The following is a 60,779-nucleotide window of genomic DNA, read 5'->3' on the forward strand; positions in this document are numbered from 1 at the left end:
ACAAATTTTTCAGATTTCATCAAAAAACATCTTCATTAGTGACGAACAAGAGTTGAACAAAATTAATGACCAAATTTTAATTTTTGGATGAACCATTCCTTTATTTAGCCTTACTTATACTGTAAGTTAATAATCAATGACATGTTTTTTGGGATCTTCTTATGCTTGTTTTAGAATGAAGACATAAACACCAGACGTGATTGTATCCTGAGGTGCCTAAGTGTTTACCTCAACGAAGACCTCGAGACACTTGTCAAAGAATATGTGGTAAGTGTGTGCCAGTCTTTTCTCTTCATGTTATATATTTCTTATACACATTTACATTGATAGTTATGTTTATTTTCTCATTGGCATCACACTCTAGCTTATGCCCTTGTGTGTAGAGCATGATTGATCATATAAGACAAATGAGAAGTTTTTTTAACTAGAAATGACCTGGTTAAAAAGATCCAGTTGGTAGTCTGAAGTATGGAAAATATGAAATCAGAATCATGAAACACATCATTATACAGGCATTGAAACTGCTAAAAACTGTGGCCTATGCAAACGAAATTTCGTTCTGTATACACTTGTGGTATTATGAATGACAATAAAGTCTGTCAAGTCAAGTCAAAGTCAAGTATACTGATCTCAGATTTGGTGTAGATGGGGAAATTAATATTTATGGCAAAAGAGGAACACAGTACAATTATAATTTCTATTACATGACTGAATCAATAGGTAAGTAACTGCCTGCTGCAAAACAAAAGGGGAAAACTTGGAACACATTGGGACTTATGTTCTTTGTTTATCCCCCAGGACTCTGAAAGTGCAGATGCTGAGTCTCTCATTGCACAGACAACAATGGGCATCTATGTCATTCGAGCGGAGGGCGCTGGTCCTGAAGAAGAACCTTCAGATGTGGGTGTTGTTCTTGAAGGTGTTGAAGTTCTGCAAAACCTGCCAAGCATCACATTTGGATGTGTGATGCTTTTTGGACTAATTTATGCCCTTAATTTAAACTATCCAAAGGACCTCAAGTGCACATTTGAAGCATTTCAGAAAATCCTGATGGAACTGGATACAACTAAGCTGTCGCCAAAAGTTCAGGGACTGAAAATTAAGATGCTTCAGTGAGTAAATGAAAGAGAGGCTGATATTTACAGTTCCACTTGACTTGAAACACTTTTTCTTCTCGTTTTTTATTTTTATTTTATTTTTTTGCTGTTGAACCTTATACTCCTAACATGGGTAAAAAGTGTGGTCGTGTAAAACCACTGAGTGTTTTTCTGCTTGCCACCACCTTATCGTTCCAAATTATTGCACGTCAAAAAATGTGAAAATGTTAGCGTGTTAGCGTAGCGACCAGATTTTTGTCTATCTCATTTGAACTTTGCAATTATTTAACCACAGTTCTTGAGAAAAAGTACTGTCTGCAGTCTGTTAAAATCCTTTGCATTTGTTAGTGCAGTGAGGTGATTGTGGCAAAATAAAGACAGAAATTCGAAAGTAGTGCATTTAACCTTAATTGGCATGTAAACATGAAAGTACTTTCTTTGTTGAGGTTGCACACAACAGTGTATGTGAGCATGGGCTGTTTTGCTAGCTTCCGTTTTTACTGCCATTTGAGCTTGTTATTTAAAATAAAAATGTGAAATTAAGTATTCTGGCCATTCTTTTTTGTTGTATTTTGGGGAGGGGAAATGGTGATGAATAAGTAAATACAAATTTATAAATATATTTTTAAAACAAATTTGGTTTATTTATACAAATTACTTAAATGTGATGCATTTTAATTAAATTTGGTTTATTACATAATAATACATAAACCAGTTTCTTATTCATTTAAAATAAATTGGATTTATTGAAAAATATGCATAAATCTAATTCTTACTTGTTTCACTTATATAGCACTTACAAATATATATCACATTAAGTTTATTAATATGTTTGCATTAAATTTACGTAATCCAAATGGATGGAAAATTTATATGCAATTGAATTACATAAATCTTATGTATTAGGCCTAAATATTTTTTTGAGTGTATAATGGAGCTATATGGGGTCCACCTGAAAGAGCATGCACAGAGAAGTCCAAATTAAACATGATTTAATGACTCGTAAATGTACACATTGATGGCCTAAGACACGAAACGAGCGGTTTGGGTGAGAAAACGAACAGTATTTATATCATATATACATAATATACATAAATATAGCACCTAAAATGTCCATATTAGCACCTAAAATGTACTTACTAGCACCTGAAATGTCCATATTAGCTCCTAAAATGTACATAATAGCACCTAAAATGTCCATATTAGCACCTAAAATGTACATAATAGCACCTAAAATGTCCTTATTATCACCTAAAATGTACATATTAGCTCCTAAAATGTACATATTAGCTCCTAAATGTCCATATTAGCACCTAAAATGTACATAATAGTACCTAAAATGTACATAATAGTACCTAAAATGTACATATTAGCACCTAAATGTCCATGTTAGCACCTAAAATATACATATTAGTACCTAAAATGGACAAAAGTTTTCCCTTTTGTAAAGGTACAGCCTAGTGACGGCTTTTGTACCTTTTTTTCTGAGAGTGAACACAAATGACTTATGACGTGTTTTCCTCACAGAAAGCTATCCTATGACTTTAGAAGAGCTACATAGACCATTTTTTTATGCTGACATAGTCATTATAAACTTCTGGTATATGGAAAAGAGCAGCGTAAAGAATCACACAAACACCATCCAGGACTGCAACAATGTGATGACAGGAATTTGGGAATTTGTGTTCTGTTAGTCTGTCAGCTGTTGTCTAATTTTCCATTATCAGACAATAAGGGATTCTTGGGAAAGGGTCATGTCGGGGGGTTTCCATGGGAAAGTAGGAGGCCAGGTGTCTGTGGATAAAGGAGATGTGTCAGCACTGACTATATCTGTCATGGCTGTTGTTGGGTCAGAATCACGAGTGTGTGTGTGTGAGTCTAACTTGGTCTCTAAATCTTCTTAGCAATGTTCTATCAGCCTTATAGTTATTCATTATTCACTCTTTCATGTTTAGTTGAATAATGGAGTGGTTTAAACAAAAATGAAAGATTGCGTGATGATTCTTACAAATTTTTCATTTGTGTCCATGCAAGAAAGAAGGACGGTCATACATGTTTGGAATGACATGTGCGAGTAAACAATGTTTTGTGTGAACTGTGTGTATGTTTCATTAGATATTATATTTCTCCAGCTGATTCAGTGATTCTTGCTCTCCATTCTTGTGTTCTTCCGTCACTGGATTATCTCAGATGGGTGTGACACCCTGGCCTGTGTTTGGAGGATGTGTTGTACTTTACAGTGTGTAAGAATTGCTGATTACTTTAGCAGGAAGTTCAGTTCCTGTGTGAGTGTACCACAGCTGCATATACTGGTCCTTTACAATGCAAATGAATGGTCACTTAGTATTTCATTATTTGATTTGTGCTGTAGAAAACACACACTTGTTATTTGTTTGTTTATCAAGATCTTAAAACATTTACATTTTTTGTGGGTTTTTTTCTTTTCTTTTGATTGAGTAAAAGACCCCCTGGTGACCCGACAACACACTATAGGCAAACGTATTTGTTTATAAACATGATCGTTTTTCATGATTTTTTTTTTTTGGGGGGGGGGGGGGGGGTGTAGAAGATGTGACCCGATAACACACTATGTACAACAGAGTCAAAAGTTGTTTGTTTCTCCAGTTCTTGAAAATGTTTTGTTTTATGTTTTTTTTTTTTTATTTAAATATATTTTGTTGAGTTTTGGTTCCTTGCTACTGTCGCCTTTGGCTTTTGCGGAGTTTGGGACAATAGTCAAAGTATTAAATAATATTGATCTGCCTGCGTTGACACCATTATAACTGATCTGAGTTGGACGATGACATCACATTTTTTTCCAGAGTGGCTATATATATAAATTAACTATATTAATAACTTTTTTTACAACAGAAATGAACCGTCACTGAACTTACTTAAAGGAGTAAAAAAAATTTGCTGATAATTTTTTAAAATAAATATGCTCAATTTGTGAAGTTTACAGTGTAATTTCGGGAAGAATGAACCTATCTAATCTTTCAAGGAACCCCCAGAGCATATAAGCAGCCGCTCACCTTGCTCTGCATCAGCTTTGGCATCTCTCCACCCAACTCCACCAACATAATTTGGCATCTTGCTACCATACATATCTTAGCTCGAGTTGAAGCTGCTTCTTCCTTAAGGATATCTGATCTCACCATCATCAAGTCTATATATTTAAAAATATAGAATATCGATTACAAAAATTAATCTCAACATTGTATGTAGTTGTAATTGCAGTGTAAATGCATTCATGATGAGGCATGCATTAAATAAGCTTATAGGAAATGCTTTTGGAAATCAATTTTAAAGTCCTTCAATGTGCGACTCGAGTCAATGTAACTTAAGTCCGCCAGCTATGTCTGATAGTATCTATCTCTGTGATTCACCGCAGGACCCCTGAAACACTCTCCCTTTGCCTGTGCGCATTCCTGTAGGAGATCTCTGACATCAGCATACACACTGACCCTCTTGTGTGTCATTAACTATAACCTAGAAGAACAATGTTCACCTGTCAACTTTTCACAATTTCCTAATTTCAGTACTTGTGGTTCAAAGAAAGAATGCACCTATTGCACTTGCAAATATTCAGTGCACCATAAAAGATTAAGCATCGGAAACCGAATGCAAACATTGATGAAAGTTAAACAGTAAAACGGCTCTGAATGGAGCTCTTTCATACGGTGTGTGTACAGTGCAGGGTGTGTAAGAGGACTCGTTCATGTTTCAGTGTGTAATTATGCAGAACCTGCGGTCTAGAACATTGCAGTTCTTATGTTGTTAACTTGTGAATTTATACAACAGCCTGATGCGTAATTCAATTTATTTGGATTAGATGCACATATTACAGAAGTTTTAAGAAAAACAAATGATCAGTCAAGTACACAAAAGTACGGCCCATTGAACTGAATGTGCATCTATCCTCAGCCTCATTTTTATTCACAAAACATTAAATATGATATGTTCCCTGACTAAAGAAAGAAAAAATATGGAGGAATTATTCATTTTCTGTGGAAAAACATTCATAATAAGACCAGGAACAGGTATTAAAGGAATATACAGTAGTTCACCTAAAAATTAAAATACTGTCATCATTTACTCACCTTCAAATTTTTTCAAGTGTATTTTTTTTCTGTTGAACACAAAAGAAGATATTAAGAAGAATGTCGGGAATCAGACAGTGATGGACCCCATCGACTTCCATAGTATTTTTTTGCAGCTTAGGTCAATGTGGATTACATGTCGACTTTAAATGTGTCTTAGAGATTTCATCATGATTTGGTTGGATATTTTGTCGAAATATTTAAGAACAAATGAAGTGTGGAAATTTGTCTGTTTGCATTTCCTGGTATTTAAAAAAAAAAAAACACACAAAGCCTGTGCGAGGGGCTCCTTATTTATTGAAGTGATATTTTAATTGGACAGATAGAATTGGAAGAGCTCACCAAAATTGGACAAAATGTTGCCTGGTCTGATGAGTCTCGATTTCTGTTGAGACATTCAGATGGTAGAGTCCGAATTTGGCGTTAAACAGAATGAGAACATGGATCCATCATGCCTTGTTACCACTGTGCAGGCTGGTGGTGGTGGTGTAATGGTGTGGGGGATGTTTTCTTGGCACACTTCAGGCCGCTTAGTGCCAATTGGGCATCATTTAAATGCCACGGCCTACCTGAGCATTGTTTCTGACCATGTTCATCCCTTTATGGCCACCATGTACCCATCCTCTGATGGCTACATCCAGCAGGATAGTGCACCATGTCACAAAGCTCGAATCATTTCAAATTGGTTTCTTGAACATGACGATGAGTTGACTGTACTAAAATGGCCCCCACAGTCACCAGATCTCAACCCAACAGAGCATCTTTGGGATGTGGTGGAACAGGAGCTTTGTGCCCTGGATGTGCATCCCACCTTTCAGCACCTTGTTGAATCAATGCCATGTAGAATTAAGGCAGTTCTGATGGCGAAAGGGGGTCAAACACAGTATTAGTATGGTATATTAGTATTTATATTAATTCTTTTGTTAACACGTAAATCTTGTGAATCGTACACCTGCACCCTGCATGTCACAGCACAAACACTGTTTATTTCCCTGTAAATGCCTTCAAGGCCTCCGGGTATCATTCCTGGTTTGGCGGACTGTTCTTTTAGCTTTACTGCTCCATTAATAATCTTCCACCCACCTTGTGTACATGCGGCGTCATTTGTGTGGCTCGGCTCATAAATCTGGGCAAGTTAGAACAGGGCGAGTGTCGGATCTGGAGAAGTGGCAGAGGTGAAGCCAGAGGAAAGACTGAGCATCTGTCTCTTTTGTTTGAGAAGATCCAGCTCTTCACATGCTGTTTGTTTCTCACTGCATGGAGGTGGGCAATAATAAGACCAGGTCATTTCCCACCCACCCCTGCAGGCGTGCAGATACTGAGGGCCACGAGGGGACCCGGCACAGGTCAAAGTTGACCCTTTAATTCAAGTTTCAGACGTGACTTAAAGTTTACTCTGTCTCTGTCAGCTCACTATATCTCAAGGCAAATGGCGAAGAAAAAATAATTATAAAATAAAACATAAATGTTATGTTAATGTTAAATAGCTGTGCCCCAAAATTTCAATGTACACTGTCCCACGCCAATTGGTAAAAGGAATAAAACAATATAAAAAGGTGTATTGGTATTATCCAGAGCTCTGTTCTGTTACATAATATTGCATGCATTGCCTGAAGTGAAAGTTTGTGCAGGTCTAATGAGTAATTTTTAACCCAACTGTTTTAAGTGAGTTGGTATTGACAGATGACCATGTTAGTAGACAGATGGCCTTTTTAGTAACGTCAAATCTCTAAAGTGAAACCTTTTCTAACTCAGCGTAATCTCCAAACAGTGATTCATGCATTTATAACATCTCGGCTAGACTATTGTAATTCTCTTTATTTTGGTCTATCTCAGTCTTCTCTCTCGCGCTTACAGCTAGTGCAAAATGCAGCAGCTAGACTCCTCACTGGGACATGCAAGTATGAATCGATCACCCCTATCTTATTCAAACTCCATTGGCTACCTGTCAAATTTAGAATTGATTTTAAAATTTTACTTTTTGTATATAAAGCTCTTAACAATTTGGCCCCCCAGTACTTGACTGATCTCCTCTGTCCGTACACTCCGACTCGTACCCTGAGATCCAGTGACCACTGCCTTCTAATCGAGCCTAGATCCAGACTCAAAAAACGAGGCGACCGTGCTTTTGCGACCGCTGGTCCAAAACTCTGGAACAGTCTGCCTGTCTACATCAGACTGGCTCCCTCAGTTTCTCTTTTTAAATCTTCTTTAAAGACTTATTTATTTTCTGCTTTTAATTCTTATTTTTTTTCTCGCTTTTAATTCTCCCTGATTGTTAATTGATTATTTTTTACTGTCCTGTGCATTATTATTATTATTTTTTTCTGCTTTGTACAGCACTTTGGTCAGCCCTGGCTGTTTTTAAATGTGCTCTATAAATAAATATTGTATTGTATTGTCCCAGTTAGCCGGCACATGTTGTGCATGTGCTGTGGGTCAGAGGTACAATAATCATTATCAGGGAAGATCATTAGCATACACTTGGCCTGACGTGTATGGCTTTCCGTATGAGCTGTGAGTGCTGTGACACGAGAGAGCGTCCAGTAAAGCTGTGCTCTTTCACCCTAAAAGGGACAGTCATGCTTGTCTGAATAAAAATGGAGAGAGGAACGTGAGACGTGGTCAGTGATTTTGGTTGCCAGAATGAATTATGTTTGTTTGAAATTTTTTCATTTACCGTGGTTAAGAGTTCTAACATATTACATACAGTAATATTTGATCTAACTCTTTAAGAAACTGTCCAAACCAGTGTGTGGAATTTTAACGAGAGTTTGTGGTTTATCAAAGGAATAGTCTGATTTCCGTCATCATTTAACTTATTGTTTCAAATCTGAAAGAATTTATTTCTTCCATGGAACAAAAATACGAGAATTTCTGAGGAATACCCTGTCTAGGGTTCTCCATATTACGTGAATGGGATGGGTTCTGCGAATAAAATCAATATCAATATATAGCCATAAATGTCTAAAAAGTTGTCCAAATTACTTCCAAATCTTCTTACTTCATACAAATGTGCAAAATTTAAGTCGTTACGGTCTAAGACATCCATCTAGCGCATCTTCACATAAAAAAAAAACAACTGGAAAAAAGGTGCAGGAAGAAATTTTCTGTGTGAATGGTTGCTTATTCACAATACACAATGGCTGAATTTTCTCAGTTGCCTCTAAAAAGTAGCCTTTATCCTACAATCCGATTTCTGAGGATGAAATCAAGTTCCGTCCTTCATTTTTTTTCTCATTCGAGAAGCTGTTTCACTCGGATATACATCACAATGAGGAAGAAATGACTATAGCAACTTTCATTTCACACCGATCCAAATCTTCTGAAGAGACACAATCACTTTTTATGATGAATAATTCATTTAGGCTTTTATTCACATGTAAACATTGATCAACACTTACATGGAGAACACAAATATATTAAATGGGAGCTTGACCGCATTGCTTGACATGCAAGAACAAACCTCAGAAGCTCAACCTTGCTGCCGTGACTCGAGAATGAACCATATTGGTTCTCACGCTTCAAGCAAGCATGCTTTAGCTTCTGTTTACCAAATCTGAGTTATCTATGTACAATGATCAATGTTTAACATATAAATTAAATCTCTTCATTATAAAATGAGATGGTGTCTCTTTAGAAACAGCTCAATTCATATGGATTTATTTTACGATCTCTTTATGAAGTCAGACTTTCTGGAAAGACAGAAATCTCTCAGATTTAATTTTAAAAAACCATATGGTTTTGAAACAGCATGACTGTAAATGACAGATTTTTCATTTTTGCTGAACTATTCCTTTCTCAAAGCAGTTATTGTCACACGCCGAGTGAAATAATGATAAAAACCTTCTGCTGGAGACAGCTTGTCTCTCCAGCCTGCTGAATTGAGCATGTCATTGTCAGACCCCTGCATAAAACACATTCACGAACTCCCAAAGTGGCCTTTTTTTGCCCCTCTGGCAGCCATTGGCCTGCCACTAACTGATAAGTGAGCTGTGCTGAGAGATGCATTGAGGAATGAATAGGAACAAATTGTTTGGCACTACACTATAGTGCTACAAGCTCTCAGTCTCACACTGGGAGGCTCATTCCCTCACAGCATCACTACAGCTGGCCGATGAATGCACTTTATACAACTGAATGCCATATTTAGCCAAAAATGAATATTCCGTTTTGTTTTTACCCTCGTGTTGTTCTGTTGTTTGTTTTTGTGCGACACAAAAGAACACGTTTTTGTTATGAACTGCTTTGTACACACAAGAGCTTTCGTGAAGATTTTCTTTCGGGTTCCAAATCACAGAATTTTGGTTTCAGATTAAATAATTATTAATGACTATTCCTTTAAACACACAAACAAGTGTAATTGGGATTACATTGAAAGCTGTTTTACTTTATGGCTTGCATAATTAGCAGAGGAAATCCTGGGCTGAATCTTATCTCTTACACACACTGATCTCAGGATTCCCGTCAGTCATTCCTGCTTTATTCTCTCAATGAACAAAGGGCAAATGAATCACTCATGCCAATACAATCATAAGACTCTGTTATTTGCCTGTAAAGTAATTTCAATACGGCCAGGGTAGATGATGACTGCATGTTCATTTTAACAAATTTGAACCACATTTTAAAGGAGTAGTTCACTTTTGCTGATAATTTACTCAGCCCCATGTCATCCAAGATGACCACGTCTTTCTTTCTTCAGTCGAAAAGAAATTAAGGTTTTTGATGAAAACATTCCAGGATTTTTCTCCACATAATGGACTTCAATGGGGACCAAACGGTTCAAGGTCCAAATGAGAGTTTCAGTGCAGCTTCACAGGCTTTAAATGACACCAGACGATGAATAAGGCTCTTATTCAAAAACCTTAATTTCTTTTCTACACTTTACAGTGGAATTGAAAAATGCTTGCATCATTAATAGTTATTTTCCTGTTTATCACTGTAAAGCTGCTGTGAAACAAATAAATAAAGGTGACGACTATATTTTTCATGTGAACTTTTATATTATAATGTTACAGTATTTAGTCTATTTAAACATAATGGTGTGTGTGCATCGTATATATATTTGGAAAGTGATTTTGTGTTATCCAATTCTTCATTTATCCATCAGCTCCTTAGAAGCACAGAAAGGCAGATAATCATTGTGCCAGTTGTAATTTTCTTTAAAGAAGGGGGTTTTATCCCCAATTCATTTAGACAAGTATGATCTCCTGTGGTCTTTTCAGAGATTACGTCATACTGGATTAAACACCCTTTTCCGCTTTCACGCTGTTCAAAGATTCTTCGTCAAGCTTTCCACTGTGCTTTCTCCCTCTGGAACCCCAGTGCCTTTTTGTGTGGCCTTTGACCTGGGTTCTTTAGCTGTGCATTTGGGTGAAAGGTGGTTGGGGAATGGAGGTCAGGGGAAGGACAGACACAATAGACAGACTGAGTTTGAGAAGAGAGTGCTCAACCTGGGAGTTCCATCACTTTAAATCAGTGTGCCTCGCTGATGGGCTCCTAGTCCCACCATCAAACATCCCAGTGTCCCAGTGCATGGGTGAGGAGATTTCTGTGTGTGAGCAAGGGCTATAGATTTATAGTGTTTGAATGTTTCTGTGCATATGGGTTACTGGAGCCACAGGAATCTCTGCACGCTGCTAGATTCATCTATGAATTCTGTTTTTCTTAGCAGAGGATTCATTTTAGTGTCATGTGATCATATTCATCTCTCTTTATGCCACATACTCTGCCATCAGTTTCTGCACCACATTCAGAAAAACACAAATGCTTTCCAGCTTAATAACCGAAATGATTTAATGACGGTGAAATCCAATGAGGTTATTCTAGGTTAGGTCACATGATCCTTCAGAAAAAAAATCTAATATGACGATTCGCTGCTCAAGAAACATTTCTTATTTTTATCAATGTTGAAAAAAGTTGTGCTGCTTAACATTTGTTTTAAAAAGGTTGTTTGATGAATAGAAAGTTCAAAAGCCTTTATTTGAAATAGAAATCTTGTACCTGAATGGTCTTTACTGATCAATTTAAAGTGCCCTTGATGAATAAAAGTATTCATTTAGTTTTCAAAAATCATACTGACCCCAAACCTTTGAACAGTAATTGAAAAATATATATTTTTTTGTATATTAAGTGTATTCTTTGGAAGCAACTACATAAAATTATTTTATTATTTTGGAAACTCTTGATGCGTTTGTGAGAAGGTGCTTTTGTGAGACATGTTACAAAGTGTTGACATCTGTCTCACCACTGTTGATGTTGATGGTTAGACCAGGTTAAAAAACAACATTTGACAGCCACAACACGGTCAGATTGTCCTCTAAAATCAACGCAAATGAAGTTAGCAGATGCTCCCTGCAGGTGAGATTTGTCTGCAGATCCACAGAGACATAAACGTGACAGCCGTTTCTGGCCTGTCAGAAACTGATGATATATGACCCTAAAGTTGGACAATATTGATCTGGGCCTGTTCATGAAGAGCAATCACAGATAATACAGTGATGATTTTCAATCTAACTTCAGCCAAGAAAAAGAGCTGAGCTTTCTACCTTTGAAATATTGTGTAACTAATGCATCTTAATGCCCTAAATGTGAACTTGACAGAGAACAATTCACAGGCATGACAGTTATGAACATGAATGTTTAAATAAATTTCCTGAAGTGTTTAAAGAAATCGTGTGCTTGCAGGAACACGTCTGCGCTGATGTTTCTTCAGTAGCCTACAACTCTCTCGTTCTCTGCTCACAGTCGACATTGCTGACTTACTGCCATAATGGTGTCTTTCAGAGTGAATATTCCTCATGCTTGCCACAGCTGCTGTCACAGGAGGACGAATCTGTGTTATTTCCATCACTAACAGCATGAGTTCATGGAGCACTGTTTAATGTCTAATGTATGTGAACATACTGAGAGTGTCGATGAAATTCAGGAGACCTGTTGCCACAACATTACACTGAGATTTCGTGAGTTTTACCTTTCACTAAACATATTTAGACATACGGGAAATTCCAAGACGATTTCGATATATCTAAATATGTTAAGTGAAAGGTAAAACTTCCGAAATCTCCGTGTAAACAATGCGTGACGTACACGCACGCGATCACTTCAGGCGGCACGTTGGAGACGGTTCAGTTCGGTTCAGTTGGACATCTGATTCAGTTCGACGGCTGTTAACAAGAGGTAAACACTATACTGTTCGTTTTCTCACACAAACCGCTCTTTTCGTGTCTTAGGCCATCATTTACATTTACGAGTCATTAATCATGTTTAATTTTGACTTCTCTGTGCATGCTCGTTGAGGTGGGCTCCACCTGCATTAGCTATGACAGGCAACAACGGTTTGACCAAAATGTAAGTTTCTTTAACTCAGTTTGTTGGTTGAACATATTTTCATTTCATTGCACGTTCGTGACTCTCCTGTTCAAAATCGTTCATCAAAATGAACGAATCTTTTTCCGAGTCAACTCGTTCGTTCCGTTCGTTGAATGAACCAAATGACTCGGAAAAAGATTCGTCCATTTTGATGAACATATTGGAACAGGAGAGTCACGTGCATCGAAGTACAGACCAAAGCGAGCATTTGAGCTTATAAAACTTAAACTTTGTTATTTATTTATTAAATGAGCCATCATTTCGCTTGATAAGACCCTTATTCATCATCTGGAATCGTTTAAAGCCCTTTGAACAGTTTGCAGTTTGTACTGAAAGGATTGGTCTTTTGGGCCTTGAACCGTTTGGTGCCCACTGAAGTCCATTATATGGAGAAAAATCCTGGAATGTTTTTATCAAAAACCTTGATTTCTTTTCAACTGAAGAAAGAAAGACATGGACATCTTGGATGACATGGGGGTGAGTAAATTATCAGCAAAAGTTTTTTTTTTTTTAAAGCGAACTAAGTTACTCTTTTAACTTGTCTAGCGCTTTTCTTGCGATTTTGTTACAGTTTTGTGAATTGATCTCACTAGTGTTCACTGGACAGTAAAGTAGTCAGTGTATTTGTTAGGTTTGTGTGTCATCTGAAGCCAAAGTTTGATTCTGACAAAAGAGTAGGCTTATATATTTTGACTAAAATATTTGATTTGGTGGAAGTTGAGGTTTGTGCTAGTTGGTGTGCAGTTGTGAGGTGTGTTTTGGTGTGTAATTTAGGTGTGTGAGTTGTTTCATGAATTGTGTGTTAGCAATTGAGAAAAACTGTAATAGGAATCCGTGCAATTGGGCATTTTGTGTGAGGGTAAAAGATTTCCCCATGCAGATTTATCAACGAGTTTACGTTCACAGATTCGAAACATTGATCAACAGAAAGCTGCTTGGTTTGAAAGTGACTTGAGTGAGCTGTGCTTCATACATCGCTGCACTGTTGACAATAGACAATGGACCTTTTTTGCCTGCAGTATTTCACTAATATGACTAACACGACCTGTTTCCAACTGATGTTTCAGCATGACTTGATCAGACTTCATCCTCACAAAATTTTCTTAACATTTGAAATTCAAATGACATTATGTAGAATTGCCAGGAGAGCTGTAAGTGCTGTTGTATCTTCTCTTCACAGAGCATCATGTTGTTTGATGCTGATTAAGCCCTCCTTCATCTCACCTGCTTACAGATGTCATGACCCTGTGTATTTGTCTGACTCCACAGTATTTAGCTCAGCTCCTAATAAGCACCAAGTCGTAACCTGCGTCTTCTCAGAGTTGTCTTTTGGTTGTTCCCATACACAGCTCCGCTCTAAGTAACAGGGATTTTTCATCCTATGCCTATATTGCGGAATTTTCCCCTGGTGAACATTGGGTCAACACAATTGTTAAGTACTTTTAAATCGTGTCTTATAGGCAGCTGAATTTATGAAAAAGAAACACCTAACCCCAAAAAAAATTCTAACAAAAGGTTTCTCAGCTGTTTTTTGTTGAATTAGGTGTCCTAAATAGCATACTAAAAGTTTACCGAAGTTTGACTACTAGAAAGGTGTAATTTTCAAGATGGCGTCTAAGATGGGCATGAAGCCGTTAAAATATCCTACCTCTTTCATTATTTGACTTAGCAAAGTAATATTGGTGTGTAACCCCATTTTTTGGGTCTATGAATCCATTGGACTTGTCTAAATTGCATTGACATGATTACAAACTTATGGAATATATGATTTTGTGAGATTACTGTAAGGATTTATCTTTGTTTGGGGTGAACCAGAGATGTAATCGATTTAGCCGGTCACGTTACTCCTACTCAGTACGTGTTGAAACCATGCAGCCAAGAGTCTGGGTGGAATAAAAAATGTTACAAAGATTTAGGTTTAAAAAAAAAAACTTTTGAAAAAACTTCCAATCAAAATATTCCTTCAGGTTTAATGATCACATTAGAAGTGGATGGTGAAAGAGCACAGCTATAGAACACAAAGTGCTGAGGAGGTGATCAGGTGTCACATATTCCCAGAGCAACTGCTCACGGTCCTGAAAACCATTGACCCCTGCTGTGGGCTCAATCATTTGCAGACCATTCAATAGCGTTAGCAGTCTAACTCAGCCCTGAATTAATTAACAACGTACTCTAAGGCCCGGTTTCACAAACAGGGTTTAGATTAAACCAGAATTAGACCTCAGTTTAATTAGAAGTGGCTTTTATAAACTTGCCTTAGAAAATAAACATTACTGGTGTGCATCTTGAGACACAACAATGGCACTGGTGTATTTACTTTCAGTTAAAACAGCTCAAACATGCATTTTAGTCTGGGACTAGACTTAAGCCTTGTTTATGAAACCGGGGAAAAGTGTCCTGATTTAAAGTAAGTCTCGTTGAAAAAAAGAATGAAAAACTTAAGGAAGAACACACTCAAAGGTTTTTGATGCAAGGAGACACGCCATGAAACATATCTTAAAATCTGTCAACTTTAATCGCTTGCAAACAATAGTTGTATTAAATACGTGTTATATTGCTTTTCCAGTTTTACTAATGAATTAAGAACAGAGATTATTCTCATGTGAAACAGGAAATGCTTCATATTTAGCAAGGCGAGCAACAATATTTACATGAAATACAAAAATAGAAATTCGCAAAATAGTATTACAGATAAATTTACAATATCCGACTCTATAAAATTAAAAATATAGTTCTATAAAAAGCTATTTAAATAATCTTACAGCTCAAGTGTTTCAGAGAGCACAGCCATTACTGTCAAATGTGTGTTTCTTATGCATTGAGTTTGTTTGTATGGGCGCAAGTATAGAAAAAGTCTTGGCGAACTTCATCGTTCAACGTATGAAACCAGGAGCATGTGTTCTCCGTCTTCACAGACGTTCAGGTTTGTCAGGTGCGGTCAGGCTGCCAATGTGGTGGGCTCCAGTCATCCCGTCTCTATCTCACATGCCTTTAAGGGGGGGAAAGCAAGAGGAGAACATATTTAGAACATTTCCGGGTCCTCTGTGTCGAGGTTATTCTTGGTGTGTGCGTGGGTCCTCTTTTTATGAACACCTTTTCAATGAACTCTGAATTAGATAATAAATTAGTTGCATAAGCCCATGAACAGAAGCATTTACTGTAGTAGCCTCCCCCGACACCATTGGGGAAAGTTTAAAGAAAAACTGTACAATATGACCGCTTTCTCTGTGGCAGTTATTATCAGTGGTGAACTTCCAGTTTCAGTCATTGAAGGTCTATACATACGCATTCTTCTCTCTCTCTCTCTCTCTCTCTGAGGAAAGTTACAGATCTCTAGAGTGTAGGAGCGCTCCAGAACAAATCAACTTAACTGTGTTAATGCATCACTGAGAAAGTGTAGGAGTGAGTGTACGATTGACCCAATGATTAGCATTTTTCAAAAACACCCTTTGTTTCAAGAGTGTCTTGTTTCTTCTCATAATCTCCATTTACTGCCCCGTATCTGATGATTGATAAAAGGAGTGGGGTGGTATTTTTTTTAAAAATAAATATACAGAAAAAAAACAGCAATATTGTGAAATATTACAATTTAAAATAACTCTATATGAATGCAATTTTTTTCCCACTTGCTGAATTTTCACCATTATTACCCCAGTCTTTAGTGTCACATGATCTTTCAGAAATCATTCTATGTTGCTCAAGAAATATTTCTTATTACTATCAATTTTGAAAAGGTTTTGTGGAAACTGTGATGCATTTTAATCAATCTAATGCGTTCTTGTAAAACAAAAATCTTATATATATCTTATAAAAGATATATTTAAAGTCTGCTAAATTAGAACAAGTCATTTTGGTGTGACTTGTACAAATTGACTTGTTCTAATTTAGCAGACTTTAAGTATATCTTTTATATGATATATAAGATTTTTTTTTTACAAAAATGCATTAGATTGATTAAAAATGCATCACAGTTTCCACAAAACCTTTTCAAAATTGATGTGCTTTAGTTATCTGGAAACAGTGCTGAAGTTCAACTAAAGATAAACTGAAATATATTTGCTTGTGCTAAAATGAAATTATTGCAAGTATAATTTATGTACATAGCTTGCATTTAAAGACTAATTTTAAGAGATCATACTATCCTTACTAATAGTGGTATTAAAATTGTGTATATGTGTATATATATATATATATATATATATAAATATATTAATTTTAAGAAATGTGCATTGTGCAATAAACTAGTACTCCAAAAAAATGTAAATTATAGTATTAGATCATATTAAGTCTCAAGCAATATGTCAGTAAATATGTTAATGGATTTGTAGTAAACTTATGAAATAAACATTTTAAATACATTTTGGTATAGGTTTTTCCTAGGGTGGTCAAAAACAAAGATATCATGCATTAAACCATGCTGCAAATTATTTTCATCATTTGACCCCAAAAACAAAAGTAGTCTTTAAATTCATGTCCTTCATGCAGCACTTACTCGCTAATGTTCTGTCAAGGTCAGCAATGAAGTCCTCTAGCTCTTTAGTGTCTCCAAGTTTAGCTGAAGAGAACAATACACAGTTGATCAAGACAAAGAACACGAAATACACCAAAACAATACTAATTAGTCTAAAATATGTAAACAGAAATGTTTGAACTCACGTTTAGGAGATGTGATCAAGGGACTGTTTGAAGAAGTGGAGAAGACGCTGGGAGAGTTGAGCTTCTCATCACTGAAGCTGAAACTGTTTCTGTTCAAGGACTCGGCACCTGTTACAGAAGGAAGAAGAGACAGAGGAAGTCAGAAATGAAAAACTGAAGCTTCCTGTATGTGTACAGCATGTGTTCCTCTGACTCCACACCAGTGGTTCTCAACAGGTGGCTCACGACCCTAATAGTGATAGAGCGCAGACAGCAGGGAAAAGGCAAAATTATAATGCAATGCAACTAAACAAACCAATCTGTTGTGATTGTGCATGCCGGAAACGAAATCCTCATGACCATATTTGAATTTCTGCTCCAGAGGCCTCCTTATCACTTGTATACAGTGATATGAACAGTAACTATTTTACTGAATCAATTTGAGTTCTCTTCTTTCTGAAATCACATGCAAAGTGGATTTGCATGTCTGAAAACATTTATCTTCTTGACATGTCGACAAAACACAGCAAACTCCTCCAAGCCTCACCTACAACTACAGTGTTTCAGGGTCAAAGTAGACGTTCACCGGCAGCCAATGAAGACCAATGAAGGCAGGCATTATGCAAATTTGCAAAACAGGAAGGAATTGCTGGCGACTCATTTCAGCAGCCCAGCGTTGATAACTTTATTTGTCGTTTAACTATGAAGACCTTTTAAATTCAGCTACACTGCACACTGCATGAAAGGTAACATTTGAAAAGGCATAATAAGGGCATTTCACTCGCAAAATCTGTACACATTTCTTTGCCGAGAATTGAAATCCAAGGGACAACTAGACAAACTTATTTATTGAGTTTAGTGAGCGTTCATTAAACCAGTGGAGCGGCACTGTTCTCTACCACACAGGCTTGCTAAACATGTGCACTGACCCATAACCAGAGGGGGTAGGGGGTGTCGTGGGGGTTAATCCGTGCTAGCAGAGCAGGTTGAGTTTGTAATCAATGCATACTCCTCTAATAACAGCTTCTCTCTCGAGCGAGCACACTTTCAAAGCAGTTTCAACCGTGACCCAGCCTCCAGCAGGTTAATTTAAAGCCAAAGATCTGACCCGGTGCGCCACACTCCATCTTAAAAAAAAAAAATTGTTTACACATTCTTAGTTAAAGGCAGAACAGGCGTGCTATTACACGGAAGCTCAACTTTGCCCAACGCGTCAGTCATTAGACCCTCCTGCCTACGTGCTTGAAGCCCTAATAAGTACAGAGTCCTCTCAGCTAACACTGCACCATCTACATTAGTGGTTCACAAGCCTAAAATTGGTCAAATAACAATATAATTATAGATTATTAGTATAGTGCATTAAATACACTTGTGAAAAAGAAATACGCTTAATTGTATCGGATGTGCACTTGTAGTGTACTTCAAATCTTAAAAAAGAACTGTGCATGCAGATGATAAAATATTAAGTGTACTTAAAGTGAGTGCACTTTTATGATTGTAACTTAACACACTTAAGTACAATTTTAAAAAGTGTAATGTCAAATAAAAAGTTTTGCTTAAAAGTACATTTTAAATCATCGTGTTTATAATCTTTTGTCGTGCTTTAAGCACTTATTTTGATGTTGACATGATAAAGCACATATACAGCATTTGACTATAATTTTAACTGTAGTGTGTTATTTGAAATTACCTTTATATTTTAAATTGACTAAATTGCTATATTTTAGTCTACCATAAATGCTTGTCAGTAAATTTAGTTTAACTATGTTACCAATTATTTTAACCACTTTAACCATATTGTGGAATTACATATGATGTACTTAAGTCCTACTTAAGTCAAACAGTTAAATGTAATTTAATTGTAATTAACATGCAGCTAAGTGTCTAAATACGTTACATCCAGTTTGCACTTAATATGATTTTAAAGTATATTATTTCTGTATTTTAACCACTTTAACCATATTGTGGAATTACATATGATGTACTTAAGTCATACTTAAGTCAAACAGTTAAATTTCATTTAATTGCAATTAACATGCAGCTAAGTGTCTAAATATGTTACATCCGATTTGCACTTAATATGATTTTAAAGTATATTATTTCTGTATTTTAACCACTTTAACCATATTGTGGAATTACATGATGTACTTAAGTCCTACTTAAGTCAAACAGTTAAATTTCATTTAGTTGCAATTAACATGCAGCTAAGTGTCTAAATACGTTACATCTGTTTTGCACTTAATATGATTTTAAAGCATATTATTTCTGTTTTTTTAAAGTATGCTAAAGCGTACTTCTTTTTATCGAGAGTATGCTTTTGAAAGGAAGGAGAAAACACTTCCTTTGTTGATGTTTAATCCCATGTTAAATCCTGTAGTCCTGAAGCAGAACTGCTTGAAGCCACTAAACTAGATCAATGGCACGTGTGATAAAAATGGCATCAGGATTGATTGCCAACATGCAGTTGACGGATCCATGAGGGTGATTCAAAGCACATAACACCATTCTGATCCCCTGACTGCACCACAGCACAGATTCTGACACATTCCCTGCTTGTTCCAGAAGAAAAACTGTGAGATAAAGAGAGATCACTTGTTGCTTAATCATTAAACACAAGATCACTTCCAGAACAAAAGTGCCCATTTATGCTGACATGGTTCCGATCCTTTTGAACCTTTCTATGCAATTATAAGCGACCGAATAAAAGTCTTGCATGATGCAATCCTTGTTCAGATTCTGGATAATCTGCAGTTGATTGACAGAATAATACAGTGAACCTGTGTGTGTCTCATTACAGCTGCAACTGAATAGTGAGAGACTATAAGCCAGGAAAATTAGCCAACCAATATTTGCATATGTGTGTGTCAAGGTTTTTTTTTTTTTTTAAGTTCGAATAGTCTGTCTACTCTCAGTGTCCCAGTAGCAGGACACTTGGTTTGACAAGTAATCATCATGGAAACAGTACTTTACACATTTTTAGTGGGCTCATTTTTTGTAATTTGTACTCCAAATTTGGAACACTTGGTTAGACATAATGGCTGTGATTTTATTTGGTAAAATATATATTTTGTAAAAAGAAAAGGCCTATTTACTTTACATTAAACTTGTATAACTTTTACACTTTCTTTTTTTCTAAGTGCTTTCACTTACTGAGTGCCTTACTTTAGGCATGTTGCAAAGTATGCGTTAACAATCATGAAAGGGGTTGTGACATGACAAGGCAGTTAACAGGTTAAAAGACGTTTAATGAAACCCAGCTGCTCTTTGTGCTGGTGTGAGGCTCAGATTAGATTAGATTAGATCAGATTATGCAGTGTTCAGTGTAACTGAGGCTGTGGAGCTTAAATCGTGACGAGATTACGACCCAAAGGCACGAGCAAGCGCTGCTATCATATGAAACCTCTTGACACGTCAAATACAACTTTTGCCTGCATACTAGACTAGTGCACTGCATACTGCATACTTACTCTCAGAGTCGCTGATGCCGCTGTCGCTAACGCTCGCACTGCTCCGTCTCTTCATGGTTTTCAAGTGTTCATCATATCTGAAGTGCCTCTTTTCCACGGGGGACGTGAAATCCTCAATGACAGCGTCGAATTCACACAATACGGCGTTCAGACCGTCATCTTCAAGAAATGCTAGAAAATGCATGCAAAGTTTGTTTCAGTCTGGATTGGACAGAATATATATATATATATATATATATATATATATATATATATATATATATATATATATATATATATATATATATATATATATAAATGTAGGCTAGGCCTATAGCCTACAATATAGCAATATATTATATGATCTACGCAATATAATATGATTCTTGCATTGGTTTAGTACGTTTGGATTTGAACTAATCGTTGGCTACTTAATTTTACTATTAAAATGTATTATTAAACATTAGACTTACATTTGCTGTGTGACTTTATCTTTGGAGACTTCATCTTCCACGCTTCTTTAGTGTCCAATTCCGAAATATCCGATATAAGATCAAATTCCTTCAGTTTCCCCTTGTTAACGCACACTGTGTTTGAGCTCGTGCGGTCGGTGGGGTTGTTTTAAATGTGTCCCGGCTCCGGGAGGGGGCGTGGCCTGACGGAGGCGTGTCGGACGTGGAAAACGCGTCGACATTGAGACGCTCGCGCTTGTTTTAGCCCTCCGTGTGAGTTACAGCAGAGCCTCTGAGTTACAGGGACTGGCGTCATTCACTCCTGAAGTATGTGTTTGTAAACAGCTAGTGTGACACATGCACGACATCAGTGATGCTTTATTTTTAACCATACCTCCATCCTAGTCAGTGGTCACTCTTCATTTTTCGATGACTTCATTTTTTTTTTGACGTTGAAATGTTTGACCAGCAATAGAGTAATAATGTTACAGGAAAAATGCTTGCGAAGTGTGTTATGTAATAGCCGGAATGTATATCTCAAAATGCATTACGGTTCTAAAAGCCCTTTGGAATGTCCACACAATATAAATTGTTCAAATATAGGCCAATATTAAAGTTTTACTTTTAAATGTCAAAGAGTTAAAAATAAGTTTAAAATTTTTTTTTTTATATTTGATCAACGGGTAACACTTTACAATAAGGTTTCATTAACATGAACTAATAATGGACTGCTCTTTGTTCATGTTAATTTCAACATTTATTAAAATAAAAATAGCCCATTTGTTAACATTAGTTAATGCACTGTGAACTAACATGAAAAAATAAATAAATAAAATAAACAGCTGTATGTATTACCTAACGTTAACAAAGTGTAACAAATACAGTAACAAATCTATTGCTCGTGGGTAGTTCATGTTAAAATAATGTATTTTTAATAGATGATTGTGATAAATATTCCAAAAGTACTTGGTGCTTTACCAAATAATGTAATATTTTGAATGTAATATTAATGGTAATGTTTAATGTAATCATGTTTACAATGGTAAACTTGTAAAATTGAATAGAACTTTCTTGATTGTATCACTTTTTATAAAAATGCTTTGTGTGTGTGTAACCCTAACTTTTTTTTTTAGTCTTTTAGCTTTTTCCTCTTATTTAGGTGTTAAATTCAAAGGATCCCCATTTTCTGTGTCAAGTCTAATCATTATCCTGCTGTTGTCATTCATTCATAAAACTGATCTGGTCCAAGTTAAGTTTCTGCAGACATCTGGTGGTGACTAAATGAATGTGCACTCATGTTATTCACTCATGGCAATAAGATTAGATTCAGAGACAGAACCTTTTTTAATGGCCAAGCCAGGTGTGTTCACATGTCACATTGTCATCTTGATGTGCAATAAGCACATAAACAGCAGGTTATGCGGAAGCGCAGAAATCTTTTATTACAGGCCAAACAAGACATGAAAACATTTCCTACCTTCACCACACGCAGTTTAGCAGTAAGCCAGACAATGTTTTTGAGGCCAACACTTTTTAAATTGAAAGGAAGACATTTCTTCTTAGTGTGAGGAACATTTTGAAAGTCTAAAGTGCTATTTTCCTTTTTTAGGAGTACAACTGCTAAATCATTCTGCTTGTCGTTTTTTAGTGCGGGTGTGGGATTTGTCTGTTTAAAAAGAGTTCTTCACACCTTTGGTGGTGGATTTAACAGGTAGACACATGGTTAAACAAGACATGTGTTTGCAGCTGCACTTGCCTACTGACTTTAGGGTTTAAATGCGCATAGAAGGTGTTAAAGACGACACTTACAGTCTGAGAGGCTGAAAACGGCTCAGTTCACAAAATAAAAAGTTTTCGAGGATTTGCTGAATGTTGCTGTCAAAAAAACAACAACAATTGCAAGTTTAATGATTGATTTCCATTATGACTAAATATATATATATATATAGCATTTAATTAGAAAAATATAGTCACTATAGCAATATAATGACTATTTAACATTTTCATCATTTCTGTGACATTTCCAGGCTTTTAAATTAAAATAATTCCTGATGTTTATCATTTCCATTACATTGGGAACAGTCCCAGACTAAATTGCATGTTTGAGCTGTTTTAACTGAAAGCAACTTGCACTGAGATATCTTAAATATGTCAGCGCCATTGTTTTGTCTCAAGATACACATCAGTAATGATTTTTTTTTATTTTTTATCTAAGGCACTTTTATAAAAGCTATTAAATGTCCTAATTGCACTATGGTCTAATCCTGGCTTAATCTAATCCCTGTCTGTGAAACAAGGCCTTACAATGTATCTTTGACCCAGATCACAACTGTTATAAGATGTATACATTTCATGAAATAATAATTACTTATTGCACATTTTATTTTCATATTCACTTCCAAACACATCCGAGAATCAATCCAAACTACACAAAATGACAACGTATTTCTCTCAAGTAAAACATTATACGTGATGTCAAATAATCAAGACAAACTTTAGACATGATGCAATCTCAATTTAAAGTGCAATACAGTCCCGGTTTTCCAAAATACTATGGTTGTCAAATCAAATCAAAAGATTGAAATCAAGCCTTAGAGAAGTGCAGGAGTCTCATTGATGCAGAGATTTGCTTGTTAAAGACATTAAACATCACTAATATGTTAGAGGTTTTAACGCACGTTTTGCAGATATTTCACATTGAGGCTGAATATAAGTGCTCTCATTTAGTTAAGATTTTGGGAAGTTTTTTTTTTTCCTTTTTTTCAATCTCTAATTGGTTACAATGCTTATGATGTTCTGAATGCTTTTGACAGTGGCGCCCACTAGTGTTCATACTGGAGTGAGCTATAGTTTTAGTAATGCATTACACAACTGTCCATTTCTCTCTGGTTCAGTTCAAATCACGCTTGCATAATATATATTTTTATATTTCGAATGCAAAAATAATAGTATTTTTTTCTGTATCCGTAAACATATCAGAAAGCTCATGCTGCACCAGAATTAGAGCTATTGTGTTGTTTCTGATCGTCAGGCATTCTCTAGATTGCCAGAATTTTAAATAGACTAGCAACCTTGGAAATTTCATAAAATAGCCATAACCATTAAATATGACATTGAAAAAAGCATGCACAGTTATTATAGACAGAAAATATTATAACAGGCTCCTGAGTCAAGTCTTCATGTCATTGAGCAGGTTTCTGGAGAGTTACAAATGTTCTTGAAGGGATAATTCACCATTTACTCACCCTCAAGTTGTTCCGAACCTGTATGAGTTTCTTTCTTCTGTTGAACACAAAAGAAGATATTTTAGAGAACGCTGGTAATCAAACAGTTGATGGTAGCCATTGACTTCCATTGTATTTTTTTCCTACTATGGAATTCAATGGGTGCCGTCAACTGTTTGATTACCACCATCTTTCAAAATATCCTATGTGTTTAACAGAAGAAACTCATACAGGTTTGGAACAACTTAAGTCATGACAGAATTAAGATTTTTGGGGGAACTATCCCTTTAAATAATAATATGCCGTAATAGGGCAGGTACAACAAACACCACTTGCTTCATAATACGAGGTTTAATAAAACAAAACCCCTAACTGATCCATTGTTTATGCTTCCAAACACATTTGTAAACTTCACGTGCACCAAATAAAATCCTGTAGGTCTACACACTCCACTGTAACCACTCTTTCTGCCTTGACTTCATACAGAAAGCGGAGTACACCCTCAAATTTTCCAATAAACCTAAAGTATTGCATGGAACTGACTATACGGGCCGAATTGTATTAGCATAAACAGTGCGTCTTCTCCTGTTGACCAGCGAGCTGTATGAAGCTGCTCTCGCTTGGCTGTTTCAGTCTCAAAGGCTTGTGATTCTTCAGCCTGTAGGCCAACGTGAGAAAAATAGCATCTACGTGCTCTTTTTCTGCAGGGTCTCTTGCAGATGTCTCAAAAAGAGGAAAGTTGTAGCTATCAGCCAGTCGCTGAGCTGAAAACGTGGAAACCTCTCTCGTTTCTCTTAAGTCACATTTGTTCCCAACTAGGATGCGGGGTACCATAGGAGGGACCGAGTGCCGTACACACTCCTCAATCCAGTCCGGCAGACTCTCGAACGAAGCCAGACTGCTCACGTCATACACAAAGATGATGGCGTGGACATTGCGGTAGTAATGCTCAACCATACTCTTCCTGAAGCGCTCCTGTCCAGCCGTGTCCCAGATCTGCAACTGAGAATGCAGTTTACATCATAGTAGACAATAGTAAAGGGAAGAACAGGGCTAGGTAGGTGTCATAAGGGCTTTATCTAAGCAGTTTTAGGTCCAAAGTCGTATTATACACGTGTGGAAAATCAGCACATGAATTGACATGCAGTTAATTCAATTATTTGAATGATATATTATATTTAACCAGTACTGAACTAGCCCCACTGTACCCTGTTCAAGATTACTACTCTGGGTTTATTAACCTCCAGATGCTGGCAGAGTCAAAATACTAAAAATTATTTGCATCAACATTTGTTTAACCACTAATTTTTTTTTTTTTTTTTTTTTAACCACTAACTGAACATTAAAAATATTTAAACTTGTGTTTGTGCACCACCGAGAAGACTTCATAATAACAGTCAGCAACAAAACACAGTGAACCCATCGTGGAGAAGAATGTAAATACTTGTTATTCAAGGTCAAAACTCTTTTTTTTCAGCTTTTCATATCTGTGAAATAAACTCTACGGGTCCTTACCTTTATGTATTCTCCATCAAGTTGCAGGGTCCTCTCTCTAAAATCTACTCCTATTGTTGCCTCGGGGTTTTTGAGAAATTTCCCACCGCAAAACCGGTAAGTTAGACAGGTCTTTCCAACATTTGAATCCCCAATAACGATAATTTTAAACACCCTCGACTGAGGACAATCATATTCCTGACACGAGTCATTCGCGAGACTGTCTTTTGTGTAAATCGTCGCGAATTCATTGCTTCCCGTTGTGTTTTCTATTGCCATAGCTCTGATACACGAAAAATATCGCGAGAGGATAAGAACGAGAGCTTAACGTGAACTCTCATGACCTGGCTTCAGCTTCAGCTTTGTTCATTATACGGGCTCTAAAGTAGCTACTTGGCTCTCTTTATATATATTAAATGTAACTTTATGTCCCTTTTACACTTAATTTTCCTTGTTAAATAAACATTACATAAAAAGAGATACCAAATTACAATTCTATAGAATATATTTTGTATTTTTACACTCAATATGTAATCTTTTTTTTAAAACCAAGTATAAAATTAATCAAGTTAGTGTTTTATGCATTTTTACATTTATTCCAAAATAATGACAAAAGGCATTTTAAACAATGAACATTACTTGTGAACTAATGTTCAGCTTTTCTTTTTGATAGTCAATTTATTTTCAGCAGTCATCAAACTTAGACACATGGTCAAAGACAGACACGACACAAAGATGTACCTTTAATTTCCCCAAACTGATTGCTCACTAAAACCATATCACACCTTTCACATTAATCGCCCCATCAATCTTCAATAAAAATCTTAAGTATTTTTCTGATCATCACTTTGGGTCCTTTTTGGGATAGTTCATCCAAAAAAGAAAATGTTTTCAAAATTAAATCACCTTCATGTTGTTCCAAACCTGTCTGTTGAACACAAACAAAACTATTTTAAAGAATACTGGTTGACGTAGTCATTGATTTTCCATAGTAGGTAGGAAAAAAAATACCATGGAAATCAATGAACTATCCCATTAATAGAGTCTGTTAGCCTGACTGTACCCTGTTCAAGATTCCGCGTAACACTGCTCTTTTTTTACTAACCTCTGGTTAGACTCAAAATACTAACAATTCATTGTAACTTATCATAAACCTGAGACAATGTATCATTCACTGGCCATATAAGTTATACCGTTGTTTAATACTCATAGTACAAACAGCATGAATTTCAAGTAGGTTTTACCCGGCCGCAGTGGGGTGAGCCACTTCAAACCAGGCTAATAATTCAAAATACTTTGCAGCATGTTTCCATTTGGCTCTGTTATGCACACTTCCAAGTTTGACACTACACTGTAAAAAAATGCTGGATCAAATATGGACAAACCCAGCCATTGGGTTACATTTTTTAAATTACTTTTTTTTTTAACCCAACGGTTGGTTTTTTTTATAGTGTAGTTACTGAGAACTGCAGACTACCAGTTCTCATCTGAAAAAGAGCTTGAGCTGCCAGAGTCCGAGTCTGCATCCGTCAATCCATCGAAGTCCCAGTCAGCACTGGAGCCGCTGTCGTCATCCTCCTCTGAGATGAAATTATGACCTGACCCCAAGCATGCAGTATATACCCGGGTGGAGATGCTTATGGATCCGAAGGAGGAACCAAACATTGTGGCTAAATTTTTCCATGAGTCCCGAGTGGGATCATATTCATGTATAATAAGCCTGTTTTTGTTGTGATGGACTATTGCTATAGTTAGAAGCAGCAGTTTGCTGTCGTGTTGCACAACTTGGTAGTTGAGAGCACTGCTGTCGATAGGAATGTCTCCGATCCGCCTCCATTCTCCCCGTGCTGGATTATACGCTTTGACCACAGGGATATCGCACAAACAGATAATCTGCTCCTGGAAAACACAGGCTTTGTGGAGTTTACTGCGTTTCAGAGAGCCCCGCTGGAGCCAGTGGTTTTTCTTCGGCTCGTAGCTGAGCATCCTCCTCTTGTTTACCACATAAAGCCGCTCGTTTACCGTCACAACCTGCATCTTTCCCAAAGAATGAGGCAAAGGGGCTACAAAAACCCATTGGTTCCTTTGAATGCTATAACATTCTACTTCCTTGAGTCTGGCATCCGATACCGGGTCTCTGCCACCCAAAATGTACAGGTGCCCGTTGAGGTAGCCGATGTACGAGTGCATTCTTCGGAGAAGTCGTTCCGCAAGCTCCTGCCAACAATTTAACAAGGGATTGTAGACCCAAAAGTGATTGGACAGCTGTGATGCGAGATACAGATTGTTATCCGGTGTGGAGCAGACCAAAAATGTCTCCGTAGGAGAGTGTTTGAAGTTCTGATTGGTGAGGTTAATGACCGGGGACGCCATTGAAAAGATGTCCTCCGTGTAGGGATCATAGCACATGAAAGGCTCATTTGGCCGTCCAAAAAAAAGCACCATTTCTTTTGCACTCTTGCCAATTCTGTGTTTGGCAGCATGTACACCCTTTGAAATCTTGGCGCTCTGCTCATCGGCAGCCCCATCTAAAACATCCAAAAGATGTTTCCTTATAAAAGGCTTTGATTTAAGGCCATCTAGATAAACCCTGTCTTTCTCAGAAAACAAGGACCACCGAACACATCTGAGGACCTGCAATGCAACTTCTGCATCCACATGCAAATTATTCTCAATCCACTGTATTGCAAACGAGCACACTTTCAGTTCGCAGTCCACATCCAGAGAATCCAGTGTGAGGATCTCTTTAATCTGCTTCAGGTCCAGCTCACAAAGCTCTCGCACACTCGAACTGAGCTGGTTAAAGTTTTTCGCAATAAACGCTTGAGCCTTGCTCTTCAAATCCAGATTGTCAAAGGTGTCGGCAAACTTCAAAATCCCTGCACAGTTAGAAAGGTCCAGCCTTCTTGTCATGAAGTTAGCACAAGCTTGCCGAATATACTCCAGCTGCAGCATGTTTGCAGATGCATAAAGCCTCTGCACGTTGCTCTCAGTGATTGACACTTTGCCAGTGTAACAGTAATCAATAATGGCAGCCATTGAATCGGCGTCCACTTCGTGAATGGTGACGTTTCTCTGCGTGCTTTCGTACAGTCCTCCTGTAAACATGCTCTTAAAATAAGGACTTGCTGCTGCCAGAATATTTCTGTTGCATTGGAAAACTTTCCCAGCGTGAGAGGAAACGCTTCGGTCCTCTGACTCCGGGTCAGGCTCCACTTCGATAGTCACGTCGACTAACAACTGCGAGTCGTAGAACAATTTCAGCTCTTTCATCAAACTTGAAGCGTGATTCGTGTCCTCGAGCTCCTCCGGACCACAGAAACAGTTCACCGAAGCCATATTGAGCCCGTTTTCTCCGTCCGAACGCAACTAAATCCCGTCAGTGAGCGGCAGAGGCATTACCTCTCTCTCAGCTCTGCTATTAGTGTCATGAGAACAACGAGCTATGAGCTGTATGCGCCGCTTCTCTGTTGCCTGACAATGTAGCCATGTTTCATGAATGAAACGCGGTCCTTTTTGACTGTACGAAATGCTTTTCAGGATAAATTATCGGCAGCGGTGATGTCCGTCCCCTTTTAATTTAATTTCATTCGGCTTTTGATCTTGAGACACCGACGATGCGTGTCACACTCAAGCTTGCTAGCTACCGCTGACTCTGAGCTGCAACAGACACGGCGCTGATTGGTCACATCGGCTGTGTCTCAAAGCATGTTTAGCTTCCTACATAGACAGCATTTATAGGCAACGTAAGCCAGTGTTGCAAAAAAAAAAAAAAATGCTGGCTATGGCTATGAAACCCACGACCTTTCTAGGCAGCTCACTAGAAGTTGAGACGTGGGCTTGTAATTCTCAGCGCTCTGTATTATGTTTGGTTGGCCTGCTAAAGCTTTGTTCAGAATAATAGCCTCAACATCATATAGGCTACAATTTAGTTTCAAATATTATAGCTATATGTGTTTTAAAATAGCAATTTGTCTCATTGACAATTTGACTGATTAAAGTAGCCTATAATTTATGACAATTGTAGATAAAAAAAAAATCAAATTCATTTTACACACACTTATATGTATGCGTATGTGATTTAAAAAAAAAAATCTACAATTTTTATAAATGATAGTCTATAATAAAATAAAATAAATAAAAAATTCTCCCTGGAGAACCTTCCATGGCATTCAATTTACATGTCTTATTAGAACGTGTATTTAGCTGTTAAGTTCTTTTAAGTTTAGTGCTCAATTAAATATTGCAGACTTTATAACGACCTTAGGCCTTCTCAAATTTCCCCTTTTCCTAAGTGTTGTTACTTTATGGTTTTGTGATCACATAAATAATTGCCTTTTGATGATTCCAGTTTGATTCCAGTTTGGTATCTGCACAGAGGCTCCGTCCAGTTTTCTAGTTCTGATGAAACATGTTGACAAATCCCTCAATAACAAGCACAAAAACCTTATTCAAAGTTTTTCAAAATAGTTTTTCTTTTCCTTATTGGAGGTTGTAGTTTGCTGATTTGAGGGAGGTTCTTAATGGGGTATTAACAGTGTAGAAAGATAATTTCATAAAATCAGTTTTGTTATCACATGACACGTGATAGACGTTTTTAAAAATAGCCTACAAACCATTATAATTTGCTTATGGCTGTAATGTCCCACTTATGTAAAAAGCCAAGTACAATTTATCATAATGCTGATTGAGAAAAGGCAAAAAATACCCGGATGGCCTTCTACTTCCGGCGAATTATACTTCCCACTACTTCATTGAATTAATTAATCATCATCAATTAATTATCCCCACCTGTGTCTAGTTTCTCATTTTCCTTTTGTGTGCATATACTGTATAATCTTCCTCAGTGCAGTGTCTGATTCTGCTTGCGTTTTTGCTTTCCCCTTGGGTTGTATTTTTCATTTTCCTCCTGAATATCTTCTTTATATATAAACACAGAAATTAGATCCATTTATCTTCTCCTTGTCTGCAAACCGACACAGATACGCCGTTTATCTAGTGTAGATTACAATTGTATTATTTGTTAAATGATTAAAATGCTACAGGCCTACTCATAAAATTGTCTTCTGTGCTCAGGCAGGATTTATTATCATTTTAAAAATAACATTTGATTAAAGTAGATTTATCTGTTTTTAACTAGATCAGGCTCAATAAAGCAGCACTGCAGTTTTGCCCGAACACATTAAAAGCTACAAGTCTGACTGAAAAAGACACAGTCATGTCCTTTTTTATTATCAAAACAACAACATGTGAGTAAATGCAATGTGCATTTACTATAAATGTACATTTATATGAGTGTTTAATTGAATGACAGTTTGATTGGTAACTGGAAGAAGAGTTTCATTCTTTTCATTCATTTCAAATAAAAATTGTGGGTTCGAGTCTCAGTGCTGGCAAAACTAGAAAAGCTAAGCTAAGGCAAAGACTTTTTAAAGATCCCTACAGGAAAAAAAAATGGAAAAAATACTTCTGGAACCAGCGTCGCTGAAAAAGGCACTCTACAATGAAAAATATTTCATTAAATTTAAAGAATACAAATTTAGATTTAAAAAAAATGTCACTAAGTGAAGGGCATTTTCACTAGTAGTTTCAGACTTCTACCAATATATTAGTTATAGCTGCGATTAAGCACATTTATCCTTCTCAAAGCATCTTTGTTGTCTATGGTCTTATGGACGGTAATGATGAAGGGGAAGGCAGACGGCAGCTCGACTCTGCGGCTGAGCTTTTGATGACCCCAGTGCAAGCAGTGCAGTCTCTCAGCCAGGTCCCGACGGCCCGCACGCTCAAGACCGTCCTGCAGAAGCTTGGTTTTGTTCGGTTTGTCCCAGGAACGCTCATACCTGTCAATCATTACTACTACTAAATAACACAATGACTCTCAACTTTAATAATAAGGGCTCGTTTAAAAACATTAATAAACAGATACATTTAACAGTGTGTTAGATTAATACACACCATGATTCCAGCATTCTCTGAGCCTGGACCCTCTTTTCTTTAGATGTTGCATGAAACTGTCTGACTTCATTTCTGGTGAATCCAAGTTCAAATGCTAGAACGTTCCATTCAAACCCCAACTGCTTAGCAATCTCCTGCACGGATTTCATATTGATCACAGCATCCTAAAGGACAAAGAACATTATACATGGACATGGAGGCATATTATTGGGGGGCTTACAACTAATTTATAACAATATTGGGTTAAACGTTTGTTTAATTATACAAGTACTGAGTAATATTAACTACATTTTACTATAGGATTATGGTTTGGTTTGCATGTAATTATGCACAATATATGATAATTACAATATACTACATGTAACATGTGTAACAACACTGTAAAATAAAGTGTTACACAATATTTTAGAGATGACTCACCTCTTGTGCTTTGTTTGGCATTTTATCCACTTTTACAAGGATTCTAGTTGGTTCCACAGGCAAGAAACAAGCTTCTCAGAACGGTATACCATTTAATGTCTCTCTACATTTGACTTAAATGAGTAATTCAAATACGAATTAATTTCACAATCCAAATACTTTCTTTAAAACGCTTACAAATTTGCAGTGTTGTTGCATATAGACGTCAATGTCATTGCAGTGGTCAGTGGTTGTCATAGGGACTGTCCAACACAAATCTGCCTGGTTAAAAATTAAAAACATCTCAAGGTTTTACATTAAGAATTCATTTAGTAGAATGTAGTGAGTGTAAACTTGAAAACTATTTAGGAATTTCTTCTCAGTTTAGCTCATGTAGACAATAATGTAACTCAATTGAAAGTTATACTTTGAGTTTTACAGAAACATTAATTTTGAATTTTGTCTGAAATATTTTAGGTTTGATGAAACACAAATAAAAGGGACAACTGACTTCCAAAGGAAATCAGCCCTTCTGTTCTGAAAGAGAAAAAAACTAAGATATGAGATCATAAGAATGTGCAAACCCATGTTTAACAAATTAACTTCATGTCAAAGGATCAGTTCAAAAGTCCTATGCTTGGGTTCGATTCCAAGGTCTGAGCTCAACATATACATTATACAAGCCAAATACACATATTTTATAATAAATATGGTTATGCTACATAAGTGTGAACTTTTGAGTAAATCAGCTTAAAAAGGTACATAACTTTTGTGTTTTTGTACATTGATGTGACACATAAAACTCCTTTCTGTTGTACAAAAACAAGGAGATGCGGAGTAGTGCTATGTCTGCTGATTAAATACACCAGCCCATATGATTAAATTCATTTATCTTCTTTTGCAAACTTTTTGTCAGATGTATTAAAGATGAAAAAAAAACCCTCAGATTCTCTTGAATATCATATTTCAATTCCCTATTACTGACATCCTCTGATCAAAGTACAGTACAAAATAAAAATACTTTCAGTTCAAAAGCCTTTTATTCAACATTGGAAACATAACATCCATTCCCTTCCATCATAAACCTATTCTTAAAAAAAAGAGAAACAAATGTTACTATTTGATGTGCAAATGTCTTCTCCACAGTGCTCTGTATCATGAGCATCATGTAAACATACAATCTGGAATGGCTGCCATTTACTCTAAGCTGCATTTGTTCTTCTAAATACAGTGTTATACAGTCCATTTAGTCTGCTTTTACAAATGCATCAGCTCACTTGAATATTCATCTTGTCACATGTTGGAAAACAAATTGACAACATTATAAAAAGTAATGCAACTTGCACAACAGAAAGCAATCTGGTACGACTCTGGCACTACTGGTTATCTAATGTAACAATGCAAGTTAACAGTAAAAGTGCTTTTTGAGAGACAGCAAATGACTTATGCGTATTAAATCAATATAGTTCATTTAATGGTCATATCTAATTAATAATGTAATTTGAAAATTGGTTTCAGTGACTAAAAAATTGTGCTGCAGTTAGGCAAATTATTTGCACGTAAACACTTGTATGCATAATGCTCTGGGTTTCAGCCATCAGGCATATTGCAGTGGTGCTGTATTGCATTTATTAACAGTATTTTTCAACTTTGAATCACTTGACGTTATTTTACATCCACTTAAGATCTAAAAGCAACAGGTGTGCCCAGCCAGCTGGGCCTGAAACATTTAAGGTCAGAGTGCAGAGCAGTTTAATAGCAGCCGTCCCGCCAACTCCCGTCACGAAGGGCGCTCAGGGCAGATACACTCTTCGGCGGGGTCAGGAAACTGCAATCACAGAGACTCGGGTTAATGACAGCAATACTTCAGAGTATACATTGTAATGCATTTAAAATAACCAATAAAGACCAGGTTGTTACCATTACAAACTAACAATTAAAAAAAAATGACAGCATGTAGGCTACTATTTTTTTGGAATTACCCAAATATTAAAAGTTTGAATTTTTGTATTGTTTTTAAAGGTCTTTTATGCTCTGCAAAGCTGGATTTATTGAACAAACATACATATTATAATTTTTCATATTTAAATACATTTTAAAATGTAATTTATTATTATTTATTAAAATGTTTGTGGAAACTGTGATGCACAGGATTCTTTAGATGAACAGAAAGTCCAAAAGAACAGCATTTATTTGCAATAAAAATCTTTTGTAGCATTAAAAATTTCTTTACTATCACTTTTGATCAATTCAATGCATCCTTGCTAAAAAACAAAACTTAATGATGCACTTTAGGGTAATGCAGATAAAATTGAAGATTGAACTTTATTGAAATGTATTGTAAAATATTTTACATTTACAACTGCAAGATAGTTCCAATAATTAGTATTTCCTGTCATTATTTGAGATCTGACAAGTGATACATATTGTATCCTGATTAAAATTGGAATTTAATGCAACAATATTTGCTCAATATAAAAGCCTTCCAATGAAAATAATTACATTTTTTGTTTATGTCCACATCATTAAACATAATTAAAGGGTTAGTTCACCAAAAAATGAAAATTCTGTCAGTATTTACTCACCCTCATGTTGTTCCAACCCCGTAAGACCTTCGTTCAACTTCGCAACACAAATTAAGATATTTAAGATATTAAGATCACTCCTGCATACTAGTCCATAGGCTTCTTGAGGGAATGACTTGCTGTCCTCAAAGTCATTAAAGACATCGTTAAAATAGTCCAAGTGACAACAGGGGCTCAATATTAAGTTTATCAAACGACGAGAACACTTTTGTGCGCAAAAAAACAACAAAAATAACGACTTTATTTCAACTATTCGTTTATTTCTCCCTCTGCGCGAGTCAGGTTACTAGTTTAATAGTGTAAGCTTCTGTTATTGTACGTCACAAGCATCACACACATGACCAGCGTCGGCCAATAGTGAGCCTACGTCTGACGTAGCTTTACGCAATCACACTACGTTAACTGACTACAGGCCCATGGAGAAGGAAGTGAATAGTTGAAATAAAGTCGTTATTTTTGTTTGTTTTTCCGCACAAAAAGTGTTCTGGTCGTTTGATAAAGTTAAAATTGAGCCACTGTAGTCACTTGGACTATTTTAACGATGTCTTTAATGACTTTTCGATGACTTTTTCCAGCAAGAGTCATTCCCTCAAGAAGCCTATGGACTAGTATGCAGGAGCGATCTTAATATCTTAAATATCTTAATTTGTGTTCCGAAGATGAACGAAGGTCTTACGGGGTTGGAACAACACGAGGGTGAGTAAATACTGACAGAATTTTCATTTTTGGGTGAACTAACCCTTTAAGCCTATAACTAGTCTGTAGTCACTAGTCTAGTCTTTGCAGTTTGTAAAATTGTCTGAAGTTGAGCGGTGGCCATATTTGTTTACGTGAATAGGAAAAGTGGTATAAACATAAATGTTTAACAGCAAAACACTCGTCCTCTCTGGAATTGCTAAAGTCCACAAGCAAATTGTAAATGATTACCTGCGTACGGGCTGGCCGATTTTACTGCGTGTGGCCCCACTTGTCCCGACAAAGGAAGCAGGTCGAGGTAGAGCACTGCGACTGGAAGAGGAGGTGCTGGGTTTGCTTGGGTGGGGGATATTACTGCTGGAGAGACAGTTGAGACTAACAGAGGAAGGCATCGTGGTAGAACTCTGTATCGTAGGGCTCACGTAAGCTGTGGCTTTCAGAGGTGGCCGTGATGTCGATGAGAAGTTGCCCACGCTCTGAACTCTCTGCTGTAACTGGCCAGGAGGGGGAACTGAAATTCAACAGAGCAAAATTTGAATGTTAGTGTGATATAATCCACTACAAGATTATTATCATCATATTCAATAGGATGTTTTGACAGTGTTAGTCTTACTTGCAGACTGTATCTTGGTCAGAACATTGTGGGAATCAAAACTCTGACTGTTTCGGAGTAACGAAAAAGACGAGGAGGATGTGGCGACGTGACCAGAAACATTAGCCACGCCGATGACACTGGGAGTGCTGGGGGCTCGAATGAGGTTTGGCATGCTTCTCCGTAGCTTGTCTGGAAAAAGAAACACATCACATGATGAAACATGCAATCTAGTACGAACAGTGTTATAGTCTACATAGTATAATCTATAGCTGTTGTTGTTCTCAACCAGTGGGCAGTTCTCAAGTAAAGGATTATTCGAAATAAATAGATCCAACAAGCACTATACACTTCATAAGATGTTGCGTTGTCTGACCTGTGTTTGCTCTATAACTCTGTGGCTCTGCGGGATTGGAGCTGTGGTTGGATATGTGGAGCTGCTGGTAGGACAGGCTGTTGAGGTACTGAGGAGTGGTGGGGCTGCGCCGGCAGTCTTTCATGCTGGAGAGGTTCTGTGAGTGGGACACGCTGCGCTGCATGGAGGCCGTACGGAAGAGTCGAGGCTGTGGAGCGGACAGCTGATCGTACTCTTCCTCTTCCTCCAGGTCAGCCTCACTCCTCATGCTTCTGCGTGCACCTGCGTGTACCGAAAAACTGGCACTACGCCGTGTGGCCGTGGCAGCAGTGGTCGCGTACTCCTGACGTAGACCTAAACACAAACATGTGTCAATGTGTTTCCATTAGAGCCAGGCCGATATATCGGCAGGCCGATATTATCGGCCGATATTAGGCATTTTCCAAACTATCGGTATCGCAGACTGATCTCATGAAGTAGCGTGTGTATGACACGGCAATTCGTATTTCCATTTTTGGCTTGCTATCAAGATGCTTTAACAAGCTTTTCAGCTTGTTTATGAACGCGGTTGGCTTAACGTTATTATATAAATATATGACCTACCCCAACCCCGTCCCTAAACCTAACCGTCACTGGGGTTAATGGCATTTATGACTGTTCCCTTACCATCCTAGGAAAAAAAAATATCGCTCCCCAGATGTACATCTACATTTTGCTTCGTTTTGCGCGGATATTTGACTGTGTGTACAGACACGCGGAATCACTCAGACGTTAATGGCGTAGACATACACGCATACACGTGGATGCACGCGGATAGTTCAAAATGCGTAGAGATAACGTAGAGATATGTTTACGAAAAAGTCATGATGTCATGTTGGGTATCGACAGTTATAATGGCCGATAAATGAACATTTCAAAAATAAAATAAAAACGGACGAAACACGCTTGAATCATGTCATGAGTGTTGGAGTTGTATAGTTTGTCCACCAGAGGGCACTCTACACCGTCCCTGTTGGCAACACTCGTTGAGTTAGTCACGAGACATACATTGCTTGAATAACAATTAAAAGAACATCCCCATCAGTTCTCTTAACTCAAATAAGCATGACAAAATTTGTGACTCTCATGTCCAGTTTTGCTGCCGAGAGTGAAGCGGAATTAGCTAGTAATAGTTACGTTACGTTGTTGCAGTGTAGTTGACTGACTGTCCTTTTAACATTTGACAATGTGACTGAAGTATTTCTTTAATAGCGCGTCACAGTTCACGTGACGTATCATCTCTCCTTGGCCTGTTATATTGAAAATGTATATTTTACAATTTGCAGTATGACGTTATCCATTGCTAAATTATGGCTCATCATAGCTAACCACAAAGCTAGCTAATGCCACTATCATCAGTCTCTTCTGTTGTGACAATAAAAGAAAATTTTATCATATTAAAAAAAAGTTATCATATTATTTTAGTTAAAACTCAAATAACTACAATTAACTAATCTTAGGGAAATCTGTTAATGTTTTGTTACGCATTTCAGGAAAAAAAAAATTGGCCGATATATCGGAATATCGGATTTTAAAACCAACAAATATTTGTATCGGTATCGGCCTTCAAAATCCTTTATCAGTCGGGCTCTAGTTTTCATTAAGCACCTTGGCTATGAAATACTTTTTTTCCGGTTCCAAGCTGCACCCTTTAGACTATCTATGTATCAAAATTTAGTCTAAATCACTGCATGCTCGTTCCTTGGAAAAATATGCGTTTGGAATAACTTGAGGAAATATTGACAATGGGTTTTTTTAATGTTGTGAAATAGAGTCTACATTTAAATATCGTCCCACTACATGATGTATTAAAGTAGACATACTCTCCTCCTGCAGTCGGGCCATGACCTCCACATCAGTCATGTCCTGAATCTTGTAGCTCATAGAGATGGAGTCCTCCTCCAGCTCAGAGGCACTGAGCTCACTGTCTATGGAAGACTGAGGACTGAGAGGCCGTTGCTGATGACTATTACCTTAAAATGACAAATGGAGATTTCAATCTCACGTACATATACACTACTGTTCAAAAGTTTCCGGTCAGTAAGATTTTATTTTGACAGAAAGAAATACTTTTATTCAGAAGATAATTTGAATGCAATAAATTGATCAAAAGTGACAGTTAAGACTTAAATAATTATACAAAAATAAACAGTTTCAAATAAATCCTTTTGTTTAGAATTTTCTATTCATCAAAGAATCTTGAAAAAAGTATAATAATATTAAGCAGCACAACTGTTCTCTACATTGATAATAATGAGAAATGCCATGACCTTAAAAAAAATCTTACCAACCCCAAACTTATGGTAGTGTAAATACTCTACAAACACAAGAGTCCAAATACAACATTGGAGAAGTGGTGTGTATGATTAGTGGAGCAAGATAGGTGATTTTGGTCATGCTTACTGTGTGTAGCCGTGTGATAGAGGAATGTGGGAGATCTTTCAGTTAGGCTTAAGCAGTTCCTCCCCATGAGAGACTTCTGATGGTTTGGTGAAGGTGGATCTGCATCAGAAGAGAGATGATAGATCTAAAAAAAACTATGCAAATATGATCCAGACTAAATTTTATTTTCCATGCTTAAAAATTTTGGTACTGTGTTGGGTCGCCACTTGCTGCCAAAAGTAAGATCTGTGTAAAATTTGAGAACTGCTAAATCTATACATCTAGTCAACATATGTAGACCCTGTGCAATAAAGCATTGCAATCAAATCTTTGTTTCATGGAACAGATGCCGCAACGGCCATTTCCAGACACCATGAGGTCATCACTACTGATCACTGATGTCTCACATTTCACATGGCTTGAAAAAATGCTGAGCTGGCCGAAGTAAATGAAAGCTGATGCCTGAAAAAATCATTATGTTCTTTCTCAGCTATTTTCCTCTTTCATTTTTCTTAACTACCTAGTTTATAATAAATAAAAAAATAATTATATTTTAACAGTTATATAATACACACATACAAAAAGGAGTGAGCTTAATTGTATTGAATGTGCAAATGTAGTGTACTTCAAAACTTAAAAGTATTTTTTTAAGGACAACTCTGGTGCAAAATGAACCTTTAGTCTAAAAACACATTGGTACCTAGTCGACCGTTCTCTGAGATTTGTTTTCATGATAATCAAATGTAAAGAGTTTTATCCCTAAAAACTGTTTAGCGTATAATGCTAGTACATACTGCATAGAGTAATTAAAAATAAGAATCGCTAGTTAATACCACCGACAAGGCTCAAAATAGCCCACACTAATACAGTAACATAATGAGGGTCCCCATATTGAGAACTTTGTAAGTGTACAGACAGTTTAATAAGATAGTCCACTTCGCGTATACAGGCAGGAGCCATCTTTGGAAAACAGTTTTGACAAGTCGAACCACGAACAGCGTTCATACAGTTCAGAAGTTCGTTGAACTTCATACAGTTTAGCTCACTTGGCACGGCGTTCATGGTTTGACTTGTTGAGACTGTTTTAGTAGCATGCAATTAAAGCAGCACTATGTAGTTTTTTCAACCTTTCAAAATATTTTTCTAAAACCCTTGATATGGTACATCGACTTACAATAGGTTGAATGACAGGTCTGCCATAGCCTGACGTGGTCTGTATCGGTTTTACTGGTACTCTGTAACTTCGGGGAGCGGGTTAGGAACCCGAGCACAAAAAGAACTACAAAATTTGACATCACTTCCTCAAATTCCGACGCGAGAGCCCAACGAGCGTTTTTTTGTTTGTTTTTTTTTTACCTCTGTATGTTGTCAGAATTTACAACAGTAGTAGTATAATACTTTTTCCCAACTTTAGGGGGACCCCGAGAGCGAAATTTTAAAAATATCATAATGCTGCTTTAAGTATGCTTTTTCACAAGGGACTGTATAATACACAGTGCAATCTTTGTGGTTTATCAGGCATAGAGGTACCTCTGTTAGCAGTTAGAGAGAATGAGAGAAAGCATCAACAAACATTAATGAAAAGCTGTTTCATCTGGAGTTAGAATGAGTGAGTCACATGAGTTACCTGTTTGCTCAGTTAGTGCAGGTTTAGTAAAGTGTTTAGAACAGCTGCTTAAAGAAGAGACTCCATCTATAGGACTGTACAAAACGTTTGAGGACCCACAGCCCGAGAGGACCCCTCTCCATCTTTTGGCTAAATGAAAAAGGGAAGTGCAATTAATAAAAAAAAAAAAACATCACACACAACAACATGTATATATAATGGTTAGTGTAATATTTTAAATAATATTAATGTGAATAAATGTTTCGGTTTTAACTCTATATGGGTATTGGGTAAATTAGTAAAAGGTTTTTAAAGCAACACCAAGGAACTTTTCCTCTGAGGTCGCCCTACAGTTTGGAAGCCGAATTGTTTACCGCTGCGCAAATAATTTAGCCTACCACTGCCTACTGTCACACGCTCACTTATTTATCCAGCACTGGCTTTAGAATGAACAATGTCTACAGACAAGCTAGAGTATATTGCATGATTTCATGAAAGTATGATGTATTGCGACATCAGAAACGAAGAAAAACTAAATAATGATTTTTGGAACGCTTGACGTCATAACGAAAGTCAAATTTGTAGTTTTCTTATGTCTCATTAGAACTACAGAAACATGACCCGATCTGGCAATCTTACATAGCGTGGTTATAGCAGATATAGGACCGCAAAGCGAATCCAGAGGTGCCTTTCGCCCTGTTACGACTTAATGAACTACTGAAATGATTTTGTAAACATTATTTTAAGTTAAAAAAAATCTTACTTAGTGTTGCTTTAAACTAAACTTTTAAGTGTTAGTTCACCCCAAAAGGAAAATTCGGTCATTAAAAAAATGTGCATGTTTGATTGACGTGCGAGAACCAATGAGGTTCAGTCTCGTGTTACATTCTTTAACGCGTCAAAGTTGAAGTTGCGTAGCAGTCAATGGAGAGACCGAAAGATTTTATTAAAAAGATCTTCATTTCTGTTCTGAAGATGAAAAAAAGTCTTATAAGTTTGGAATGACGTGAGGGTGAGTTATAAATGACAGAATTTTCATTTTTGGGTGTACTAACCCTTTAATGCTTTCCACTGAAACCAAATACATTTTTTTTTAATCTCTATAAACCAAATGGGGTCAACATTGAGCATATAAAAAAATGACAAAAATAAACAGTAATAAAAATTTAAGTATTTTTCTGACTAAAACCGGTAACTAAGACATCCTTCCAAATCGCCCCTTTTGTTTTCCATAGAAAAAAGAAAGGTTGAGAACTTTCATTTTGGGACAAACTCTTCAGTAACACTTTACAATCAGGTTTCAATAGTTAAAATTAGTTAATTACATAACACATTAACTAACAATAAATTATATCGTATTTGCTAGCATTAATTTGAACCTTTAACAATAGACTTTTCAAATAAAAAGTTTGCATCTCATTACTTGAAGCACTGTGAACTAACATGAACAAACAACAATTGATTTTTACTAATTAACATGTTAGCTAATCCATTAACTAATGTTGACAAATGAGATTGTAAATTGTTATCAACTCTTCCCTTAAAAGATTGAAAATGAGTAGAATGAATAATTGTTATTCAAGCGAACCACAGTACTTTTGCATACCTTAACAATTAGACTTTCCCAGATCGCATAAAAACAAGCATTCATGGCAACCCACAAAAACAAAGGTTTTCAGAGGCCGCCGAAACAAAGATGTATTCATGACCCCGTTTGCAGAGAGCCAAGCTTACTGAATCTGGCCTTTCAAAAGCCTTCCAGAGCGCCGCAACTCCACAACACACATCTCTGTATATGCACCTCATACATCATTTATGTATGGCCTGATCCAAAGGAATAATTGATTCAAAACCATTTCACAACATCTCCAGGACAGTCTCGAATCTGTGTTGGCTAGTGCTGATTCTACAGGCAGGTTTAATTTAGGAATGGTTTCTATGGAGACCATTCCCTCAAGCAGCTTAACTGCACTACAGATGTACTGATAAGGTTATATATTTATTATCTATTATTTAACCACTCAAACACTACATGGCGAATTTTATGTCTAGTCTTTTAGTAGACATAGCATTCATTTTTTTAAGGTACTATTAAAAACCACATTCTTCTCTGAAGCTTTTTCAAGTTGGCTGATTAACAGTTAACACGTCCCCATCTTCCACTGTTCTTTGTGTACAATACATCATGCAACTGTCTGCCATATGTATCTGTATTATATCAGCCATCCTTCTCCATTAAAAAGCTATAATGGTCAATCACTGTCAGTAACTAAAAACTTCAAGCTCTTCAATTTCTAAACCACTGATATTTCAGAAATTATTAGTGGGAATGGTGGAAGACCAAAACTGGGAATGTGACTACTATGGCATTTTCTATATCGCTTGTTGTTGGTACCTTGGTCCAGTTTGTAGCACAAGGAGCGTTTGGCTAACTCCACCTCTGGTCTGGGGTTGTCCAGCACATGTCTACACCACTGAAGAGGACTGAGGAGAAGATGAGGAAACAGCTTTGCTTTTGAAGACACGTACAACCTGGTGACATAAAAACTGGGTCAGATCATTCCAATTTGGATTTTTGCAAACATTCATTATTGTATTGTTTTCTAGATTGTCCATGGATTTTATCATAAACCTAATACTATTTATATTAGTTCAGCTGATTAAAAGATACATTGGGATGTATGACCCCTATCTGCTAAATCTTAGTCACTTGTCTGAGAGGGACAATAAGGGATCACCTGATCTAACTATTTATGCAAGAATAAATTATTATAGTTCTAGATTTTGAATGAGGATGTGAATGATGTTTAATTGACTTGATAATTAAACAATATTGTGAATGTCCATGATTATTGGTTTTCATGAAAATGTAACGCTGAATAAGTTTCAGCACATACATGTGAAAGGATGATTTTAGTAAATATTTCAATCTTCATCAATACTCTGCACCATGAATGCATGAAATGTGCTTTGAGTCTTTTATACAATTAGATATTTTTGTCAGTACGAATCATAAAACCAGCATAACTTGAATGACCTGTACGGACACAGAAGTGTGCTTCAATTCTGGGACCACTAGTTTTATTTATTTATTCTTTTTTTTTGCATATTTTAAAGTGAATACTGTTTTTGTCATTACAACATTATTAGCATAACTTGAAACTTATAAAATAAACACTAAATCATTAAGAATTTTGTGTCTTAGTATTTGGTTTGTCTAGAAATTGTGCTGGCTTCATTATTTCGAGGTTAAAGTTACAGTTTGGCTCCTATATTTTGATGTGATCTCCCAACGTAATAGTGTTGCAATTAACGTCCCATCCTATCACAAACATCAAATTTCGTCTGTTTTTTTTTTATTTCTCTGTATAATTCAAAAACAGTCAAATATTCATGCTCCTGTCATCATCACCAGATGCAAACAGCAAGCCAATCTCCTACAAATTAATGTATTGCCCCATAAATGACACTCACCAATTTAACAATGGACATGGACACATTGTATGGTGACATTTCAAGTGAACTGAATGTGGGGGATAACAAAGAGCATGCGATGCAGAAAATCAAGAATGACAGTGTTGTTTACTTAGCAAATAATACAGCATCAGTACCAGCTATAATCAGATTCTCCATCGATGGGAAGAACAACATGAAGGTCTAATATTTCCACCTCATCCAGTACAGTGGCATCATCCTCATCAGCACCAGTCACTGACTGCGGATGAAAATACGGGTAGTGCTCATCCGACAGTCCAAAAGACGGAGAATATGAGGGTGAAGCGCAGTGATTCCCGGTGTCTGGGCAGGCCGACGCCGGAGCTTGTAACCCACGGGCGCTGAGGGTGCAGTTGTTCGCAGCGTTTGCTCTCGTCCTGAGCTGCTCGTTCTGCCTCTCCAGTTTTCTCACGAGCTCTTGGAGCTTTTTCACCTCCAGTTCTGCGTTCATCATCTTACTGTTGCCATTGACGTCCGCCATCATCTGCGGGTTGAAAAATAGTCCGTCCATTGAAGAGAAAAGCATATGAACAGTAGTAAGATGGTGGCGGTGTTGTTTACCCTGTGTGCCCAGTCTCGCACTGCTTTCAAACGGGTTACATGCTTCATTCAGATGCTGATGTGCTGCTCATGCTTCTGTCTCCTCCCCCTCAGTTCAAAACACAACACACACGACCACCACAGCACCAGGCAAAACACCAGTCACACTGCCCAGGCTCTTTGCCATCCTTTATTTCATTCAGAGAGGACAAGCAGTAAAATGGTTGCATTTGGAGTGCCGCGTTCTATTCTATTCTATTCTATTCTATTCTATTCTATTCTATTCTATTCTATTCTATTAAATTCTATTCCTTACCTAAACTAGAGGTATTAATCCCGTAATATAGGCTACACTAGTGTTCAAAGCCATTACCTTTTTTTTCTTAAGTAATTTATTGAGTAAGGGTGCATTAAATTGTTTTTTCAAAACACTTTTGAACTTTCTATTTATCAAAATATCCTGAAAAAAAATTATCAAAGTTTCCACATCAACAACCTTACGCAACACAACTGTTTTCAACATTGATAATAAAAAAAAGAAATGTTTCTTGGGCAGCAAATCAGCATATTAGAATGATTTCAGGTAAAGAATTTAACAGAATAGAATTGAATAGAATAGAATAGAATAGAATTCTATTCCTTACCTGAACTAGAGGTATTAATCCCATAATTACACTACACTATAGTGTTCAAAGCCATTAAGGTCATTACCTGTTTTAAGTAATTTAAACTTTTATTGAGGAAGGATGTATTACATTGTTTTTTCAAAACTCTTTTGAACTTTCTATTTATCAAAGTATCCTGAAAAAAAATTATCAAAAATTTCCACAACAACAACATTAAGAAACACAACTGTTTTCAACAATGATAATAAAAAAAGAAATGTTTCTTGGGCAGCGATTTAGCATATTAATGATTTCAGGTAAGGAATAGAATTTAACAGAATAGAATAGAATAGAATAGAATAGAATAGAATAGAATAGAATAGAATAGAATAGAATTCCTTACCTGAACTAGAGGTATTAATCCCATAACATACACTAGGGCTAGGCTATAGTGTTCAAAGCCATATGTCATTACATGTTTTAAGTAATTTAAACTTTTATTGAGTAAGGATGCATTAAATTGTTTTTTCAAAACTCTATTGAACTTTCTATTTATCAAAGTATCTTGATAAAAATATAAAAGTTTCCATAACAACTATATTAAGAAACAACTATTTTCAACATTGATAATAAAAAAAGAAATGTTTCCTATATAGGCAGCGAATCATCAGCATATTAGAATGATTTCTGAAGACTCGAGTAATGATGCTGAAAATACAGCTTTGCATCACAGGGCTAAATTACATTTTAAAATATATTTAAATAGAAAACAGTTATCTTACACTTTAATAATATTTCACCATATTACTGTATTTTTTTGTGATCTTGTTGAGAATAAGAGACTTATTTCAAAACTCAAAATCAATTTCAATCCTGTTCAATCTTCAACACTTACAAAAGTGACTTCATTACTGTTGTCCTCCCCCAGGACGTGCACTTTTTAATTGACACCATTTTTGGTGGAAAAACAACACCACGAGTTATTGCATTCTGTGGTGTTTTGATGTTTAGTTAATTCATCTTCCTCTAAAACATTCCACCCTGTTTGACAAAATTATATGGATATTAACATTTTAAAAGACTTATTAAAAGATTAAAAAACACCTCTCATGTAAGCAGACTCTCTCAGTATTTCACAGAGCAATGGCTAAGTTTAGCTCTTTATTTGTATCCTCTTATAAATCCTGCCATGAGTAATAAATTGAAGTGTCTGGTCTTGATCAGAACTTATTTAAAGTCTGCAAGTCTCTTTAATATAAATACCTTAGATGCTTCCAACAGAAGCAGATTCATTATAGCAGTGAAAGGTACGGCATGACTATTCTCTGGAATGACGCTCAACCAGATTCTGAACAATAAAAACAATTTAAAAAAAAAAACCGAACAGCTGGCTTATTATCATCATAGCTTATAATTCTTTAATTAACAATAGTGACAAAAAAAGTACAATAAACAACTAAAAACACAAAGTAAAACATTTATCATCACATACGAGCATATGATTATTCTTATTTTAAAATGTTCATCTTATTTTAGTAATTAGATTAGATGCTTGTCACATCATCAGGGAAGTATGGCAATCAATGCAATTAATAAATGCCCCAAAGTCTATAATCAGACAGAAGTCCACCACCAAAAATGCACTTCAAATATACCCGAGTCCAAATCACAGCTATGGGAAAGTTTGGTTAAAGGCTAGTTCATTTCTTAACATCACTTAATGAATGGTAAATGTAGTCTCAGCTGATCCATTTGCCTGTAAAACAAACATTTTATTTATTTAGCAAGTATATTGGTAGTATGTTTCAGAATACTGAAAAAATATAATCTTCTTACCTCTAGTGACACTAAAGCAATTCTCACAGTAAACTGCACGACGGTAAACCCATAAGCTGTCCCCGGCCTTCAGGTGTCCCAGAGACGAGTTACACACCCCACACTAATAGAAATAGCAATAATACTCTTTTAAAATGATTTTTCTTTAATAAAAAAAAATCTTTATAAATTCTTGAATTCATTAGAAAATAGTTGACAAGCAACAATATAAAAAAGAGTTTTTTTAGAACATCATTAATAACATTAAAACTTTCAAATTCCATATTACATTCATATCATTTTTTATAAATATTTATATTTTTATGAGTTAAAAAAACAAACCTTGAAACAACGTGCATGACAGTTTATATTCATGTCTTCCAGAATCATCTTTTCATCTGTGTACATGTTTTTTTGGCAGTATGTGCAAATGTCCTTTGAGCTCACTGTCCTGAAATAAAGTGAAAAGCATTTCGCATGTGCACGACACATGGCATTAAACTCTGGCATAATTCAATTCCGTTTCCATACCTTTCCGGTGATGTGTACACAGTTGTAGAGGTTTTGGATGTGAAGGAGTCAGACAAGTAATCAACGGGCCTGTGAACAAAATGACATGACTAAGTCTACAAACCCCATCAAATCTAATCAGTAATTGTAGTAATGTTTAACTGACAAAACAACTGTCGAACCTGCTCTCTGAGAATGACGATCTGGTGTAAGATGGACTTGAGACAGTACTCCACTCATTTCTATGCATTTAAAAAGATATAGAAGTAGATATAATAAACATATAACGTATCAGGCAAAGATGTTTAAATAAAAAATACCATCCTACCTTTCATTGGTTGAATACACAGTTCTGGTGGTTTTGGAGACCGATACATCCTCGTGACTGTAGGAACGATAAAAATCCATGATACAGTAAACACTACTGCACTGAGAGTGAAGCTCTAATGCAAAGTTGTGTGCGCTGCTGACTAACAATCGAAACACTAATGAACACCTGCTTTTGTGTTTTTATCCTGGCAGTCATAAGACTGGTTTATCTACTTAAAGGCCAAAGCAAATGTCAAACTCGCCAAAAATGAGTTCACACCTTATAAATATGCAAATTACACATACCTGCCATCATGTTTCGTGTAAGATGACTTGATTGATGTTGGTATGAGAGTGTCAAACAGTTGATCCTCGGTGCTGTTGAAAAGCATTCAGTGATGTTCTTTGTCTTACAGTGAATGAAAAGCATTTATTTGGAATGATCTTTCAGGATCTCACCTCTTTGTGGATCGGACAGAAGATGATGTTGTTTTAGTCGGTGAAACCTCAGTGTAGCTTTTGATGCTAGAATTGAAATGAATAAGAGGTTAAGAAAGTAGCCACATTTGTTCATTTTAGTCAGCAATAAACAATGCTGTGGTTACTGTACCTAGTGGTGGTCTTGAGAGGTGAAGGGGGTCTAGATAAAAAGAATGATAGGATATAGTTTAATACGCACACAAAACAGCAAAAAAACAACAACAGCATCTTGTTTCTAATAGATAGATCTTAAATTATTCAAAATATCCTTTAATCGAGTAGGTCACTTTTAAAAAAACTTTTGCTGATAATTTACTCACCCATGTCATCCAAGATGTCCATGTCTTTCTTTCTTCAGTCGAAAGGAAATTAAGGTTTTTGATGAAAACATTCCAGGATTTTTCTCCATATAATGCACTTTATTGGGAACCAAACGGTTCAAGGTCGAAAATACAGTTTCAGTGCAAACTGCAAACTGTTCAAAGGGCTTTAAACCATTTCAGATGATGAATAAGGGTCTTATCAAGCGAAACGATCGCTCATTTAAAAAAAACCACACAAGTTTCATAAGCTCAAAATGAACAAATCTTTTTCTGAGTCAATTCGTTCGTTGAATAAACCAAATGACACGAAAAAAGATTCATTCATTTTGATAAACGAGGTCGAATAGGAGAGTCACAAACGCGCATCACAGAACAGAGCAAGGCGAGCATTTGAGCTTATTAAACTTAAACTTTGTTATCTTTTTTATTTAAATGAGCGATCGTTTCACTTGATAAGACCCTTATTCATTGTCTGAAATCGTTTTAAAGCCCATTGAACAGTTTGCAGTTTGTACTGAAACTTTCTTTTGGACCTTGAACCATTTGGTTCCCACTGAAGTCCATTATATGGAGAAAAATGCTTGAATGTTTTCATCAAAAACTTTAATTTCTTTTCGACTGAAGAAAGAAAGACATGGATATGGATGACATGGGGGTAAGTAAATTATCAGCAAAAGTTTTTCTAAAAAATGAACCAATCCTTTAAAATCATATAATGAACAAACTCTTTATTTACTTTTTTTCCCCCACAAGACATTATATGCTAACATAAAGTGCATTTTATTATTTGCATTTAGTATTGTTTTGTCTCTGTTATCAGTGACCCATCAGGATAGACATGTAGGAGATTTGTGGGTCGTGACCCTTCAGTTGAGAAACACTGATCTATGACACTCACACATCAATGATGTCCTTGGATGACTTTACAGTAACCACCTCAGTCTTGTAGTCACTTTACAGAAACATAACATTTACAGTGAGCATAATTTCAGTCTCTAAATGAAAGTTTAATATTTTTACTTCAATTATTTTCTGCAATAAAATAGGGATGCATGATATATCGATATTTTTAATGTTATCGTTATTGGCCATATTAGGAATTTTGGCCGATATATTAAAGCCGATAATTATTTTTATTATTTCCTTCAGCTGAGACACTTCAGATACACAATGTTCGGCATGATGTTTTTGAATTGCTTGAAATATAACTGGAATCACTTAAAATAAAAAAAGGAAAATACAGTGAAACATGGGATAAGCAACATGAAATTATAACAGAAAATATTATAATTGTGTGCTCTCAAAAATGCAATAAAAACTTGGATTTAGATTTATTGGCCAATATATCGGTTATGAGCTTTCAAGTATAAACAATTATCGTATCAGCCAAAATGTTCATATAGCTGCATCCCTACAATAAATATAACAATTGTGATGTGAACAATCTTTCAATTTCTCACCTCTTGGTGGAGTAGGATGTTGTTTTAGCTGGTGAAACCTCCTCCTTGGTGTAGGTTGTAATGCTGTGAATGAAATTGTTAAAAGTTTAAGAGAGAAGACACATTTTTCAACGTTATTTTCTGGTTAGTCAGCAATGCTGTAGTTACTGTACCTTGAGGTGGTCTTGAGAGGTGAAGTTGGTCTAGACAAAATTAATAACAGGTTTTAGTTAAATAAACGCAAAACACACAACTGAAAACACAATGGCAACTGAATTAATTATTGTTCTGAAATTTAATTTAGGACAGAATATCCTAAAAAGTCAAACCCAGAAGTTTATTACTTTTACCATAAACTGTAAAAAAAAAGTGTGAATTATCGTAATGAATGTGAACTTGTACTTCAAATCTTAAAAAGTATACTGTACTTTTTAGATAATATAAACATGTATTAAATAAAACACGACGATTAGATGAACTTTCATGACACACAATTTTAAAAAGTGCACTTTGTAGTAATGTCAAATAAAAAGATTTACCTTAAAGCATATCTGAAATCATTATGTTTTCATAATCTTGTCATGTTTTAAAGAACTACACTTTTTTGATGTGTTGACTAACATACTAAAGCTCATGTAAAGTACTTATAATTTTAACTGTAGTGAATTATTTGATATTACATTTAAAAGTAATATTTGAAACTTACTAAATTGTAACTTCATTATACAAATATATTTAAATACATAACATACCAGACACCAGTACATTCAGCAGTACACTTTAACTCTATTTGCAATTACATAAGATGTCCTCAAGTCCTATACGTGCATGGGTCAAAAAATACTCTAAAGTTCAGTTAATTGCATTTGATATAAATTAAGTATGAAGCATTTTAATTAAATACATAATTAAGTGTTTTATTAAGTAGATATTTGTTGTAAAATTGAGAATGTTGAGTGAAGATATCGGAAGTTTTATTTATTTTGCTACGATTATATGGTTAGGTGCATTTTATTATTTGCATTTAGTTTTGTTTTGTCTCTGTTGTCAGTGACCCATCATCAGGATAGACATGTAGGAGATTTGTGGGTCGTGACCCCTCAGTGTAGAAGAACTGATCTATGACACTCACACATCAATGATATCCTTGGATGACTTCACAGTAACCACCTCAGTCTTGTAGTCACTTTACAGAAACATAACATTTACAGTGAGCAACATTTCAGTCTCTAAATGCAAGTTCAGTTCCTTGCACTGCATTAATTATAACAATTCTGGTTCTCACCTCTTGGTGGAGTAGGATGTTGTTTTAGCTGGTGAAATCTCCTCCTTGGTGTAGGTTGTAATGCTGTGAATGAAAATTGTTAAAAGGTTAAGAGAGAATACACATTTTTCAGGTTAGTCAGCAATCTGGATCCATGTTATTTTCGGGTTAGTCAGCAATGCTGTAGTTACTGTACCTTGACGTGGTCTTGAGAGGTGAAGTTGGTCTAGACAAAATGCATTACAGATTGGATTTAATACAAACACACAACACAACAAACTGTTTTTTTGGGACAAAATACCCTTAGATTCAAACATCCAAGTTTATTACTTTTACCATAAACCTTATAGGACAAACAATTTGCAAAAAATAGACATGCAAGAGATTTGTGGGTCGTGAACCGTCAGTTGAGAAAAACTGATCTATGACACTTACACATCAATGATGTCCTTGGATGACTTCACAGTAACCACCTCAGTCTTGTAGTCACTTTACAGAAACATCACATTTACAGTGAGCAACATTTCAGTCTCTAAATGAAAGTTCAGTTCCTTGCACTGCATTAGTTTCTGCAATAAATATAACAATTCAGGTTCTCACCTCTTGGTGGAGTAGGATGTTGTTTTAGCTGGTGAAACCTCCTCCTTGGTGTAGGTTGTAATGCTGTGAATTAAGACACATTTTTAAGGTTAGTCAGCAATCTGGATCCATGTTATTTTCTGGTTAGTCAGCAATGCTGTAGTTACTGTACCTTGAGGTGGTCTTGAGAGGTGAAGTTGGTCTGGACAAAATGAATTATAGTTTAAGTGTTAATATACACATAAAATTAAAAAAAAAATCACACACACACACAAAAGATATCAAATTACACAGATTTTACACACACATATATATAGTGACACGAGTCACGACACAGTATACTGAACTAGATAAAAATGTCCTTAAAGGGACAGTTCGCCACAAAATTAAAATTCTGTCAGTAATACTTTCTGTAAGAATTTCGTTCATCTTCGGAACACGAATGAAGATATTTTTGATTAAATCTGAGAGCTGTCTCACTCCTCCATGGGTTTCGGCTCAGAAGCGCTGCGCTGTTAAACTACATGAACTCACTCAGAGGCCCACGCAGAAAATAATGAATAGTTGAATAAAGTCGTTAATTTCGAAAAAGTATTTTCGACGCTTGATAAACTTAAAGTTGAGCCTCTGTAGTCACTTGGGCTATTTTAAACAATGTCTTTACTAACTTTCTGGGTCGGCAAGTTCAATTACATGAAAGCCCATGGAGGAGTGAGACAGCTCTCAGATTTCAATCAAAAATACTGTATATTAATTTGTTTTCTGAAGATGACCGAAAGTCTAAGCGATGTCACACATTTTTTAGGCCAAAACATTTTTTGTTACATACAGCAAACATCTCCTCACTATCCGCTAGCCGTAAAAAAAACGCGGTCTATGCAGACAACCCAGGCTCCACAAATGGGAACTGCGGCAACCCGCTCCACGAAACATTACAAACTGTTCCAGCCAATAACTGACAAGAAGGCCCTGGGGGTGGGGTTTTGTGAAGCCTTGTGAAACTTATTTTTCAGGTTGCATTGAAGGTTGCATTTGCCGTAATTGTATTTAGCACGCTTTCCGCCACTTTCCATCATTTGTGGGTCGTGACCCTTCAGTTTAGAAGAATTGATCTATAACACTCACACATCAATGATGTCCTTCGATGACTTCACAGTAACCACCTCAGTCTTGTAGTCACTTTACAGACACATAACATTAACAAGTGAAGAGTTCAGATGCAAAAGCCTCTAAGTGCCATTTGAAATTTTCTTCTAAAATGATCATTTTTATCAAGCTTGTATATTTAAGTTCAGTGATTTCACTTAAATGGCAATGATAATTACCTATTAATTGTTATTTAAGTGAAATTACTGAACTTAAATATACAAGTTTGATAAAAAATCATCATTAAAGAAGAAAATTTCAAATGGCATTTAGAGGTTTTTGCATCTGAACTCTTCAAGTGTATTATTTTCTGCAATAAACACTAGATCTTTTAATATCACTTGTTGGACTACAGAATCTTGTGGCTTTATGAGGTTGATATTCTGATTAAAATGAAATGAATCATGTTGTTTAAGATGTTTAGTTCATAAATTTGCAAATGCCACATACCTGCTATCCTGTTTTGACTTGATTGATGTTGGTATGAGAGTGTCAAACAGTTGATCCTCGGTGCTGTAGAAAAGCATTCAGTGATGTTCTTTATACAGTGAATGAAAAGCATTTACTTAAAAATGATCTTTCAGGATCTCACCTCTTTGTGGATCGGACAGAAGATGATGTTGTTTTAGTCGGTGAAACCTCAGTGTAGCTTTTGATGCTAGAATTGAAATGAATAAGAGGTTAAGAAAGTAGCCACATTTGTTCATTTTAGTCAGCAATAAACAATGCTGTGGTTACTGTACCTAGTGGTGGTCTTAAGAGGTGAAGGGGGTCTAGATTTAAAAAAAAAAAAAAAAGTATTATAGGTTTATTTAATTTAATTATACGATTGTGTTTCCTATATCATTTATGTCACTCACCCATCAACAGTGTCTTTTGATGACTTCACAGTAATGACCTCAGTCTTGTAGTCACTTTAGGAACATATAACATGTGCAGTGAGACACAATGAAAAGTATTAGGATACTTTTGCACACTTAAGGCACAATTTCATTAAATTATTCATTTTAATGTAAGTACATAGTAATATAAAGTGTGACCAATGTTTTTTTTTTATTTGTATGAAAAGCATTAATTTTGAATATCAAAGTTGTTTTAATATTTTGTTATAGTATAATGCACACAAACAAAAACGTCAACCATCAAATGCATGTGGATCTGATCTGATTTACCCAGAAGTCTTGGTCTTCAAAGCTGCCAGGCCTTTTTCAGTGATTGTTTCAGACTTGGTAACTGATTTCACCACATCCTTCCTGAAGACAAGAAGACAACACAGTTTAGAAAAGTTAAAGCTGACCTTTTCATTCATAACATGCTGAATATAGTGTGAAATAGTTATGACTGATCTGCCATTATAATATCCTCTTAGTATCTTACTTTGTAGTGGACACGGTTGTCTCGGTAATCTTTGAACCATTGATTATTGTTGTAGAAGTGCTGAAAGAGCAATCATCAGTTTTGTAAGAAGCAAAAATCAGCCAGTCTTCATTCATTCAATCAGTCTTTTAACCAAAGGCTTTACCTTGTCCTTGGCTGCGTTCTTACGGTTGTTTTAGTTCCTATGGTTCTGTAGGGTTGGGTTGGAAAGATGATTGAGCTCTTAAAATGTTTTAAATTCCCAGCATTTTTGGCTTTATTCACTCTTAGACATGTTTTAAATACAGCAAACATGGGTGACTAATCATATTGTAAATGTAAGTGCATGTTCTTCAACAGATTATCAAGGATTATCATACTAAAGCATGTATTATTGTTTTATATTTTACACTTCATTATTTTTCTAAATTAAGTACAAAGACAGATTTAAACATTAACAGTTGAAAGTTGTGAATTATGTGTATATTTTACCTGGTTTCATTCAGCTTGTCCTGGCTGCCACCAAATCTGCACAATGTAAACAATCAAATAAGACTCTATGATTTAATTTTACCAGATAAACTGTGGGCATGGAAGCCCATTTCTTCTACATTTATGTCATGATTTCCACTTAAGTCGTATGAATTTTATTCATAATTTCTACTTAGAATCTCATCATTTTGACTTTTTAGCTCATAATTATAACTTTTTATATCAAAATGATGAATGTGTTGCTAATGGGCTTCCATAAGAGTGAGTATTGTTATGCACTGTGTAATTCTAATGCACATTTGTAAACTTGATTATGTGTTTAATGTACAGTATGAAAGTGATACGTGCATCTTCAGCAGTGCATTACCTTTTGGAGAGAGCTTGGACAGAGGAACCCGATGAAGTGGTGACGGTGGTGGTTTTGCTCTCGGTTTTGCTAGTTTTATCTTGAGGGCTTTGTGGAAAAAAAAGGACCTCATATTCATTTTTTTATGTCAACATGTGGGACATACGAGCCCGTTCTCATCCTTTGGCGTCATTTGGGTGACGCCATATGACATTTCGTCAAAATACTGCGCACATGGCACCCTTTAGCGTCAATATAACACGCAGAACCCAAGGTGTCATACAGGTGAGTGGCATCCTTTAGCATCAATATGAGACGCAGACCCTACCCCAGACCTAAACCTAACCATAACAGTGCGTGTTTTATTGACGGTGCCATGTTTGTAGTATTTCGACGAAATGTCATATGGCGTCACCAATATGCCGCCAAAGGATGAGAATGTATTGGAGATACACACAAAAGTGTTACGACGAGATTACGGTAACTACCTGACAAGGTTTTCGTTGGACTTGTAACGGCTCAGAACAGTTTTGCCAAAGTTCGGGTCGTTTCTGTTGGGAAATGGGAAACACAAATTCATCTCGTCAGATGTTTAGTCTGTCAGACACATAAATGCCAGTGATACAAAGCATCTGAAAGATTTACAACCATAGGAGATGTGTTAAACAAGTTGTGTCTGTCTAGTTTGCTGTCCATTGATGAACGTGTTGAAAACTCACTCGACTTGTTTGTCCTCGTTCACATTTGCCCTGATCCAGCTATTGTCCTTCAGCAGGGATGCTTTCTTTTTGCTCTCCTCCACTGCTTTAGCAGTACTTGAAGTCGTAACTGTTTTCAACAAAAAGTATTAGGCAAATAAAATTACTTGATTATGGCTGTACATATGATATAATATATATATTATATATATATATCCCAGAGAGTTAGATAAGTCCATACATACAGTACACGCTTCTCATCTGTAACTCTGTCTGACGCACCCACCGCTAGCCTAGCTTAGCACAAAGACAGGAAGTAAATGGCTCCAGCTAGCATACTGCTCCCAATAAGTGACAACATTTTCCTATTAACATGTTGTGATTTGTATAGAACGCGAATCACTGCTACAAGGACGGCGCTAGCTAGATTTGAGCTAGCTAGTCACGTTGGTTTTGTTGACAGAAGTAACAACTGCGCTTTTTAATCGCGCCACCCAAGTAGCAGTGCTTCACCGTCTGAGAATAGTTGCCATGCAGGATGTATACGGTTAGAAGATGGTTGTGTATCATGTGAGCTTGTTATTTGTACACACTGTGACTATACAAATCACAACATGTAAATAGGAAAATGTTGGCATTGTTTTGGGAGCAGTATGCTAGATGGAGCCGTTTACCTCCAGTATTTGTGCTAAGCTAGGCTAGCAGCGGTTGTGTCAGACAGAGTTACGGCACGCACGGAGATGAGAAGGGTATGTATGGTCTTATCTAAACCTGGGTTCGGGTTAGTAGAATAAGCTGACATGTAGTTGCAAAGTAACATATTGTCAGTTGAATGTCTGTTGGGGAGCATCAAAATAAAGTGTTAGCATATATTAAGCAGACAGTCTACTAATACTCAAATGACTGCTAGTTGTCAAGTAACTTTAGTTGCGAAGTTACTTTTAGTTAGTATAATGTCTGAAGTGGATTATCGAATAAAGATGTAATTTTTAATGCATCTTCTCACCTGTTTGGACCTTACTGTATGATTTTCCAGTGAAAGACATGGTTTACGCTGTAAGATGGAATTGAAACACATTATTACGTTTGCAGTGGATACAGTGTACTGCATAGGCTACTATCCACAAGATGGTGCGACCAGAAAAGACATAATGAGTGTGTCAGTGCAGCATCATGTCATGTATATAAAAAGCAAACTTCTGGTTAGTACATTCCATTCCTAGTGTTGATGTAGCATTGTCCTTTCACTTAATCCCTCCCCGAAAACACCCAAAACTAGTCTGTCCTGATCTCTGTAGAGACACACCCTTCAAACACCTGCCACTGAATCCATAGCAACTCCTCATGTTTTGAAAAGAAACGTCCCATGTATTGCAATTAACAACATCAGCTGAGAGGTTTCGTGGATTTTATATAGCAAAGGTTATAAATGTACAAAAGTGTGTGTGTGTGTGTGTGTGTGGGGGGGGGGGGGGTGCTATATATATACATTATATATGTATATAGGCTATATAATGCATGCATCTTAACATAACAAATCTTGAAAATATTTTTACAGTGTATATATATATATATATATATATATATATATATATATATAACATTTATGCATGCATAATATTTTTCAAAAAAATTATATTCAGTATATATATACACACGCACACACAGACCTGTCAACCAAAGTTGACCAAAACAACCAAAACATTTATCACATCAAACAAAAATGCAATAAAACCTTTAATATTGTAAAATTTAAATGTTTATTATTTGAATATATATTTGAATGTAATTTCTCACAGTGATGCTAAGCTGAGTAATATCAGCATCATTACTCCAGTCTTCAGTGTCACATACTGATTAACTGAATAAATTCTGCATTTGCTGCTCAGAAAACTTTTCTTAATATTATTATTATCAATGTTGAATTCCTTTTTTTTTTTTTTTTTTCTTTGCTGCTTAGCATTTTAACCATTCAAACATGCGTGGTAAGATTAAAATATATAGAAAATAATACTTGAAATGTATTCAAGTCTTAATTAATAAATGATGCTGAGAATTCAGCTTTGCCATCACAGAAATAAAAAACATTTTAAGATATATTTAAATAGAAAACAGTTATTTTAATTTGTAATAATATTGCTGTTTTTACTGCATTTGTGTTTAAATAAAATGTTTGTTACTAACATTCTGTGTAGATTTGACTTCTAATTTGAGCAGAAAACCACTGTCCCTCTTTTATGACAAAAACCTATTTTCTAATATTATTTCAGAAGCAATAATCTGAGACAATGTCATGGTCTTCAGATCTACCTTGACATTGAACACTGTTTTAGTACCATGCCCTGCGAAATACTCAACATAACATTTAATTAACAGTTCATATTCTAAATCCATATGACAAGAGAATCCAATTGCATTAAGATATTTTAGTAAGATCACTGTTAACATAAACCCCTTTGATTTTAGAAACAAAAACAAATATCATCTATGAAAATGATTGACATAAAACTAGAACATAATCAATAGATACCTATGTATAATCATACCTTGGTATTTCAGGTGCGCAGGATTTGAGAGTTCTGATGAGAATAATATACCGTTTACTGCTCTTACATATTTGACATGGGTAGGGAAGGACCAGTGAAAGGTGTGGCTTCATACGAGAGCAACTAAACCTGAACAGCACAGTAATGTCAATGCGGTTTACAGTAGGGGTGTGTTTTATGAGGTCAGCTGGGAATGATGAAAAGTAATGAATGTCATTGGGACATAACCAATTGTCTGTCTTAGGAAACTATGTGAAAGGTGCCACAATCTTCAATGTCAAGATAAGACAGGGATAAAAAAAAAATAAAAAAAAAAAAAAAAAAAAAACTGTTTGTGGTGTTTGTTCTTAAAGGTTTAAAAGGATTCAAAAGTCTGACATTCGAAATGTTTATTTAGTTACATATTTTGCCAGCAATTATTGTAGTTCAGAACTGTAACTTTATAAAATGATTCAGAACCTTAATTTTTAGCAGGTGTGCAAAATCATTATTATTTATTATTCCCTCTTAAAAGGTTATGTCAAAACCTTTTAACAACTGTAGAAGTCAGAGTTATGTTGTAAATGTTTTCTGTAGTGTTCGGCTAGTCTTAAAAATAAAGCTTCATTATACACTGCAAAAAAAAAAAAAAAAAAAGAAAAAGAAGTTTTTCTTACTTAGTATTTTTTTTCTTAGTATAGTGTTTCCAGTCCATATATCTAAAAAATTCTGAAATAAAAAGGAATTTTCTAGATAAGTTAAATGACATAAGAAATGATATCATAAATTTGCAATGCTACAGACAGGCTGTGACTTAAACATTAGCCTTCACACACACACACACACACACACACACACACACACACACACACACACACACACACACACACACACACACACACACACACACACACACACACACACACACACACACACACACACACATATATATATATTCACCGCTGTAGCTACGAGACCAATGTTTTGCTGACTTTTTTGATTACTTTTCAAAATATTGTGGAAAGCAAAACACTGCATAATTTTACAGTAATATTCACACTAAGTAAAATCTTAACTGAAAAAATATTTTGGGTAACCAAAAATGGTTCTTCTGTTGCATTTTTGCAAGGCCTCCATTTTGGAGCCTTTGTTTTTTATGAGTGAACATAGGTTAATGTATCTGGGCCTGATTGGCTGGTTCTAAATGAATAGTTGTGTTGTTGCTGAAGCATGTGGCTTGTTAGGTTTATGCTTGTTGTGGGTGGGTGAAGCTCTCTTTGGTAAAGTAGTGTGTCTGACAGCAAATATGAAGAGCATGTCTGTTGGGTGTGACACTTTTCCTCACACACCCTTAATAGTTTTAACGTGTGTAATATGCAAAAGACAATACAAATACTTGATGACACAAAAAGCTGCTTTTTATATTACACCAAAACATAGGCTATGAAAACTTATATTTGCACATACTAGATTTTTGAGGAGTGCTAATACGATGATTGTATTTATTTAAGGAAATATTGTGTTTGGTTTAAAACAAGATAAAAGGAAAAAGGGAAGGAAAGGAAAAAAGCTTGCCGCTTGCTTTATTTACGTTATTAAAATGAGCTAAAACAACACAATTGCTGAACATTTTATTACAACTTAATTTCATTGTGTTCAATCCACTCAAATAGCCTATGTCAATTTGAAAAATAAATACAGTAAATAAATTAACTAGTTTTATTCAAGCCAAAAATTTTATTTACAGTAACATCATTGAATCACCCCAAATACTTTAATTTATACCAGCAAACATTTGGTTACTGTAAATTAGGTAATAGCTCTTTAAAATTGCAGATTGCATTCTTACAGTGTAAATGAATCATTTTTGTTGCATACCTAAAACTGGATGGGTGGATTTTTACTCGCAACCTTTCCATAGGATTGAATTGAAATTAAAAGTTAAAATTAAGTGTTATTTTTTACATATTTTTGATTACTGTAAAGACAAAGATTTAATGTTTACTGTTCACTTAGGACGGTTGTCAAATTAAACTATAGTTTCTGTTGTTGAATTTTTGTGGTTACGACTGTGCTGAAGAGAGCTTGTTGGTTTGGTTATGGTTTACTGGTTTATCCTTCATTCAGCAATGCTAATGTCAGTACAGTCACAAACTAAATAATTAAGTTTTTGGTAACACTTGTCTCAAAAAATAAAGTGGATTGAAAAACACGTGTTCAGTTAGTTTTTCTTAACCTAAAATGATAATGCACTGCTACATGAAAGATAGATAGATAGATAGATAGATAGATAGATAGATAGATAGATAGATAGATAGATAGATAGATAGATAGATAGATAGATAGATAGATAGATAGATAGATAGATAGATAGATAGATAGATAGATAGATAGATAGATAGATAGATAGATAGATAGATAGATAG

General features: G+C 35.9%; 6 protein-coding genes and 1 long non-coding RNA gene across 11 annotated transcripts in view; 1 reads left to right on the plus strand and 6 right to left on the minus strand.

Moving 5' to 3' along the window:
- LOC148978377 (uncharacterized) overlaps nucleotides 1-1,629 on the plus strand; it is a 4,296-nt gene extending 2,667 nt beyond the window's left edge. Inside the window, exons 4-5 of the long non-coding RNA XR_016169328.1 lie at nucleotides 175-267; nucleotides 799-1,629. This is a non-coding gene — a long non-coding RNA (uncharacterized LOC148978377). The remainder of the gene's footprint in view (nucleotides 1-174; nucleotides 268-798) is intronic.
- A 13,435-nt stretch (nucleotides 1,630-15,064) lies between these two features.
- Nucleotides 15,065-21,257, minus strand: rgcc (regulator of cell cycle). Its single transcript, XM_039683558.2, has 5 exons — nucleotides 21,123-21,257; nucleotides 20,671-20,841; nucleotides 17,225-17,332; nucleotides 17,061-17,123; nucleotides 15,065-15,557 (listed from the first exon to the last, which is right to left on the minus strand). Exons 1-5 carry the CDS (start codon nucleotides 21,154-21,156, stop codon nucleotides 15,550-15,552), a joined length of 384 nt encoding a protein of 127 aa, XP_039539492.1. The 5' UTR covers nucleotides 21,157-21,257; the 3' UTR covers nucleotides 15,065-15,549.
- A 2,207-nt stretch (nucleotides 21,258-23,464) lies between these two features.
- On the minus strand, nucleotides 23,465-26,161 carry LOC120486990 (ras-related protein Rab-33B). Of its 2 annotated transcripts, none has more exons than XM_039683155.2 (2): nucleotides 25,841-26,161; nucleotides 23,465-25,321 (listed from the first exon to the last, which is right to left on the minus strand). In XM_039683155.2, exons 1-2 carry the CDS (start codon nucleotides 26,096-26,098, stop codon nucleotides 24,887-24,889), a joined length of 693 nt encoding a protein of 230 aa, XP_039539089.2. In that variant the 5' UTR covers nucleotides 26,099-26,161; the 3' UTR covers nucleotides 23,465-24,886. The 2 variants fall into 2 exon arrangements, with proteins under 2 accessions (XP_039539089.2, XP_039539088.2); XM_039683154.2 differs by having other exon boundaries at nucleotides 23,465-25,327; nucleotides 25,841-26,155.
- Nucleotides 26,162-26,477: 316 nt separating this feature from the next.
- kbtbd7 (kelch repeat and BTB (POZ) domain containing 7) lies at nucleotides 26,478-29,492 on the minus strand. The gene has a single exon (XM_039683667.2). The coding sequence runs from the start codon at nucleotides 29,156-29,158 to the stop codon at nucleotides 27,293-27,295; it is 1,866 nt and encodes a 621-aa protein (XP_039539601.1). The 5' UTR covers nucleotides 29,159-29,492; the 3' UTR covers nucleotides 26,478-27,292.
- A 1,471-nt stretch (nucleotides 29,493-30,963) lies between these two features.
- Nucleotides 30,964-32,441, minus strand: LOC120487236 (uncharacterized). The gene is made up of 3 exons (XM_039683523.2): nucleotides 32,198-32,441; nucleotides 31,778-31,941; nucleotides 30,964-31,662 (listed from the first exon to the last, which is right to left on the minus strand). The coding sequence occupies exons 1-3, from the start codon at nucleotides 32,216-32,218 to the stop codon at nucleotides 31,428-31,430; spliced, it is 420 nt and encodes a 139-aa protein (XP_039539457.1). The 5' UTR covers nucleotides 32,219-32,441; the 3' UTR covers nucleotides 30,964-31,427.
- Nucleotides 32,442-33,194: 753 nt separating this feature from the next.
- slain1a (SLAIN family member 1a) lies at nucleotides 33,195-44,662 on the minus strand. 2 transcript variants are annotated; one of them, XM_039683129.2, is made up of 9 exons: nucleotides 44,043-44,662; nucleotides 42,827-42,963; nucleotides 40,453-40,581; nucleotides 38,847-38,945; nucleotides 38,267-38,416; nucleotides 36,426-36,758; nucleotides 36,071-36,241; nucleotides 35,689-35,968; nucleotides 33,195-34,004 (listed from the first exon to the last, which is right to left on the minus strand). In XM_039683129.2, the coding sequence occupies exons 1-9, from the start codon at nucleotides 44,450-44,452 to the stop codon at nucleotides 33,929-33,931; spliced, it is 1,785 nt and encodes a 594-aa protein (XP_039539063.2). In that variant the 5' UTR covers nucleotides 44,453-44,662; the 3' UTR covers nucleotides 33,195-33,928. The 2 variants fall into 2 exon arrangements, with proteins under 2 accessions (XP_039539063.2, XP_039539064.2); XM_039683130.2 differs by lacking the exon at nucleotides 40,453-40,581.
- Nucleotides 44,663-46,463: 1,801 nt separating this feature from the next.
- Nucleotides 46,464-58,488, minus strand: scel (sciellin). Of its 3 annotated transcripts, XM_039683141.2 has the most exons (32): nucleotides 58,375-58,488; nucleotides 56,835-56,882; nucleotides 55,850-55,958; nucleotides 55,619-55,681; nucleotides 55,152-55,238; nucleotides 54,785-54,820; nucleotides 54,459-54,503; nucleotides 54,314-54,373; nucleotides 54,109-54,189; nucleotides 53,797-53,850; nucleotides 53,680-53,709; nucleotides 53,529-53,594; nucleotides 53,387-53,449; nucleotides 52,916-52,969; nucleotides 51,963-51,992; nucleotides 51,812-51,874; nucleotides 51,647-51,700; nucleotides 51,408-51,437; nucleotides 51,233-51,295; nucleotides 51,080-51,133; nucleotides 50,121-50,150; nucleotides 49,969-50,031; nucleotides 49,407-49,460; nucleotides 48,316-48,345; nucleotides 48,165-48,230; nucleotides 48,012-48,083; nucleotides 47,725-47,781; nucleotides 47,579-47,638; nucleotides 47,418-47,486; nucleotides 47,229-47,337; nucleotides 46,908-47,010; nucleotides 46,464-46,827 (listed from the first exon to the last, which is right to left on the minus strand). In XM_039683141.2, the coding sequence occupies exons 2-32, from the start codon at nucleotides 56,872-56,874 to the stop codon at nucleotides 46,811-46,813; spliced, it is 1,812 nt and encodes a 603-aa protein (XP_039539075.2). In that variant the 5' UTR covers nucleotides 56,875-56,882; nucleotides 58,375-58,488; the 3' UTR covers nucleotides 46,464-46,810. The 3 variants fall into 3 exon arrangements, with proteins under 3 accessions (XP_039539075.2, XP_088989484.1, XP_088989485.1); XM_089133358.1 differs by lacking the exons at nucleotides 51,080-51,133; nucleotides 51,233-51,295; nucleotides 51,408-51,437; XM_089133359.1 differs by lacking the exons at nucleotides 49,407-49,460; nucleotides 49,969-50,031; nucleotides 50,121-50,150; ... (1 more) ...; nucleotides 51,233-51,295; nucleotides 51,408-51,437.
- Nucleotides 58,489-60,779: the final 2,291 nt, after the last annotated feature.

The sequence above is a fragment of the Pimephales promelas genome, chromosome 7 (genome assembly GCF_988280905.1).
Source record: "Pimephales promelas chromosome 7, fPimPro1.hap1.1, whole genome shotgun sequence".
NCBI classification, from domain to species: Eukaryota; Metazoa; Chordata; class Actinopteri; order Cypriniformes; family Leuciscidae; genus Pimephales; species Pimephales promelas.

Excerpts from the sequence above, each read along its gene's own strand:
- rgcc (XM_039683558.2), bottom strand. The coding sequence starts at position 21,156 with ATGAAGTCTCCAAAGATAAAGTCACACAGCAAAT. Across the intron at positions 20,842-21,122 it reads GATAAAGTCACACAGCAAAT|CATTTCTTGAAGATGACGGT; the intron begins GTAAGTCTAATG and ends TGCATTTTCTAG. Across the intron at positions 17,333-20,670 it reads CGGCATCAGCGACTCTGAGA|GTGCCGAGTCCTTGAACAGA; the intron begins GTAAGTATGCAG and ends CTTCTGTAACAG.
- LOC120486990 (XM_039683154.2), bottom strand. The coding sequence starts at position 26,098 with ATGGCAATAGAAAACACAACGGGAAGCAATGAATTCGCGACGATTTAC. Across the intron at positions 25,328-25,840 it reads TTGATGGAGAATACATAAAG|TTGCAGATCTGGGACACGGC; the intron begins GTAAGGACCCGT and ends CTGCATTCTCAG.
- kbtbd7 (XM_039683667.2), bottom strand. The coding sequence starts at position 29,158 with ATGGCTTCGGTGAACTGTTTCTGTGGTCCGGAGGAGCTCGAGGACACG.
- LOC120487236 (XM_039683523.2), bottom strand. The coding sequence starts at position 32,218 with ATGCCAAACAAAGCACAAGAG. Across the intron at positions 31,942-32,197 it reads TGCCAAACAAAGCACAAGAG|GATGCTGTGATCAATATGAA; the intron begins GTGAGTCATCTC and ends TTTGTCCTTTAG. Across the intron at positions 31,663-31,777 it reads CAGAGAATGCTGGAATCATG|GTATGAGCGTTCCTGGGACA; the intron begins GTGTGTATTAAT and ends AATGATTGACAG.
- slain1a (XM_039683129.2), bottom strand. The coding sequence starts at position 44,452 with ATGCTTTTCTCTTCAATGGACGGACTATTTTTCAACCCGCAGATGATG. Across the intron at positions 35,969-36,070 it reads GACCAAGATACAGTCTGCAA|TTCCCCCTCCTGGCCAGTTA; the intron begins GTAAGACTAACA and ends GTTGAATTTCAG. Across the intron at positions 34,005-35,688 it reads ATCGGCCAGCCCGTACGCAG|TTTCCTGACCCCGCCGAAGA; the intron begins GTAATCATTTAC and ends CTGTGATTGCAG.
- scel (XM_039683141.2), bottom strand. The coding sequence starts at position 56,874 with ATGTCTTTCACTGGAAAATCATACAGTAAGGTCCAAACAG. Across the intron at positions 51,993-52,915 it reads TCGAAGGACATCATTGATGT|ACCAACTTCACCTCTCAAGA; the intron begins GTGAGTGTTATA and ends CATTTTGTCCAG. Across the intron at positions 47,639-47,724 it reads GTGTATTCAACCAATGAAAG|AAATGAGTGGAGTACTGTCT; the intron begins GTAGGATGGTAT and ends TTAAATGCATAG.